The sequence below is a fragment of the Scleropages formosus genome, chromosome 6 (genome assembly GCF_900964775.1).
Source record: "Scleropages formosus chromosome 6, fSclFor1.1, whole genome shotgun sequence".
In the NCBI taxonomy this organism is placed as follows: Eukaryota; Metazoa; Chordata; class Actinopteri; order Osteoglossiformes; family Osteoglossidae; genus Scleropages; species Scleropages formosus.
Window position 1 is genome coordinate 28531418 of NC_041811.1, and position 71495 is coordinate 28602912.

A 71495-nucleotide genomic window follows, 5' to 3' on the forward strand; every position below is an offset into this window, starting at 1 on the left:
AATTTCATTGTGGATTTTTTTTTAAAACATGTGAATGGTTTCATTAGCAAACAGTAGCACAAGAATCCAAATACTATCTCGATATTACCATGAATCCACCTCCACACTCTCTTTTGCCTCATTGCTTTCATAGGGTGTAACACCATTTCAGAATAATTTCTACTTACTGCAAAAAAAAAAAAAAAAAAAAAAAAAAAAAAAAAACCTGGATCTTATCTCTTCCTCAATCTTTGTCGTTTTTGCTGTGCATCTCAGCAGCAGTGTTTTAATAATGTTGATGCATTTGTTTCCAGCTGCACAGCCTCCACATTATATGCAACTACAGACAGATATGATTGTACAGCATTTAACATTTCAAATTCTGCAGTGATAGCCAAATTTAAGAAAGATCATTTTTAGATAATTATCATTAAACATTTTTAAACCAACCAACACCAGTCATAGTCAAAATCTTTTTTAATGGCAGTTATCTATTCTTTGTAAGACATGAGCCATGAAGGCAGCACTCTTTAGTGTATGTTTGTTCACAACGTGAAAGTATATTTTCTTTTGTGCAACAAGTTGATTAAAAGGTCAACACCTGTGAGACAAGGATGCACCAAAGCAGATGTCAAGATTATTATAACTTCACAACAGTCTTCAAAAATTTATTTCTGCTAATATTAATCTTAAATATTTATTTGTAAAATAACACATTCATTTACAAACCTTTAAATTTTGTACCCGGTGGAACTGGCCTTGGATCTTCCACCTCATTATGCTTATTGTAGATGACACTAGCACACTGTGTGTAGGTGGTGTGCATCATTTGTGCCTTTGGGAAACAATTAGCTTGTATTTCCAAGTTAAACATAATAGAAAAAAAATAAGATTATGGGACATAAGAAAATGAAGACTGATATATATTGATCTGGCAAAACCATAGTAAATTCATATGTGGTAGGTTGCAGTTTAAAGTTAGGTGCAGCTATTAAAGAGTGTGCACAGATTTTGTACCATGTCGCAGTAAGAGGCAGCACATGTGTAAGAAAGTTTCCACAAACCCCTCTATCACTAGAGTTACAGGCCACTGAACATTGTACAAAAATATACAGTAGTAAAAACACGCAATTTAAGACCCCCCCAAATTTCTCCATATTAAAAATAAACCAAAAAAAAAAACAAACTTTCACTGTACAGATTCCACCAATAAGAGAATGTTATTTATTAATCTTCAAAATGAATGTTTCTGAGACAGGTGTAAACACTAGGTGGAGCTATGACTTTATATCCCATTCTCAGAAGAACTCACCTATACATACATCCCGTGACTACATCTTAGGAATCTTAAGAAAAAACAGGGCCTTCATGGAATCCAGTGACTTAAAGGTGCATTACTCCTATAAAGATTTATTTCTTCACATGAAAATTTCAGGTTCAGGGTTTTACTTCTCACCAAATACATTGTTTTCACTTAAATACACGGTGTAATTAAATGAACCACACGATAAAGAGCCATAACACTGGCCTAGCCCCTTGTTTTAAAAATTATGATTTTAATATGGCAAATAAGGATTTTGTTTTGATATACTTGATTGACAAAAGTACTCACATGTGCTCCCTTAGTAAACTTGCTCTTCTTCACCTTTCGCAGTAGAATAGCCACTAACAACCACTTGCTGCCTCTCATTCAAGTGATCAGACATTTCCAACCCTTTATTCTCTCTTTTCACATGCTCTTTACCTTCTTCACCTAAAAATTCTTTGCTTCTTCCCTTTTCACCCCTGCAATTGTTGTTCATGTTCCGTTTTTACTACATTATGACTATTACTGGGTGCATAGGGAGGGATCCATCAGTCTCCATTTGAACTGTAAATAATTATGAAATGAACTAGCACTACTTCAGTTGACACATTTATTAAATTTTGTTTTTCAGAGTGATGAAAGCCTTCACCTGTTAACGACACTGCAGCCATCATAGGAAAAATAATTGTTAATGTTGCTTCTTTGAAGGGGACCTAACGCACCGAAACCAAACTGTGCAAACGTGTCAGGAGCCATGTTTTGAGATTTTTGTTCAAACAAAATTCATAGGAATAACCCATTCCACAGAGCTCCCAGGCTTGTGAATATTCAGAGAGCTTAGCTGTGAAGCTTAGATACCTGTGTCACTTAAGTTTGGCAAGCAGGAGAGAGAAAATTCTGCTGAACTTGTTGCAGTACTCAGACCCGTGTGAGGAAGTCCAGACTGAGGGAGGCAGGAATGTGCAGGTTTTCCAAACTGAGGGCAGACGGTGTGTAGGGGAACAGGACAGGAAAGATATGTTTGGTGTCCACCAGGAGAGTTGGCGGATCATTCCGCTCCTGCAGTCGACCCTGATGGTGAGGATGCATATCAGTATTAGTTTAAAACCATGAAATTACCGACTGGGGAGGTAAACAATGAGAATCATTTGAATGTAATAAATTCCTACCTGGATATTTCTGATGAAAGACACAGTAACCCTCTCCTCAAATTCATTGAGTGGGGTATACAGGTTGAGTATTTTCACAATCTGCAGGATGAAGACAATTGCCTTTAACTTGGTGCTGCTCCCCTCACAAGGAGGACAATGGAACTGAAGGTACGTCAGCTTGTACACAAAGTATTGCCGCCGCCTCTCTGCCGTTCGACTTACCTGCTGAGCGGTAAGAGCTGTGCAGAGTGAGCAGATCTCCTCTGCATCCTGTGACGTCTTTTTCTTAACCTGCAGCAACTGGGCAGCCTGAATAAGCGGCTCCATGGTGCCCACTGTTGCAGTTTGGTGAAGATTCTTCCCACGCAGCCACTCCTCCAACTGGCTGATATTGTATCTGTAAAAACACAAAGAACTACTTACACAAAATGCAGTCTTCCTGGGAAAGTACTGAACTTGTACTCCTTCCTTCTCCTTCCTCTGAAATTTTCCCGTCAGTCAGTCAGCCTTTCTCTGCCTTAGATCCGTCTTTTCAGGAGTGTAACACTGACTTGAATGCTGAGTACAATACGCTCATAACAATGGGGACCTGCTCTCCAGTGAGCCATTCATGCTATACCCTCAGTCGGACTTCCCAGCTCATACCTGAGCTGCAAGCCGGTGCTCCAGGAACAAACATCTTTGCGCAGCAGAAGGTTGTTGAGGGTGATGGCGTTGATACAGTAGAAGAGCTGTCGGATCACCTGTTGGACAATCTCTGGGTCCAAGCCATGGTCAGCCATGGTGCTATGGAACTGACCCAGCTGCCGGATCAGTGCCACCAGTGTGTAGCCGCCAGGTCCTTCTCCGTCACAGTCCATGCTGGAAGAGCGATTGCGGTACCCCATAGGCTTGACACCAGCCAGACTGGGAATACTTTCGCTCTCCAACATGGCAGACACTATGAAAGGACAAAGTTGGACCAGTGTTATTCTTTATGATTAACCCCATGTCTTTCTGAACCCCAAAAATTACTAGTCACATCAATATTACATAGTCCCTGCTAAATGTGACCAAATTTCTACATGATTAAGGTGTCCAGTTGCTCTGTTCAGCCTGTAAAATGTAAAATTAAGTTTAAGGTTATATGAGAAGCACATGCAGCCCTCACCGATCATGGGTTGCATAATGTCCTCAGCTACTTTGATCAGTTGCTGGTAGATCTGGATAGACAAGTCACTTAGCACTTGTCGGTACTCAGCTAGGTCAAAATTCTTCAGACAATGCTCATTCTGCTTGGGGGTGTTGTGAGTCATGAAGCCCTTGGGGGAGGAGATAGAGAACACATTAGCAATGTCATTCTAAAGTGAGAATCACAGATCATAAAGCGATATCCTGCAACAACGTGTGATCTTCAAAGGCCCGACATTCACTTTTCAGCGCAATGTTAGTGTCTTATCTGTAGTGGTATTGATATGAAAATATATAATATGCTGGTACTGCTGGAAGAAGGAAAGGTCTCACCTCATCCCCACTGTACTGTTTTAGACAATGCAGCAGGCGACTGGTGTTGGCTAGCCAAAAGGACGTCATCTCAAAGTCATTGTTATGTTTCTGCATGGAGAAAGCAACACGTTCAGTTTAAGAAGACACGGTGTGTGTGTGTGTGTGTGTGTGTGTGTGTATATTGTTTGCTCCCACCCAGAAGGTGAGGAACAAGAGTTTTATTGATGGAGTTTCTTCAGTAATTATATAATTACATAATTATGGACAGCTTGTGGACAAGAGAGAAAATATACAGGGACTAAAATCAACACAAATCAGTCCTGAAATAGACATAAAACTGGATGCAGCTGCACTGGATCAAACAAAGTATGCTACGAAAAGAGACAAAAAATGAACTGCACCATACCTTGAGGACTTTCTTGATGGCATTGATGGTGGAGGTAAGCAACGAGTGCACCTTCTGATCATCATTGATGTAGTCTGCATGCCGGATGCACATAAACAAGACGTAGGCTGGCAGGCAGGGTACAGTAGCTGAAACATTGTGTGGTTTCATGTCTGGAGTGGAAGAAGGAAAAAAAAAAAAAAGATGCATTTGCATAGAATTTGAAACCACAGAAAGGAGAGGACAAAACCCTATTGTAGGGTGGGACTTGTGCTACAAAATACTTCAAGTCTCACCTGTGATAAGGGTCTTAATAAGCAAGGGTTCATCCTCCTTGTTGTACTCCAGCATGCCCTCAAAGTCCTTTTCTTTGCGTTGAACAGTGACTTGGCGAGTCAGTTCAGGTCTTGCCCGTGAGGGCTGTGCTTTGGCCTGTGACGCTATAAGAACATAAACATAGCTCATGATTTGGTGGGTCTAACAGACACGAGTAACTGCCCGTGGCTGTCGAGGGCTTTGCTTACCTTCCAGCTCCTGAACCTTCTTCATATAGATCCTTAGCTGCTTTTTCAGTTTCTTCTCATTCTTTTCCAGCTTCTCTACCAGCTCCTTCAAATCCTGTGAGAGACACACAAGTGAGATTTTTCTCAAAATGAATTCTTCTGTATGCAATTATTCTATTTATCTATTCTGTATGCAACTCGAGGGGGGTGCGGTGGTGCAGTGGGTTGGACCACAGTCCTGCTCTCTGGTGGGTCTGGGGTTCGAGTCCCGCTTGGGGTGCCTTGCGACGGACTGGCGTCCCGTCCTGGGTGTGTCCCCTCCCCCTCCGGCCTTACGCTGTGTTACCGGGTAGGCTCCGGCTCCCTGTGACCCCGTATGGGACAAGCGGTTCTGAAAATGTGTGTGTGTGTGTATGCAACTCACCAGGTTCTCATTGGTGAGGCGTGTGAGCTCCTGCTGGATGCTGAACTCCACCTGGGCATCAGGGGAAAGTGATAATGTGTGGCTAATAAGCTCTTGCTTGCGCTCCAGGTCCTCACGCAGCATTTCATTCTGCGTGCGCAGGGCCTCCAGCTCATCCTCGTGTTGCCGGGTCTGTGTTTGCAGCTGGGCTTCTAGTAGCCTGGTGGAGCAGAGGAAGGAGTCACAAGGGCCTGCACACAAGTGCTTCTGAGGTTTGTGGAGCCCCTGTTATCAAGGCTTATCTTTAGACACCTTCACTTAGAGGCACATAAAACCATCCAGCATGTGCACAAGCCAGACAACAGTGAACTGCTTAATAAATAAGAGGTTTAAACAAATCATTTTTAAAGGTTACCTTCATTACCATTATGCATTTTTCTTCAAAGGGAAGAAACAAGTGCAGTGCAATTGGAATCAGCTTTTTAAGCTACTACAGTGAAGTTACCATACGCTAATGTCCTCCTGAATGTCAAGCAGAGATCGGATTTGTGCACAGACAACTTGTAAAACGAGGGTTGGTTTCACTACATCCATGCATTCACGCTCCACATGAAGGCACCAGTTAGTTTTCTGTTTTATTTGTGTGCAATGGTCCCTGAACAACAACTGTAGTGTATACTTTAAAAAACATGCCTTACAGCAAAACATTTAGTGGAAAAAATTCCCACAAATATGTAGGATAAATGTTAAAAGTGACACAAATATCTGAAACAAACTAGCGAAAAAGAGCAAACTGATGCTCTCTGGAGGTGGTTAATATAGGATGCAAGGAGTGTTAAGTAATGTATGGCAATGCATATGTCCAATTAATCTTCCATTCAAATTTTCATATTTATCCTAGCCATTACAGTATTTGATAACTTTCCATAATTAGTTTCTACCAACAACTACTGTATTTGAGTAAATATTTTAGGATGTTGTATGTGCATTATGGTAGCACAGGAAATGAGCAGGCCTAGATGCCAACAACAAACATCTCACTGTATAGAAAACACAGCAGTGTAACAGGTCAGTTTTTTCCCTCAAAAACATCTTTTGTAATCAAAAGAATTTTCAAAGAAATCACTTTCCTGAACTTTAACGTTAAAGCACATCCTTCTGCAGCGATGCGTTATAAATCACTAGTAAGAAATGAAATATCTGCACAATAACATGGTGCTGTATAGCAAAGATCACCTTTTTATTATCTGATTCAAAACAAGATCAAGAAGCAGCAACAGGAAGAAGAGAGAAAGAACACCTGGCCACTTGCTTTAACCCCTGGTATGCCAAGCCCAGCTCTCCATCTTCATTTAAATAACCCCAGTCCTGTGTCTGGCTGGAATCCATGGGGTAGAAACACAAAGAAGCAGAGAGGAAATGGGAGAGAAGCAGGTAGTGAAGGCAAGCTGCATTAGAGTAAAGTGTTAGAACGGAAACCCTGAAAAGCAATTGGATTCTGGGTGGATCATATAAGCCACTAAGTTGCTGATCCTTCTGCTGGCACCAATTCACTCAGACAGTAGAGTTGTCAGAGACGAGTACGATAGTAGAATTTCATACAACCAAGCTACAGTCGGCCCTGTAATGTGAGGATATCTGTCACTAAGGAAGCAGACATCTTATAACGATATAATCCACACACAGCTGACCATCCACACTATGTCAATTCCCATTAAAAAAAAAAAAAAGCACTAGGAAGGCAGTACACAGATTGTACACAAGTGACAGTGCAGTGTGGGAGGTGGGGCATTGCTGTTGCTTCACCTGTCAAACATGGAATAAAATCAAAATGCATAATACAGGAGTGGTTCTTCAGATGACATGAGAACATTTATTTCCTCTAATAATCCCATCAATTTCACTCCTGTCACTGTCACCACTGACCAGAATTTTTATAGGAAGGCAACAACAACCACTATTTAGTTTGAGCTCCTGTCATGGATTTTTTTTCCAACTACTCTGTTCCACAATAAAGCACAGACAGCTGGTAGCATGGTGCTTAGAGCTGCTGCTTTTGGACCAAGAGGTTGTAGGTTCAAATCTCACCTCTGGCTGTAGTACCCCTGAGCAAGGTACTCACTAAATTGCTTCAGTAAAATTACCCAGCTGTATTAATGGATAAATAACTGTAAAGTAGCTTTGTTTTTGTGTGTTGTTTTGGAGAAAAGTGTCAGCTAAACAAATAAATGGAAATGTAAGCAAAAGGAGATAAGTTGTATTAACCTGTAACCAGCTATACAGAATACGAGCTGAAAATGAACATCTTCCTGTCTCTCTTGATCAAGGTACTTCTATGAATAGCTCCAATAAAAAAAACCTGGTTATCTAAATGGTTCAATGATTGTAAAGTTGATTATCAAACAACATAAATTACCTTGGAGATTTGCAGCTGTGAAAAAAAGACTCATACTAATTTTAAGTATGTTTTGGGAATGGTTGCAAAATTGAAATGTCTTTTCTTTGAATTAAAGTTGCTCCTAGTTATGGGTATTGAGCATTTGTGGACGTAGTCTGACTAAGTCTCAAAACTCAAAGCATGGCAGCCTCAGTGTGTCTATGTGAAGCGATCACAGCCTGATAAGTAATACCATAAAGACTCTTCAGGTGTTTGTACTTGACCATTTATGCTTACGCATTTGATAACATTTTTATCCAGAACAATGTACAACTTGAAGAAAACAAGAGTGCATCCCATAAGATAGAAAACTTAGATACATACATGATTACCGAAGCACAGCTTGTTCCTTTGATAGTGCCCATACTCCTGTAGCTACTTAAAGTGACATTTATAGGAAAACAGGTAGATTTAAATAAAATTAAATTTTTTAAAAAAAGGTGATGAAGGACAAAGGTATGAAGATGTCAGATCTTGTGAGATGATCAAAAGTGTGTATCTTAGTGTTTTAGCATCCATGGCTTTATCAACAAAAGGAAGAAACCTTTACGTAGAGCTACATGACAAAGGAATCCTTTTCTACAAGAAAATGCATTGGTCATTGAGCCAGTTGCATGAAAATATTGCATCTCTCCCTGGGCTGAGATTGTGAATGCATAATCTCAAGACCACCTTACCTCTTGGACTCACACAATCCTTGGTAGTCCTGCAGTCCTTCATCTTTGTCCATATCCTTGTTGCTGTTGGTCCATTCTGGAGCATGATTAGCTTCCTGTCAAAAGAGGAAGTGACATAAAATCAAGAGGTGAATTGGACAGAGCCAAAAAGGAATTGGTCAGATTAAAGAGTGCTTAATGAATGTTTAGTATTGAAAAAAGTAAGCAAAAACCTCTACTTAGGAACCATAGAAAGGTACATACACCCTGGCTTTAAAGTACAATATATGGCATGAGATGACAGTCCAGCTTTGAGCTTAAATTTCTTTATAATTAAATCCAGGTCAATTCCGAGGTCAATTAAGAGTTAGAATGTAATCCCTTGATGGGTTCACAATGTGAACTTTCCAAAGGAATCGTGCAGACCTCTGTACTAACTAATTTTATGTTACTAATCCAATTCTGTAAAGAAGAGTTAAGATCCAATTAAAATATCATTACTGCAAGGTAAAATGAAATGTGCAAGTTATCTCATAGGGATATTCCAAAAATTGAGTGGAGTACCCTTGTACTATGTGCTTGTTGAAAAATTTCCCAGTTTAAGTCAGTCATTAACAAGTAAACAATAATTTACTTGATCATCTGTTTGGGTGACTTACAGAATGATTGGCTGCCACATTCTGTTGTGCAGAGCTAACAATCTGAGTTCGGAGGATGAGGACCTCCTCTTTTCGGGCCTCCAGCTCCTCATTGGCTGCTTTGAGTTGACTGAGCAGGACATTGTAGCTATCCTGGACCTCACTCGATGGGGAGTTACTATTCTTGGTGGCATTTTCAGCTATAGCTTTCCTTAACTCATTGAGTTCATTCTTCAGCTTCTTATTCTCAGTCTCTAGCTCTTGCCTCTGTAGACAGAAGGTTTAAGAGAGGAGTTGTAAACCATGCAAGTTCACACACACAGTGAAAGACATTTGAATTTTGGTTTAAGTATTTTGCCCTTAAGAACTCTCCTTGAAAACAAAGCAAAAGTTACTGCAGTGAGATGTATTCCTCATGCATTATTCATACAGCAATTTTCAGATTTTCTTTCAGATTCCTTCCTTCTACTAGCAAGCCTTAAACCAGGTAACCAATTTCTACTCATATTTCCTCATGGATGAAAAACTATCACCTTAAACTCAAATTTTCAAAATCTGTTATTCTGTACTTTCCCTCCATTTCTCCCTCCCCAAATCTTACATTCAAAATAAATCTGGGAAATTTTCACGATGAAGAACTTTGCTATGATCCTATGATTCTCTCACACATTCTTCACAGCTCCTCACTTTTCATATACCTTATGTAAACCCAGCTCTTCAAACAGCACCCTCTACCTGACATGCATTGTTTCACTCTGCTCTTGTTAATACTTTGATGTTGTTGTGTTAGTGTGCTAGATGAAGCATTATATTTTATGGAAGACTAAGTCTGCATCTAGCATCTTAAGCCTTAAAGTACTGTATGTATTTGGTACAACTTATATCTGTCACTGCAGAGTTTAGAATTATGAATACAAGAATGTAAAGCAATTCTAAGCAAGGCAGTACATCTCACTACTTAGCATCACAGCAGGTAAAAATTAACCAAATATTTGTCATTAAGCAACATGTTCAGTGAGTCATGAGGAGAAAAAGTTAAATGACTGAAGACTGGTAGACATTATTCGGTAGACTGTTAGACACCTCTTCACAGAATAGCTTCTGAGATCAGAAAAATCAAAAATGCTTGCAAATGTCATGCTATATTATAGTTATCCCATGAATGAAGCCATTTTTCTTAGACACCACCCTGTGATGTTCCTTCACCAAGTGTATGGGACATCACTCCAGACATCCTAAATCCTACCTGTTCATGATTCACATCTCCCAACACTTACCAACAGCTTCAGAGGCAGTATGGCTAGCACGATGCCCACCAAAGTGCAGAAGAAATAGAAAAAGAGGAAGGCAGACATTCCATGGAGGGCTTCAACTGGTGTGACAGGATCCTGGGAACCTGCAAATTTGTGCGACTGAAGAAACTAAATAATATGTACCTTCAGGCTGTTGTATGCTAAATCTGCACTTTCCTGCTCCGATGTTGAGTTCTTCTGCTCTGTACCCTGTAAGATAACAGTAAACACTGATTAACTTTTCTTGATAATTCAATACTCTATGAGATACTATAAACACTGATTAGTTTTCTTGGATGAATGAAAGGATGGTATTACCTAACATTACTGATAATTTGTGTTGAAACCAACAAAATACTGAGGGTCAAAGTTCTGTGTGTTTTACAAAAATGTACAGAATACTTGAAAAGCTACATTAAACGCTGCTTTTAATTACCATTCAAATGATATTTCACATGAATGATGGAATTCTTATTCAAGATTTCTCTTTTTCTCCACCTAAATTTGATAACACAGCATTATTATAGCCATGTCATCTGGGAAAGGTTTATCTTTACATGGAACAATATCTATACATAAAAAAAATAAAAAACACTGGCAGACACTTATGAATGTAGACACGACTGTTAGTTTTGAATTAGAAATAGATTAATGGCATTTACATTATGCATTTTGACTTTTTGGGCTTAAATTCCTTCAGAGCGACTTTGCCAAATACTTCTGATAATTTTTGTTAAATAGGAGAGAAATAAAGCGGACAAGATGAAGACAAAACAGAGAAAGTGAAGTAAGACAGGACAGGCATAGAATATTTTGACACTACTGGATAAGAGACCAGGGACTCGATGGTGGCTCACCTTGCGTTTGGCCAGCTCCTCCATTTTCTCTAGGTTTGTCTGCAACCTCCGTCTCTCTTGTTCCAGCTCCCTCACACGCTTTTGCAGTTTCATGAACACCCCAATGTCCATGGCTGCTTTGTCCAAACCCATCTCCTGCAGGAGATGAGAAAAGGTGGGCTGGCAGAAGGCTGAATGACACACTCCCACACACTAAATACTTAGTAAGGAAGGTATAATATATGAATATCAACAGGGTGTACAATGTGCACATCCAAAACTATCCAAATGAGTTGATGGCATTATTACCTCTACTTGCTGAATGGTGTCTTCTGTGTCTCCAACCTCTGAGGTGGAGATTGAGGGGTAATTAGAATCGGACTCCAAACTGCTCTGGTTGGATGGGTTCCTTCTGTGACCAGGATGAAACTGACAAAGACCGTAAGATAGAACATTGACTTTGCCATTTCTAGATTGTTCTGATGTGTCTTCACAACTGTAACTACATTCCTAAAACTCCTGCCTGAACTCTATTTTAGGCTGTTTTCTTCTACTGGATATCAAAATCTATTTACTGCTCTCATGGTCCCTGTCTTAAACTTCCCTTACCTTAGCTAAAGATACTTCCTCCTGCAGATTGTCATATCTTTGCTCCAGTCTAGAGAACTCCTTCACAAGGTTCTGGTAGCGTTGTCTCTCTGCATCCAGTTCAGCCTGCAAGCCAGCCTCTCTTTGTGACACACTGCCTTCCTGGACTGGAGGTTGGAGAGAACAAACAGACCAGACATCAGCAAAATTTGTCGCAATACTGAAATGACAACTTGTGTGCCTTTTTTTTCATATTCATTTGGACCTTTTTATGCAAAAATGAATAAAAAGACATTAGAAAACTTAGAAGTAATTTAAAATAAGTACCAAAAGTAGCTGATGGGCCTTTGGAGTCAAATTAAGTTATTTATTTACATTAAGGAAGCATAGTAATCTGAAATCAGAAGAAATGCTGTCATAAAAAGCTTTTTTTATTTAAATAAAAACCCTCTCCTGCACATCCCTCCTGAGTCAGGAGAGTTTTAAAAGTTTCTCCAAGGCTGTAAACTCAGCACAAGTACTCAGTGGTCCCTATTCAGAAGGTCCACAGGTGGGTAGAAAAACTGACCACTGACGACTTGTAGCACTATAGATCTAATGTGAATGAAAGGAGTTGCTCCTTTTCGGGAAAATCAGAAGGAACATACTAGTCCACAACTGAACTGCTACAGTGTTGCACTCTCATATTTTCAGTTCTGTGAAATGCGACAAAGGTTTTATAAGAAAGCAGTTTATCATTCTTGCCAGGGGTGACTTTGGCTTCAGAAAAAAAATGTCCATTTTACTCATGTGAAACTTTGTAACAAAGGCTTTACTCATTCACACTAGAATACTACAGGCTCATATTTCTTCACTGTTAGTGCCTCTGAAAGCTAATAGAATTTCAGCAAGTCTTGGCCTACTTTGACAAACAATGATCCTTGTTTTAGGGAGAAATACAGTCCTTACTTAGAGGAGGAACCAGCAGTATGTTTTTGACTGAAGGCCAAATGTGAACTACAAGGCAAAGAATTAAACCACTGGAGAAATCAGTCTTCTTTGGCCAAACTGGTGAGTGCTTACCTTCCATATTTCTGGATTGGAGGATTCTCTGGTTCATCTCTTCTTTCTCCTCCTTCAGTACAGAGTTTTCCTTCTCCAGTTCCAGTACCCTCTAGACATGAAAGAAAGACGTAGCACAACCACCATCAGAACCAGATCCAGTGGGCGCGGCTCTCTGTTCCAGCGCTAAGTTACCACATAGCCGAAGTCAGCTGCTGAGTTTCAGTTAAAAGGGAATTAATGAAAACACGTACAGTTGACGTCAAGATACAAGGAGGACTCTTAATATCTACATTGTGACTGTTATAAAAATTGCATAATGTATGGTAGAAGAATGCTGTGTACAGGAGTCAGAGCACAGATAAGGGGGTAGAGGTAATGATACTATTGAGTATTTTTTTTAAGCAGCAAAGAAGACTGGCAAAGTCCAAAATTTAGGGAACAACATTTACTTTATTACTTATTAGCATAGCATTCATCCTTACATACATCCAGTATATAAGGCTCAGTCTATGGCAGGGCAAACTGGGTAAATTTTTTATGTAACAATACTTTTAGCAAGTTGATCAGGATCATCTGAAACCAGTATTTAGAATTTTGCATGTAAAAGTCTGCCTTGATAAGGGGTTACACTATATTTTATAGATGTCAACATAAGCTTACCTCTGAACCCTATGCAAAAAAACATGAAAAAAAATATATGGAACCTCATTGCAGTTATGGCCTTTTAATTCATAAACCTGCATCTGGATATTGATCCCTACTGCTTTAGCATGGCAATACTGCAGACCTTATTTTGTATGTGGAAGGGACCACTATGACTGGCAACTGCTTGGAAATGATGCAAAATTTTGAGACTTTATGACCTCAGTTAAGTCACCTGGGGTGAGGTGGGAATGTAAGCCACCTGGAACTATACATTCATTCCTGTAAACACATCTCACCTGCTCCAGCTCTTGCTTCTCGCTCCTATATTCTTCTTCAAGTCTCTTCTTTTCAGAATGGGCTTCCTGGACCTCTGCTTGTAACCTTTCCAGTTCTGTCTGCAGAGAGGTCAGCTGGTTGCTGTCTCCCTGGCGACTACGCATCAGGTCCAAATCCTTCTGCAGCTTGCTGATCTCTGCGACCAGAGAAGCATTGGTGGTCGACAGCTGCTCGTTCAGGCTCCTGTTCTCCTTATTCTGTGGCACAGGGTGAAACATTTACTCAACTTCACTTATGTGGCATGAGAACTAGATGTGTAGACTATATTTATTCCTCCAGGTACAGCAGGATAACGCTGGTCCTCACACTCACTGAATTCATCAGAAGATACTGGTGTCTGTACCAATGTAAATATCCAAATATGGCAGTCTTTGCCAATATCTTTACTGAGGGATGTTTACACAACAATGTGTATCAGCATGGTCAATAGAAACTATATTAAATCCACAATGAAGCAAAAAAAATGATAGAGGTCATTTCTTAGAGTTGACTGTAAGGTGAAAAGTATACAGACAGTTTGGATTTAGATTAAAGCACCTGATCATCCATCTTCCTTTGTAGTTGGACTATCTTGTTCTCCATGCCAACATTGAGTTTCTTCAGGTGCTCTGCAGAGCGAGCCTCAATTTTCAGCTGCTTCAGCTGCCGCTTTGCTAGCAGACGCCGGTATGCACACTGGATCACCACAGCTGCATTTCTAGCTCTCCTGAACTTCTTACGTTCCATCCAGCCCCGGACACTCTTCTGAATAATTGTGGCTTTGTGGTGCTGCAGATACTGGACAGGCAAAGTGTAACAACATGAATTAGCCAAACAGGGCAATATTCAAGGACAGCAAAGTTTGACTGCTCTCCCAGCAATTCCCAGCTTCATTCTCATATACATGGAATGTGTGTGTGTGTGTGTGTGTGGGGGGGGGGGGGGGGGGGGGGAGAGATGTTTTTAACAGTATTTAAACAGTAATTTTAAAGTACTTAAGATTGCGGGTTGTTCCCCAGTTTTACCAGAGATTGAAAATAAAAGATATGAGTATTAGTGACATTCACATGTCAAACCTGGAGTATCTTGAAATTTTTTCAGCTTGAGAGAATGTCTTTTTGTGTCAGTGGGAACTCATGATGATTTGAGATGTGGGAACAAAAAATGATTGTACCTCTTGGTACAGCCTGCGTGTGTGCATGCCCCTGGTGAAGGCCTGGATGGTGACCACGGCCCGGTGGATCCTCAGATAGGCCCGACGTTCTCGCACCATACGGAGTTGCTTCTGACAGATGAGGGCAGCACGAGTAAGGCGCAGATACTCCACATACCTGAGAGACACAAATTTAACAATTTCATTTCAGCAATGAGAAACTACAAGCATTTGTCAGAAACGGGCAATACGAGCAGTGACTCAATCATTGATTTCAAGTAAAATACACAGGTAAGTTAATGGAAACGATTCAGAATTCACTTCAAACATAGCAATGCAACAGAGACTACTACACTCCATTCCAATCAATAATTTCTTAGTTTTCTACAGTTTTGCTTATTTCTGGCCTTCCTATATTATTGACTGCTGCTGGAATACAAACTGGCCATTGTGACTGTTACAGATAGTCATCACAGGGCTCAGGCAATGCTTGCCTCACCTGCGTGCTAGGTAACCCCTTCCATATCTCTGTATTGTGACAGCAGCCTTGCGGATCCTTTGGTATCGTATCCTCTGCAGCCAGCCTCGTACGGTCTTCTGGATTTTGATGCATGCAGCTCGGAATTTGTCAGTGCGAAGCTTCTCTAAATATGCCACCTGACCAGCACGGAAGAAGATCTTTGTCTTTCCAAACTGGAATTTATCTGGGTCCTGTGGGAAGTGTACACATGTATTAGGCACAACCATGCTCTACTGAACAAGAGCAGCATGCTGAGGAGTTGATACTCTGAGAAAGACAACTGCATAAAATTTCATGATCAAAGATTAATAAAAATGTGTTTTAAAAAAAAAAAATTTCACTGCAAATTTTCCTTGTCATGGATTGATCTCTACTGACCTTAATCAGGGTCTCCAGCAGGTTTTTACAGATAACCTTCTTGTCCCCGCTGGCCATTTCCTTCTTCTTCATCAGGACCCGGTACCTGTTGAAGAAGTCCATGTAGGTCCACCTAAAAAGCAAAATATCCAGTACATGATTAAGGTACTGTACTGAACATTGAAACTGTTAAAACTCTTCTGTCCTGACTGGCTGTCCATTGTGTTTAATTGATCAGATGGCAGCTGAGTGGCTCTACGACACAGACAGATTCCTAAAAAAACTCTTGAAAGCTTAGCATAAGGTAAGGAGCTAGCTGTAGCCCTCATAGCATGGGTCCGATCCACACAGTTCCCAACTGGCTTTTAAGAATTTGCATATCCCCTAGCTGCACTCCAGAGAATTCTATCGCTAGTGGCTAACTTCTCTACTGTAGGCAGATTTGCATTACAGTGTGTAGAATAAATTAGAGTTCAAAATGGTGCAGGTGATGTTCCACACACCTGGAGGGGTACCCTGCTGCACTGATGCGGATGGTTTCCAGTACACCACATGCTCGCAGTTGCTGCACAGCCCTTCTGGAATCAAACCTGCACCAGATAGTCACTTTGGTGACATATACATATCACATATATATTTATTTACATTTATACAGAGTTAATAAAAGTGCATTTCACCCAAAGTTGAACTACAGATGCAGACACACAAAGTACAGTCAATTAGTCCAATACCAACAGTTTTGCCTGCATACATTACATAAATAGCTGCATAAAGAACTGATACCAAGCATTTTTTTTTTTTTTTTTTTAAAGACAGAAGTAGTGAAAGTTTATGAAGCAGACAGGAGATCATGAGAGAAGAGGCTTTAAAAGACTTTGAGACCCTACTTAAGCCTATTCCACCACATGGACTTCTTGTGTATGAGACCACCAAGCTGCCAAAGGTGGAGGAATGAAGCAGTCTAGTTGGGGTGTATAGTGAACAATCAGCTCCTGTAGTCTAGGTCTTGTGGAGCAGATCCATTGATATCTTGTAGTCCTTAACCAGAATCTTGAACTGGATATGGGCAGCTACAGAAAGCCAACACAGAGTGATGAGGAGGGGAGATGCATGGGACCGCCTTGACAGGTCACACCAAACTCATGCAGTGGCATTTTGGATAATCTGGAGAGGTTTGGCAGCAATAATTGTCTTGAGTTTCAGTAGTCCAAGTAGAATATCACCATGGCTTGCACCAGGAGCTGTACAGAGTGTGGTGTGAGATAAGGGCAGATCCCACAGATTTTATGACGAATATATCTGCAGGACTGGGTTATGGTATCAATAAGTCTAGAAAAGCAGGCACTTGAGCGAGTTGTTACTCTCAGGATCTTAACCGATTCAGTGAATGATATGAGTGAATTGTTCAGTTTGACAGAGTTCCGGACAGGTAGATGAAACATCTAGGAGGTGAAGGATCTTGAGCTGTAGGTGGTGATCTGTTACCTAAGCAGAGATATCAATGAGGCTAGCAGCAACAGGTGAGGATACATCTGTTGCAGCAAAGGGGAAAGAAAAGAGCTGGGTATCATCAGCATAGCAGTATTAGGGAAACCCAAGAGAGGAAATTACATAGCCAAGGGTAGCAGATGGAGAAGAATAGAGAGCCCGGTACCAAGCCCTGGGGAACACCAGTTGAGAGAGATTGAGGGAAAGACAGGGAGCACTGTGAGACCACTGATAAGATTTACATGATGATAATAGTCAAACCATTTCAATGCTGTTCCTTTGGTTCCAAGATAAAGTAAAAAGTAGGATCTGGAAACTGACAGTGACAAATGCTGCAGTGAGGATCAGTAGAATGAAGACTGAGGAAAGGGAGGCTGCTGTAGCTGACGAGCTTCTGACACTGGCAAGAGGGCAGTCTATATGAAATAGTCTATCTTGAATCCAGCCTGATAACTAATCTATCTACATTACTATAATTGCTGTTAGTCAGATACTAGCAGTCACATTTAAATGTATTCACTGTCACACTCCCCCCCCCCAAAAAAAAAAAAAAAACCCAGTGAGCATTGCAAAAACTGTTTGCATGGCATGGCAAGCACAGATAAAGAAACCCAAACTGCCTTCTCTCATATATACAAGCACAGTCAAACAGACCCACATTTATTTTCCATTATCCTGGGGATTTCCCAACAACTCCAGTGCTATAAATGACTTAAGTCCACCACTCTGAAATCTTTTTTAAAAAAAAAGGCAGGTAGCAAGGAGCTTAGCAGTCAAGGACATGAACAGCTGGTTGCTGGTTCAAGCTCCCTTCTCCATTACTGATGTAGAATCCTTGAGCAAGATACCTCCTCTGAATTAAAAAAATGTGCTGTATGAAAGACTCAAGTATTGTACTGTATAAAACAGTCAAGTACTGATGAATGCAGTAGACAAGTAACACCTATAAAAATGCATTTAGATTTTTTTTAAAAACAACTTTAAAAAGAAACTTTGGGTTACTGGACTTCAACATTCATCTCAAGGATTTTCTTAAAACATTTTAATAAAATTAGCAAAACATACAGAATCACTGAGTCTTATATACACTTCATGAAGGATTATACTAGTCACAAAAAGCACCAACTCAAATAAGATCAAAAATTTTTTGAAAAAGACACTTAAGTGCTTCACACTGAGTAATGCACAATTTTGGTAAACATTAAAACTAAAACCCAACTTTTGTAAAAACGAGTAAAATATTAAGAACCTATGTATCATATGTATCACACTAATGTAATGAAGACATTGTATTTTCTATGAGATGTACATTGCTTTGCAAAAAGGATTTGCTAAATGAATAAATGTATTAACAGAAAATTACAAAAATCACAAGTGGTTAATAATTTTATTCTCCCCATCCCTAAAATTCCTGACAGTACCGCAGAAAAAGAATATTTGATCTGATAATCCAAACTGAGGCCATGCACCCAGCCAGCTAGCCCCTCTCCTTACCTCATCTTCCTCCTCAACACTGAGCACATCTCCCTGTCGTCCCAAAGCCAGCCTGGGTGGCTGTGCTGAGCCTAGATCTTAGTCTTGTGTTTGCTTCCCTACTGCCTAACATGTGACGGGGCACATAATTAAATTTTCAGCCCATAAACAATGTCTTATGGACAGGAATGTGCAAGGGGACAAACCAAAAATTACCAAAACAACTCTTTCTCTTCTCAGTCTTGACATAACATATACATCACTGCCAGAGATGTCTAATGTGTGTCTTGTAACTATTTTACTGACTGAAGCTGGTTACTTTGCCTGCATCATCTGCATAAATAAGCAGTAAACATGCTAGAGAACATTTCAATTGCACACAGTACAGTAGCAGAGATGACCACTTCTGTGCAAGCAACAGTTGGGAAAGAGCACATTCCAGCTAAATAGCTACATGTGCAGGGCAACAGAAGGGTACACAGAGAAACAGAACAGTCATGGTAGTTTTAAACTCTTTCTGGATATCTATCTTCTGATCTTAATATTCGAAGGAACTTGCCTGCTGACTCGTGATACGTTGCATAACCATTTTTCCATTATTGGAAGCTTTTAGTAATGACAGCTTGAACATTGCTGCATCAAGAGACTTATTGTTAAACTGAAGTTTTTCCTCCTATCAGAAACATTGAGTTCTCTTTGTTACAATAAGTATCATTGCAGATCCATAGTACAGTGGTGTATGCTCCTATTTACTTTGAAGTGAGCGTATTTCAAAATGACTTAAAAGCAATTTTACAAATGAGGCACTTAATCAGTTCAAGGTGCAATTTCTCAAAAGCAGCTCACCAAGACAGCAAATTATAAACACATACATTTGAAATGCACCCACACACCATCACACAGCTTTCGAGTGAGACAGAGCATGCTCTGCACACACCGACAAGCACGCAGTACTTACGAGAAAGCTTCCTTGTCATCATTGGGCTTGATACAGCGCACATAATGTGGGGTGGTGGCATTGAGCGTTTCCATCAGTAGATGCAGTGAGTTTCGGAACTAGTGCAGAAACACAACCACGTCAGTGATGCTGCACAACACATAGATATACATGACAGAGCGGAAGGGAGAAGACAGGATTGTGCAGTTATGTCCCCGCTATATTGTACATTATCAGTTTTCCTAATTTTGGGGCAAGGGCACTCTTACCTGGTGGCCCACTGTTTTCCTGTGCTCTCGATTGGGGGGCTTGGGGGAAGGCTTTACAGGTCGCACATTAATCTTGGAACCCTTGGAGGTGGTGACAGAGGTAGTGGAACCCTCCTTGGCCTCTTGGAAGAGATCTGCCACTAGCTGGAACTGAAGGGGAAGGGGAGTAAAGTCAGGCTGAGACCACAAGTTAACCAGGGACTAAAGGCAATGTGACTAGGCTTGTTAGTGGATCGAGGTGGACTCGGATCCTAGAGCAAAATACGTGAGTGGTCCAGTTTAACAGCGATGCAAAACACCTTATAGGGGGGAAATACAAAAACCACATTTCTCCATAGCACAGAGGAACACAAAGAATGCAAGCACCACAGTCACACTAGGTGCTTCTTCACAATGAAAAACTGCAAAAATTATCTGAACCGTTTCTCATGCCTCAGTCCTTGAGTACAATAATCATACAAGTGTAAATTGGAGATTTATCTGATACATTTATTTTAGGTGTTTCATTATTAAACATTCCATGGCATATTATAGATATCTATCCAGTATACATAATCCCCTAAGGTGGTCTGCGGCCTATCCCGGAAGCACAGGGCATAAGGGAACGTATACCCTGTATAGGACAGTAGCCCTTATATGTTGCTATAGATTGTTCATCAACATTAAAAAACCAACTTGACTTTTCTCACAAACAACACTCCAGGAAATAACTCGGCAGCAGCATGGTTCAAGCTTTGATGTGCTTAAACTAAGAACTGCTTTGTAAGGTATGATGACAAGAGCTAAGCTCTGAAGTTCGCCCCCTTTTTTATATAAAATGAAATAAGCACATTTGGATATTTTTAGACTCAGAAGAATATCTTTTTCCCCCAATTTAAATAATATTTCTACCTTGTGTTAAAAAAGTCAGATGTTTATAAGATAAACTGGGAAATGTCCATATAAGTGAAATTTTCTTCATTGTTCCATCTCTAAAATTTCTCTGCATTTTCCATTTCCACCAATAGGGGCAACTAATTTGTCAGCATATTTTTAAATCTACTTTTGCAATATCTAAACCATTACAGAAATCACCCACCGAATAAAGAGGGGCATGGGTCTATTTTGACTATAAACAAATTAACTACAAGCTGAAAAATAAGTTTACTCTATGTGATGCATCGGTCACTTCCTCAGGGACAGTTTTGTGAAGTTTAGACTGAGATGTGATCTGCACTTGAGGTCAAACACTTAATACATTATCCCTATGTGATCCTCCAGTAAGCTGCAATTCACTCTCCGCTCACTACCCAACAGTTTCATTCTTGTGTGCCATCTGATGGAGGAAGACAGCACTGTCTGGCAGAACACAGCAGACTGAATAGGGCACACTTCTTTCTACCCCTTGCCGCATTTCGTTGCCATAGTCTAAAGTTGCTCCTATTCTTCTGTACTAGGTTTAAGCCTGGTAACAGTATTAAGTCATCTGTCATGTAGGGACACTGGGAGTACTGCATTAAATGATAAAAGTGATATTAAATGGTGAAAGAAAGTCAACACGCTTGATGTGCAAAAAAGGATGAAAGATATTGATGCAGGGCATGTGATATTCCTTTAAAGAGATTTCCTTGCTGGTAACTGTTATAAACTGGTGCCAAGTCTGGGCTACAGAGCCCCATCTGTTCTTGTGCTGCCTTGTGTCTCTTGTCACCAGGTTCTTATTTCTAACCAGCTAAGTGATTAGAAAGGTCAAGAATGCAAGCCTTTCATATGTAGTGAATCAACAATCATGACAGGACATAGATGGAGAGCATGTGTTTCTGCAGGCTGAGAGTCACACATAATAGCGGTATTCTCCAGTTATGTCTGTGTCCAATAACATAACTGCAAGCATGCCTGACTAACAGCTACTGTTATTACTATTTTTCTTAATATTTCTATGTTTTTGCTAACTTCCAGAACTTCAATAGGAGTACAAAAGCTTGTTTTCACACCATAGCTGGTTGCCATGCTCGTTTCTTGCAAGGTAAACAATGTTGGCTTTCTTTAGAGGCAATTCAGTTTATACATAACTTGCATGGAAATCTGAGTGTAAAATGTAAAAGTATATAGGTGAAGTTAATTCCTATTGCTCTGCATCCACTTAATGTCCCATTATGGATCTTTTTCATGGGGCAAAAAGCAACAAACAGATGTCAAAATAGAGAGTTACCCATGTTTAGTTTTAGGCAAAAGGCATATATCAAACTTCCACCTCCTCTCACTCCTCTCCACGCACCTTACTAGCCTTCAGGATGTTGATTTGCTCTTCATAGACTGTGTCCCGGTTTTTCTCCAGGAACCCATCGCACTGATACTCCACCTTGAGTACAGGAACCATTTTCACAAAGTCATACCAAAAGCATAATGTTCCACAGACTTGCAGGCACCTAAAAACACTGAAGCACAGAGCACCTTGAAAGGTGTCCCAAAAGCTTATTCCTTTGTATTAGAAGATAGGTGACAGCTCTAGTACACAGACAAGAGGTTGTGTCCCCACTCCCATTAAGTACTATATGTACAAATCATACCTTATCAGCAAAGTGGACAACAATGAAGGAGGTATTGGACATCCTGGGTTTCTGGAAGTGATTGCTGCTTGAATGATGATCATAGAGTTTCTGGGCCCAGTTCTGATCCGTTCCTTTTGGCACCTGTAATAAGTGGGCGATGAGAAGGCAACTGCTGTAAACAAAGTGTTATTTAGGTTACCTGCACAGGGACCTGTGTGTTTTTGTTTGATGCTGGATCAAGTTACTACCAAAAATAAACTTCAAGAGACTGTTAGGAGTCATCAGTAGAATTGCAATGCCCAGGAATTGAAGGAAATCAAAAAACTTTTGAATTGCCCGGGATATATAGATTGGTCAGCACCAGGAAGTCAACTCTTCAAGAACACTTTGGAATCGGTCTTTATCTCGAGCTACAACCTGCATCTTAGCCTAGGACTCCTTTTGACCATCACCAGTGCAGGACCCCCACCTTGCACTCCTCATCCAGCAGATCCAAGATGCCAAGCTTGGCTTCAATGAGGTCAATGCAGGGCTGATTGTCATAGAAGTCTATAAGTGTCCACGGAATCTGCTCCTTCATATACTCCTCCTGCTCCAGCTTAAACACATGCTGTACAAGAGACACACAATGTTAATGATAAATTGGGCTTGCTAGGTTAAGAACTACAAATCATTCAATCTCTATGATAAACCTAATATATCTTCAGATATTATAGTCACAACTCTGGTTAACCCTTTAGCCTGATTAAATGATAAATATCCATAAATACTGGTATTCCTCAGTATGCGTGTAATGCATTCATTGTATGTTTGTGTGAAATATACGTTGCTTTGAAGAAAAGTTGTAAATGAATAACTGTAAATATTATTTGACCCTTAGATTTTTATGCTGCTCTGGTTATTGATAAATTGACTACCAAACTAACCGAGTTGAACTGCTGCTGAAGCTTCTCATTGGCATAGTTAATGCAGAACTGCTCAAAACTGTTGAATTCAAACGTTTCAAACCTGCAAACAGAGAAGGTACAGGTGGATGAATAAAACCATAAAATCAGGTCAATAGTTTTGCAGCATGCCAACATTTGAGGTAGAGAAACACCGCAGAAGGCTGCTTTTCTTCCCTCCTGGTTCCATCACTGATTGACTTGACTAAAAGAAGCTCATTTGAAGGTTAAAACATCAAATGGTGACTTACTAAGTGCATGTCTCAATACATCTACACTCAGAAAGACAAAAAAATGTGGCAAACTTTCCACATAAATGCCAATTATAGAAATGCATGAATGCACAACGCACACTACGCTGTTACAGATAAGTAATCAATTTTTCCTTGTTGCACCTTGACTACACTTGACATAATATTCAGTAGGTCCATTTCGATGGACTGCAGAGAAGCATGCACATTCTTGGCCAGGGTCCTGAATCTGAATTTCTCTATTAAGCACATTCATCTTTAAAAACGCATGACAAGCTATGTACACCCATTCCTCACATAACTGGGTTAAATTTATTCAACAAAATCACCTGAGATGAATTCACTGGCTTTCTGTCCAATGAATTATAGCCTCTACAGAGTTTAGCACACTCTTGACAGTTGGACAGGTCTTTTTCGTATGATTAGTTTGTTTTCCTTTTAACTGTTGCCAGCTGGCTTACTATATTATTTAACTATAATTTTGGATTATTTTTAGTTACCTTGTTCAGCACTCCATTTTACTCTAATAGGAGCATTCTATAAAAATAAGCTGAGTTGAAACCCCATTGTGGGATGGGAGGTCAGACTATCATTGTTACTATGAAAAAAATTGTATTGTAATTATAGTGTGTGTGTAACATTTGATGATCATTTGATTATAAAATTAAGTATTCATAAGTCATTGCATTGCTTTTTTGTTGTACAGGACCATTATATAAGGGTTGGGTGTACACACTGTATGTATGAATTCCCAAAATCTATATTCCACTAACAGTGCTGGACAGAGGCCTACCCATAGATGTCTAGCACACCAATGAAGGAGTGCTGCTTGGTCGTAGTGAAGAGGGCCTTGTTAATGTGCTGTACAATCCAGTCGAACAGATGAGCATAGATGTGTTTAGCTAAGGCGTTCCGGGCATTAGTCGCCTGTGCGTGCGACATGCTCTTCACATAAGTCTCCGCTGTGGTCACCAGCTTCCTGTGGCACAGCCAGTGCTCCATCTGATCCTGCTCAACCCCCAGCAGCCGGCAAAAGTGGTGCAAGGAAGGATTGTCCTTCTACAGTTGGAGGGGGAAAACATGAGCACAAAAATAAGAGCTAGTGCAAAAACGTAAAATGAAAAGCAACTGAGTAATGCAGTAAGACGACGGGGTTACTCACAGAAATGCGACAAGATTCCCCATCCCGTTCTGAGCGAATTTCTACATTGCCCAGGTGAAGGATGGAAGCGATAATTTTGTAGATGCTCCCCTGGTGGCTGTCCTTTACTCCTGTGCAGTGCATGGAAAGGATACATTTGCGTGCGTGCGCACGCGCGCGCACACACACACACACACACACACACACAGTCAACAGAAGTTCTAGCTTCTGGTTCCTTTCTTTGCAAAAGAAAATGTTTTTTTACAGAACTCTCTGTAGAGCTTTCTGGTACTTTGACTTGTGTTTGAATAGAAAGTCAGTACTTTAGGCCCCAGTGAAACACCTGACCTCCCTTGAGTGCATGTAAAAGCCATGGACCTAACTGGGTAGGGTGCCTAGGCATGCCACACTTCACTGCATTCTGACAAAGCTCCCAAACAACTATAAGTTGGAACAAGTGAGTCTAAGTACATGTGTGACTTCTGCTCCTGCGACTTCCCATTACTAACATCTGGTAGACACAAGCAAAAGACAATGCAAAACCTGGCTTATCCAGTAAGATGGTATACAGTGAAGGCTGTTAAACATCCTGCTACTACAAGTGTCGAGACTAGATGACATGTGTAAAAAAGCACCAGTAACATTCAAAAACTGACGTGAGATTTGTACAAACAAGCTGTGTGGAGAATGCAGAAAGATGTGTAAGGGAAGATCTGTATGAAGATGATAGGCAGAAGAATAAAAACAACAGCTGATATCTAAATTGACAACACAGGAAGCATAATTCCTCAGAGTGATTCTTACCAAGCAGTGTGAAGGCATGTCTAGTCTTTTCAAAGTCCTCTGCATCATTTACACCATCAATGAAGATGTTCTCACCAAGGGAAGTATAGGTGAAGTCCTCTGCACTGGCTTGAGGAGGTGGGGTGAGAGAGGTGGAAGAAGAAAGAAGAGAGAGATGGATCAGTAGATGTATACTTGTTCCAGTTTGAAAGCTCAGTTTAACAAAAACATGTACTTGTGAACATTTCAGTTTTATGCTGGGCATGAAAATACTCATTTATTTTAATTCATCCATTAAAAAAAAAAATTTCATTGGTTCATGACTCTGGTAAGCTTATGTATGGTATATAACCATAAAATATGTATTCTACATTCAGTCAAATGATAGTGCCATTAAACATCATGATGGAAATGGGCTTACCGCCCCTACTAAACATCCTTCTGTTGTGAAATAACAATTGGATATGAATTGATAAATTAGATAAACCTGTTAAACCATTTGGGACATAGAGGGATAGCAGTGGTGGGGGTTTTGAATCCAGTTCAGGGTGTGAGCAGTTTGCATGTTCTCCCTATACTTATACCACATAAATTTCCACAGAAGGCAGCACTTCCATCGTGGTGATCATAATCATCATGCCTATCCCATTTACCTATCACTATTCCTATTTATATTTCAACCCTGCATGCTGGTAGTGCCACTATTTGAAAAAGTTTCTCCTTTCATACCTGGATACATCAGAGTGCAGGTAGCATTCATAACAAGGAGAGGAAGACTAAGGATTAGTAGCTTCTAATGAGCACCACACTCATGACCTCTGTTCACCCTCCATTCAATGGAAGGCCAAACAGCAGTTCCTAGGGTAGGGCAGCAAAGACTTACTCAGAGCCAAATCCTTGAACTCCTGAAGGCTGGCTGAGGCACACAGCTGATAGAAGATGTGATAATTCCGCTCATCCTCAGCCTTCAGTGCAAACAGGCATCAATCAGAAGTGTTGGTGTAATGACTACTTGGTTTACTTCAGAAATAAAGACAGCAGTGTATATGCTGTGCTGAAACATTGCTCATGTTAAACCCTCTTTAATAATCAGAAACATTGAATAATGGACAGACTTGTGCATCACAATCAATTTCCTGGCACAGTTACGAACTTCTACAGAAATGCAGATTGTTTGGGTGCAATCTAAGTCACTGAATGAATCAACAGTTCCATTCGCTGTTTAATAACTCACACCTCAGTACCACGCACACACACTAATAAGAATCGTAAACTACAATGACATGCAATGCCTCTCCAGCTTGTAGTAGTGTAGCTTTAAGACACAAGGCTTGACCCTCACCCACCTGGAAGACCACCCTAGACTTCTCTAGGAGGTAAGTCCGCATGTTGGCACCTATGATATGGTACTGCCGGTCAAAACCAATCTGGATGTATTTGCCAAAGCGGCTACTGTTGTCATTGCGTGTGGTCTTGGCATTCCCAATGGCCTAGGTGTTTCAACAGAAAGAAAGCAAAAGAAGAGTGAAAGGGAGTGCTTTATGAATTTAACTGAAGAACAAACCCCTCACAATTCCAGAAAGTAATATTTATGAACGCACCTGATACTTTACTACACCCACAACTTTTTTCCTCATAACAAGAATGTTAAAACAGTACAATAATTTTAAAGAAGTTCTAACATTTAAAAATGCAACCCATAAAAAGCTACAAATGAACTGAAAGAATCATGGGAAATGACAGGGCACAATCTTCCAAAAGACTGTTAATCTAGTCTGAACGTACTTATCTGTCTGTGACTGATTGTGTTCCGACTGACCAGCATGCAGCTGTAAAACTCCCTTCCACTCAAACTCTCAAGCACTTGCCTTTCTTGTGAAACTCTGTCTTTGAGCAGAAAGCAGTCCTATTCCTCACCTCCATGATGGGGTTGGATGCCAGAACCTTCTCTTCCACGCTAGTGTCGTTGGCTGACCCTCCAACCGTGGCAAAATACCGCATGGCGTACTTTGCAGACACTGTTTTTCCTGCTCCTGATTCCCCACTTACAATGATAGATTGGTTCTTTTCGTCTCTGGGGGCAGGGAAAGGGGCAGAAGGGATGCGTTAATACCACTTGGAGTCATGTAATGTATTGCGAAAATGAAAGAGATATGTAAGAGAGGTGTCACAACAGTGATGTAGATTGCATTCACCAAAAGAAGAAATGTCTCTACCAGGAACAAGGACCTCTGCGACATGTACTCATTTTGCTATTGTTTTTAACCACCACACTCACGTCTATATTTCCAGGTCACACCCACTTCCCAAATTAAATGAAGGGCGTGGGAAGTAAAGGAATTCCACTTATGACAACTTAAAATGATGACAGGAAATTTTTTCAGAAGGGTTCTGGCACTACATTCACTTTCAACCTAGTTCACATCTGCGATGCTGTTCTTGAAACGAAGTGGAACACTGATATATTTAAGGGAGACCCAGGGTGAGTCACAATTTAAATGTCTCCTAATATTTAATTATGGACAATGCAGGGTGCAATAAGATTGTTTCAGAGTGGCTTCAAGACATCCTTGATCCATAACAGCCACCATCACTTGCTGTCCAACTACACTGCTGATGTTCATGCAGCTGTAGATCAAGATGAAAGCTCACTCTCCCCTTGCTCAAAAAAGGTGACTGTTCTCTAAAGAAGATGCACCTTCTTTTACACTCTAGAGGATGACTGGCACATACACAATGTGGGATGTTCTGGGCATTGTTACAACTCCTTGTAAGAATGCATTCACCTTTGTAATTTAGAACATGACAAAAAGAAAAATTGGATCCTAGTACACACAGAAAATAGTGCAGACTCAAGTGAACACAGAAAACATCCCAATTATCCACCCACACTGTGCATTACCAAGAAGAGGACTGAAAAGCTGTCCGGCTAACACAAACATGCGCATGCATTCAATACCCAGCTGCCTGAGGGCACAGTGAAATGATATCATTATCCTGGTTGAATTTAAGGTAACCATTCACACACCAACAATGCATTCCTCTGCTACTAATGCAAGCCAACGCTCGGTATCAATAAGATTCTGTAGTTCAGTGGAAGCACATAATTCTTATTTAATCCAAAAGTCAATGATGTTCTCATTCCTGACACATGCCATTTCAGTGAGTCAGACTCACAAAAGTTGAGGAAATGCCCCCACACACGCACACAGTAAGAAAAGCGCTTCCCAATTAATAAGTGAACCTTACACATTTACAAGCAGAGTCCTCAGACTTTGTACAACACTATCAGTTAAAGCCTTCCTGCCCATACCTGCATACTTCCCAACTTCACAGAATTGTTAAACGCCATTAAAAACACATTTTACAGTTGGCGTTATACCACCAACCTTGTTTTACCTCTGTCCAGTATATATTCTCCTCCAGTTCTCTTGCAACCTCCCTGCAGATCCTTACCTGGCCATCTGCTTGTAGGCCTCCTCAGCCACTGCGAAAATATGGGGGTCCATGTCACCCATGTTTTGGCCGCTGTATGCATTGATGACTTCTTCTCCATATATAGGGAGCTGTTCATATGGGTTGATGGCCACCAGCACAATCCCTGTGTAGGAAAGGGGACAGAGGACCTTAAGCACCCAGAGGATTCACTAATGCATCTATCAGGGTGCGCACACAAGCTAATAGCTTGCTTAGATTCTGTTCACACACACACACACACACACACACACACACACACACACACACACACACACACACACACACACACACACACACACACCACCTGAAACCACTTGTCCCACGCGGGGTCGCAGGGAGCCGAAGCCTAACCCAGCAACACAGGACGTAAGGCTGGAGGGGGAGGGGACACACCCAAGACGGGACGCCAGTCCGTCGGAGGGCACCCCATGCGGGACTCGAGCCCCAGACCCACCGGAGAGCAGGACCCAGTCAAACCCACCGCGCCACCACATCCCCCGGATTCCGTTCATTCATTAATTCATTTTGCGCCAGCCTTACATATAGAGCAGCTCACACTAAGTTTTTCACTGGACACTGACTTTTAACAGTTTCATGGAAATGCCTCATTCCTGCATAACGAGGTCTCTCTGATGATGACATAAGCAGTTCCTTTTGACTTTTTCCTTGTGACCAACATTTTACTACCTTTCTTTTAAAAGTGGAAATAAAGATGGATATTAAAAACACAGTAATGATGCTGCAATTAATCTGGAAAATAAGGAAAAATTTTGCTATGTAAGATATGAAGAAAGGGCATATAAACACCAATAAACAGTTTTTTTTTGGTGGCAGTACTATACAAGTTCTTACACATATTCTTGGTGAATAAATTGTTCAAAAGTCAAAAAGAATAACATTAAAATGGAACATCTTTCATCAATGACAAGCAAAAATCCATCCATTTCTTTTTTCAGCAAAATTTAAAATGAGGCTATCCTACAATAAGCTGTCAAAGATAATTTTTCCTCTCATTATTGTCTCCATCATAAACAAAAAAAATGTATAGTTATGACAGAAGTGTACCTAATAAAAACTTTTAAACAAAAAGTTTCCAAATAAAGCCTATACAAATTATTCACAAGTGACAAACTAGTTTTTCTACCAATACAAAAACTCAACAATGTTTACTGCCATCGTTGGGCCTGCTTCTCCATTCTAGACTGGCTTCCAGGTTGGGAAAAGGCTGAAAAACCACATCCAGATGGCCAGGCAACCATATTTATTTCATTTGCAATTCTCCTGTCTATTCCCAAAATACATCAAATCAGCTGGAAATAAAATAAGTATTAAATGCACAAAATGGGAATAAGTCTTCTCTCCATTTCTTCTTTTTATAACAATCCCTCACCAAATATTTAGGAGGAATGAGGTGTACACAAGAAACGAAATTCAAGAATAAATTCATACAAAACTGTTGTATAGACATACCTCCTACCAATTACAATGTTAACATCAGGATGGTGCTACTTTCACCCAAAACGATGCTTCCATTCTTGTTAATAAGAAGTTATAAAACTGACAGGTTCCTGATCATTAGCCCCCCAGACCCATGGAGATTCACCGCAGTAGGTATAGATGTGGTTGGACTCCAGAAAGCGAACTCGTAGGTTGTGGAGCACAGCTGGCTCATGCAGGTAGCTGAGTGCCGTGAGGTCATTCTCTCCCACCAGAATGTCAGGGTTCCGCAGGAAAGGTAGTGGATTGTCTTTCTGGCCAATGGGATACTCCAATGTCTGTGGCAAAATATGAAGCAGGGATAAATGGGTATAGGTAAGCAGCAGTACTTTACATGCAGGTCACTATCAACTGTCAATTATACTTCATTTCAGAGACCCACTAACAACAAATATATACTTATCCCAGTTATTTGGTCCTAATTTGTTACTGAAAAGAGACCAAACACTGAAAAACTGGATAATCAAATACCTTGTTACATTATTTGTTTACTTATTCCTATGCCTGAACAGCTCAGACACTGTGAGGTGGCAGTGCTACTTCCTGTACAACTGTGCCACCCTCACAAAGGTTATATGTCACATTTAAATAAATTAATAATTGGAAAATGAAAGCAAAATGCTACAAAACAGAGGATGTCAACACAAACACGTGAATAGGCAAGTGAGACCTTACAGTGAAACTGCAACTGAGAGCGTGGCAATGCGTCTAAGTCTCTCCCATATGGTCACCTAGCGCAAATACTGTATATTCGATCTCAGTTTATTGCACCAATCATAAGATGTCAAGGCCCAGGCTGGATATGGCACACCAAACACATGCCTGGATAAGTGAAAATCAGCTATAGGGATGCCAAATAATGGGGATGAGAGCATATGTCTCTCACCAAGTTGTCAAACCACTCATAAGGTGGGAAAGAGAAGTGATGGATGGGTCTCTTACTGGGTAATATATTACTCTGTATTCAAAAGTAACCTGTTTGATAGGTTCCACTTCCCAAAACATGATTAATAATTCACACACACAGGTGACAAGATTACCGATTCATCTTCAAGTTTCAAGTGCAGAATGGGATCCCCCTCCTTGTAATCTTTGATGATCTCTGCAGCCCTCCACACCTCCTCTGGATCAGGAATCCACACCCTCGTGTACTGGAAGAGAGATGAGCACATCAGTTGTCTGGGTAGACCACGATCTACTTGAAGGTGAAAAATTTTTAAGCAAACAAAGCTAGTTGAAGTTTAACTATGGAGTGCTAAATTTTGACTCCTGTTGGTTTTATATTTACAGAGTTGACACCACAGCACGATAATCAAGTGGCCCGCTCTCATAACAACCACATCACAAAATTTTCTATAATTTCCACTGTACTGAGGAATACAGTTCCAAGCATGACAAAAAAGCTATTTAATAAAAAGATGACTTTCATTGAAGTATTTAAGTGCTCCTTCCATAAACAAGCCTTTAACCCCAAAAAAATAAATAAAAACACAGCTCAGCTCCATATGGGACCTTATGACAACTGACCTGGATAAATAACATGTCTCCATGTTTATAGCCAAACAAAGCCATTGACAACTGTTTTCTGTATTAATCTTTGTACCCAGAATAAATGCTATATCCAGGGCTAGTAGGTAATTTACTGGTTAGAGCTGCCACTCCACACTCACATGTTCAAATCCCATACATACTGTACCCTGAACTGCTCCAGTAAAAAATAACCAGCTGAATCAATGAGTACATAGCTGTAAGTTGCCTAACACACAAACCTAACACTGTAAGTTGCTTTGGCAAAAACTATGAGTGAAAGCAATAAATGACCACAATAAATATCCAAAATTCCTTTCCGAAAGTCAGAGAGCAGCTATACACGATGGGCAGGAGAGGGCTCCTTTTATTGTAATTTCACCTGTGCAGTAACATTTATTCATTCACTCATTATCTATAAGTACTTTGTCCAGTGCTGGGTCAGGAAGACTTGCAAGCAAAATGTGCAAAAACAGGAAGAATACACTCTGGATGAGATGCCAGTCCATTGCAGAGCAGTCTTCCTCGCTTGTACAATAGCATGGGACTAACTGGACTATAGTGATGGCCATATGAATGAATGAACAAAACTTTACTAATCCCACAGAGAAGTTTACTGTAGTTGCAACAGCACAAAATGTACAACATACACAAATACAATACACTTGTACATAAAGTAAGAGGGTAAGGTAAAGCTGCTGAACCTGGCAACCATTTGGCACAGCATCATCTTTTGAGCAACTCCAAGTGGAACAAACACCAACTAATGAGCAATACCAATATACTTGGATACTGATCATGCTGTATTTCCTGTACTTGCTGGAGAAATAAAGGCCTGTTGCCAGCATCTTCCCAGGACATAAGGGCTGCTGAGGGTGGTGAAACGAATACTTCGCTCTCCAAATGTTGCCGCATACTAAAGGACACACGAGCAAAAGTGAAATGTAATAAACTGCACTGGGATTGAGGTAAAACTTGCACACGTGACAATTTAGCAACTGCGCACAATCCAATTTCTGCATGCTAAAATAGAAACAATTACAGTTAAACAAATTTTGGAGGATATCAACTGGGTAACCAGAGATGCCTCTTCGCAAGTGAAAGGTCCACACTTCTCCAGTAATACTCCTTGAACAAGGTACTTATCCTAAGCTGTTCCAAAAAAATTAGTGAGCAGTATAAATGGGTGTCAGCTAAATAAGTCAATAACAAATTCATTAGTTTGCCTGAATGCATATTGAAAATATATGCCATAAACTCCTGCATTCAGCAGTAAATGGAATATGTGGGACAAAAATGTCCTTGCCTGGCACCGCTAAAGAAAAGAGAAAAAGACTTATTAAGGTTGAAATCATAAACGTGTCCTATTGACTGACACAGTCTGTCTGGCATTTATTTTAGGTTTCATTTTAGCATCAACTGCGCATGATTAATCAGTCTTTCTCAAATGTAAAAATAAGGGGGGGGGGGAGCCACAGCATTATCATCCTGCTGAAAGTGGTCAAAACGTGTTTAAAATACCAGTGTGCATCTAGCAAGGCTGCAGGTGTCAGACAAGAATTAATCACTCACTGGGGATGGAAGCCCTGGCTTAAGTTAGTGTAAAAAGGGACTAATTATAAACATTATAAAGCATTACCTCGGACCTTATCACAGGTGTATATAACCAACATTCGCAATGCTGACCAGGATGATGATTAAGTGACTGCATCAAGTGCACATCGGAAAAAGTGGATTCACCACTTTGGCCTCCCATGTGTACAGCAAGAATGTACTGTCACGTGACTGAGTAAGAAAAAAAATCATACAGGTCAAACTGTGCAAACAGGTTTGTTTAAAAGGTTAAAGGATTTGATCCATGACCTACACTGTGCCCTTGGAAGGCTCCATATAGACTGCATGTTTCACACGAGGAATGCGTGCAAGACAGGAGAGACAGGCTATGTGGGTGAGGCTGAACCCAAGGTGCCCTCCTGCTGCATTACATTGATGGATCCTGCACCTGATCACCACGGGAACCAACAGGAGGCGCTCAAAAAGTCCCTCACCTCCCATGACACAAGAACAGGTGCACCTTGAACAGAGTCATGAACATCAACCTCAATCGCATCGTGAGGGCCAGGCACACACTGATGACACAGTGCCTTAATAAAGGTGCACAGACCAAAGTTCACCGCTATCACAGTTGTGAGGCCAATCTTTGTTCAGCGTTTCCCCAAAGGAAGCGGACAATCAGTCCCAGTTTGGGTCAGGGGCGCTGAAGCAGCATTTTTAGTTGCCATCTAATGGAAAGAAAGCTGATACAGGTGGATATGTGGAGATATGACATTCTGACAGTGCCACCTAGGAACTCTCTCGCAGTTTCTAGTTACTAATTCCGCCAACCCCTATAGTGTTTCACATAAGTGGTGCCTAGTCTCAGACTAGCAAGAAGGTACATATTGTTTCACAATGAAATAATGAATGAATTTCCATATAGATGTACACATTTAAACACTCTTCCATGGTGGGAGTCAATAAACAGAACCATCACATGAACTGTTTGTCCAGGGGGCAATAGCCATATTACAACAGACTGGTCTGCCCTTGGAATTGGCCCAATAGGGTGAGCTTTCAGCATTCAGGGCACGAATCAATCTGATCTCATTCCTCTTTGCTTTCCTGGAAGCTCAGCAAAGCAAGAATGCTGTTTTACAGAGAAAAATTTTACTCATCCCTTGACCAGAAAATCTGAGTGGCTACACTAATCTGAATTCTCAACTATTAAACCAATTCTTACACTGCCATTTATGAACTTTGCGCAATATGACAAATACTGATGCATTAAGTGCTGTTCTGCAAAACAAAATCTGCAAACAGGCTGACATCAGAAGCCAGCATGAGGTTAATGTGCCAAAGAGACAAAAGTGTTTCAGGACAGTGACCCTTGGGACAGTTAGCAGTAGCTTTTCTCAAGTTCACAGGGATACAGAAAGAAGAAGGGAAGAGATGCACTAGTGTGTTGCCCTGCAGACAAGCCACCCATCTCTGGAAGCTATCCTTTTTTGTTTGATGCTGGAGATGCTGGACAGGCAGCATCCCAACTGGAACAAAGTGGAAAGCTCCAACAAAGCTTTGGCTTCCACATGTTCCTTGTGACCATGGTCCACCACTGACCTGAGATTTCATATTTCAGTGAGGCCTGGAAAACCTGCCAGTCCCACCCTGCAGCACATGTATCAGTTTCAAAGGACCTTTCAAAACATACTCACTGCTTGCTCTGTTTGCTAATAATTATTGGTTGCATTCCAGCCCCAGGAATAAGTCTCACTACACAGTGTTCACCACATGCTGAGTCCAAGACCATACCAGTTCAACAGCTGTGAAGAACTGCCAGCCTCTATCATCTGCATCCCTCTCACTGCCATTGAGCACTGGGCCAGCAGGCGGTGCATAGGAAAAGGAACTGCACCTGTGACAGGTTTTGCAGGTTAACACCCCTGAAGTGGAACTTGTAGCGATGACTCACACAAGAGACCAGTGTCTTTCTGCAAGTTCTCTCACTGAAGCAAGGGCTGGTGTTCACTGTAAGTAGTCACGCAAATGCAGCCCTGTGAGCTGGCCAGATCATTTGGTTTGTAAAACAGAGCTGCGCTCAAAAGTCATTGAGAGGTTGTACACACCAGCTATCAGGTGAGCACAGGGGTATTATGGGGCCACAGGAAGGGTCTTCTGAAAGCAGGTGCGGGGGGGGGGGGGGGGGGGGGGGGGGGAACTATGTTAATCTCTGGGGCAACAGAGACCTGTGTTATACCATGGGGAGTCTAAGGGGATACAATCGCTATGGTAACAACAAGTCAGCAGGACATTGGCAACAAATCCACCCAGTACAATATGCTTCAACTGCGAAAATTTGGTTGCAATATCAGGCAGACTCACATTAAGCATGACTGTTTCCACCCCGCTCACTTCTTCTTCTCCTCTGCACATCCTTTCAGCTACCTAAACCTACTCTCCATTGAAAAGAGAAGCGTTTCTGAATACAAGCCACCCAGATTCGAGATATGAGAACTGACGAAGGCTGCATTATTTATTGCCAAAACAATGCCATTGATTAAGAACTGCATGCATTTCCCTTTTCAAAGCAGTTCATCACTTCCACCAAGCTGGCCTACTCACACAGATTCTCATCCCAAGTGTTTTCTCCTCTAAAGAGCAATGCGACCCTCCCCTACACTACCTCTCAGATCCTTCAGCACTCACCAGGCAAGCAGAGCTGCAGATAGACAAAACAATGCAGTTGAAACCACTAATTTAATCAAACTTGCCCAAAGCAGTGGTGCAACCATGTTAGTGATTCAGCTGTCAACTTGGGAGACATCCTGAATCTACCAGTGCACCACTTCCTGGGTTAGTTTACTTTCAAGTGTGACGGGTTTCATTTGGGCACAGTAAAGCTGGAACTAGGATATAAGGGCACAAAATGTATTATAAGTATGAGGCAGTCTATAAAATAGCTTAAGTAAGTAAGTCGAGCTTTATTGTCATTCCACTACATGTGTGGACATACAGTGGGACGAAATGTCGTGTCTCGCAGGACCACGGTGCTGTGTAAATAAGCATAAATATAAACATACAACACTAGACATAAGGACAGCTTTTAGACCTACATAACTAATTTACTAAGTCGGTAATCTGACATTAGTGCAAATATACATATACTATAAACAGTTAACTATACAAGTACTTTCATAATAACTGTACATGATATTGTGCAATAGAGGTATTTAAGAAGGAATAGTGCAATATGATTTGTAGTGCATTGTAGTGGTTTAGAGGACACATTCAGATATAATTAACTGGAAAAGGAGGAGTTCAAGATTAAATTCAAGTGGCAAAACCTGTGCGTTCTTCTTCCTTTTTTTGAGCCTTTTCCTACAAAATACACACACTCGCTCCTCCTGTGTCGTAAACATTGAAGGTATAAATTTTGAGGATATATTTTACAACACATTTTTTGTTATTCAGACCGACACTGCCTACAGTCAACTCTTCCCCACTGTCTTTATGCCTTGTATTTGGTGTTTGTGAGCGTCAGTGACCAAGAGGATGGTGAATGCTTTATGTTTATGGGATGACTTGGTCAACAATCAAGATTAGTTTGTGAAGACTATTTCTTGTATTAATAATTTTAAAATAATTTCTAATGAAGTCTGAAGTTGAAATAAGTCAATTTTTCTTACATGTACCATAGCTTTATCTGACTGAATAACTTTTACAGAACCCAATTTGTAAATAATCAAGAGATGTCTATAGTACTAACAGTGTGTTGGCAATGAAAGTCTGAATTGGCCTTACATTTAATATAAAAATATTAAAGCATATAAAATTTATTATAGCTTTTTAATAATAAATATGGGAAAATGAGTGTTTTACCAGACATAACCAGTAGGTAGATCTCCTGATTTCTGCATTACTGAACATTCACTGTTTGTGAATTAATGATAAAACTGACTTTGGACTTAATAAATCCAGTTACAGGCTTCCTGTCACAATTATGCTTGTAAATTGAAGACTGGGTATACTCAGGAAAGAATTGTCAAACCCACAAAAAGGAACAGGAAAATTAAACTGTTCACCAGTATTTAAGAGAAAACATTACTGGAAAAATGTGGCAGACAAGAGAAACAACCAAAAAAACTGGCCTATCATTTGGTTTGGCTGCTGTCACAAGAACCAGCACGACATCTCCTGCTGCTCATAGCACCAAGGGAATGTAAACTTTGTGAGAACTGGTGACACAAAGACTGAAATGAGTGGAAGCGAAAAGAATGAAGGAGAAACATTAATAAACTTAATTTAAAAAAAAAAAAAAAAAAAAAAAAAAAAGGCAAAAACATGACCTTCAACATTTATACCTATCACTTAGATGGAAAACAATGCTTCAGTGACACCTGAACAGCAGGTTTTCATTGTTCTCCAAGATCTCATTTTGAGGAGTTACTTTATCAGCATTTTTAAAGTACAATATACCCATCATTCCAATGTTTTAAAAACATGGAAAAGTGATTGTCATATACTGTTGTTTGGATGCTGACTTTCAGCAGACTGATTACAGTTATAGGTGTATTCCACATAGGACAGGTTTACTTAGTATGCCACTGAAAGTGCTGAAAGGTACACTGCATTCATTATACACTTCTGTACAGCCTCTCAATATAGAAAATCTCATTCTTTAGATACACACAGATGCTGGCCCAGAGAACATGAACAGACACCACAATTCACAGGTATGTTTAGAGGCTGATAAATGAGCTCAAGAGAAAAGAGGCATCTCATTGTCTCTGGGGTTCACAGCGTGCAAGAAAACAGACTACAACTGCTCATGCCTTGAGCCTTATAAAGCACGGTCATGGTGGTCTAGAGCCTATCCTGGAAACCCAGGACACAAGGCATGGTACATCCTAGACAGGCACCAATCCATCAGAGGGAAATCACACACTATGAGTACTTTACAGTCATAAATATACCTAAAAAGCATGTCTTTGGACTGTGAATGGAAACCAGAGCACCCAGAGGAAGACCACTGAAATATAGGGAGAACATGAAAACTTCACAGACTGAACCAGGTTCAAATCCATGTCTGAATGCACAGCCAAGGAGCTCTGAGGCACTAACTGCTGCATCATTGTGCTGGCCTAGCCATTATAACTACAATAACAAATGTTTAAAAGGCCCCCAGATGCACAAGTGAAGTTGAAGTGGACTTTCTATTCACAGAGAACATTGATGACATACACAGTCATCTCCTACCTTACAAAAGTAATGAAGGGTGTTTCAGGAATGCATAAGGTGAATTCTCGTAAGATAAAAGCCATGGCAGACAAATTGTCACATGACCCTAATCTAAACAATAAAACAACTTATCTACCTTTCCCTTACTTAATTGAACAAAACTGCAAGTCAATTTATACTACAGTTCTCTTCAACTCTCCGAACCCAACAGGGTCAAGCCCAGTCTGAGCCCAACAAACATCAGCATCCCTGCAGAAAGAAATCATTTGGTCAGGATTTCATTCTCCTCCTGACTTAAAGTTATACCAGCACATGACTTGAAAGAACCTTCAGAACAGGCTAATAAGGTGAATGAAGTCTGATTTACCAGTGCAGGTAGTCCTGCATATGTGAATTACATCCATCTACACTTACAACAGCCATCCCATTAACCTTATTATTTTCAAATCCCGATGCTTACTCGTAAGGTCCAAACGTAATGACTACTACCTCTTTTGCACAATAAGATCGGCTGACTGCTATGTCACAAGGCACCCATATTTATTATTGCTTAGGTCTCATTCAGTGTTTGGGTGTCTTGTGCCAATTGCATTTTATTTAAAAACTCCTAGGTTTTTTTTTAAATTTAGAATGGCTTGCCAACTAAAAAGTGAGTGTTCTGGTGGTGCTGAGAAAAAAAGAAGACAGCAAAAATAACAGTGCAGCAAGAAAATATTTATAATAGTGTATCTTATTTGTATTTTTGTTTATTGATCATAAAAGCTGATTTTAGGCTTACAATGAAGTCAACCGACAATGGGGTAAGTTCTGCAGCATGTACAACATGAACAGCATGAAGAGACTAGTTTGTCATATGGACAAGTGTCTTCAAGGAGAGCCATCATAACAGCCTTGTGATACAAAGAGCAGCATACTGAATTCATACATTCCCCTCACCCAAATGGCTCTTTGGAATTGTACAATGATACCTGTTCCAAATGTGCAGACCAGGTGGACAGTCACGGTCCCTTTATCTGAGCAGATCAACTCTGAAACTTAAAATTGCATTCTGAATGGAGAAGATAAAGTCTGTTGATTGTGTTTTCTCATCCAGAGCTGAGCCAGGTGGCAAAACCACATAAGCCATGTGACACAGCCAGGTGAGCTGCACATTCAAGCTGTGAATGCAGTTTGACCATGTCGTCATGCAACAGACTTGCAGACAGGGTTGAAGGTCAATTTTAACGAAACCTCTCCCAGATTCCAAGGACGTCAATGGGAGTAGACACGAATACTAAAAGTTCTCAGCTGCACTCTCAGGGGATGGAGGTGGCTCAGAACAGTGGCAACACTTTATCAAACATTAAAAAACAACATATAAAAGATCCTACCCTCAAATCAGGGTAATCCACAGAGTCTGTTGGGAACAAAGACCTACAGGTTCCTTGCATGCCAACTGGACATTCCCAACTTTCCACTTATAAATTAATGCTTTTCATTCAGAAGCAAGTGCTATGAATAAAGTCTTACACCTGGTGCACACTGACTGACAGAACACAATTCACCAGAAGACAGAGTGTTAGAAGTGGACAAACCAGTGTCACTGGGCCTTAAACAAAATCCTGGTGCAAACAACTTGAGCGTTTCATTTTCAAGGAAAATGAAACGCTCATCAGTTCAATCCTTCAGTTTTTCCACCTTGTGTGAAGCTAACAGAGTTTTCATTTGTGACTTCCAACCAAAGATACACATGCTCAGTTGCACAAGTTTAGACATTCAACAACATGGTCACTCTCTACCAATAGTATTCTACTGGTTTCATAGAGATAGTCAAAGGGATAATCAACTTCTGGCACAAACCAGACCATAACTTTACTTATTAACACTTACAGCTCACATGTAAAATGAATCTAACATACCCACAAAGGAGAAACAGAATAAAAACAAAAAGCAGAGTTAAAGCACCAATTACATAGTTCAGAAGAAGAAAGATATTGAGGATTCTGATTCGGCAACTCTAAAGAGGTTTACTTGACTCAGTCTCTGAGACTCCAAGCTCACAACAGCCACTCTGTACAGCAACAAGGTAATTTATCTCTGCTAGATGGGAAATTCAGCTACAGGAAAAGAAGAAAAGCAACTCTAAGGAAGATTTGTTTTCAATAATAGGTTAAAAATGCACTTTGGCCATATGGTAGTTTCAAAAGGAGCTAAATCCCTTCTGCCAGAAGATTACATGCTGGGATAGGCCTATTTCAATTGGTTGTGGTGGGGAAGGATAAATGCATGAGCTGACACAGAAGGGGGGGGGGAAAAAAAAAAAAAAAAAAAAAACACAAAAGCTGCATAAAAGATCAAAATCCATTGAAGAGTGACTATATTTGAGTCATCATTAAAACTTAACAAATCAGTGTTTTTGTACATCTCACTATGTCTGGGAATGTGAGGGTTACCAGGCTAGTCTACCCTTGGCAAAAACACAAATCTGTGTGACAGCTGGTTCAGGCTATCTTCATTATGGCAGATGGAATTTAAGCAACTAACCCAGAACAAGGCTATGCACAGTTATTTTTATGGGGATTTGAGAGAGCAGGTAAGACAACAGTGGAGAAACTGAATGAAAGGAATAAAATATTAGAGTGGGTCACTTATTTCATACCCTAAGAATCCAGAGTTAGTGAAAACAGAGCAATTGGTGTTCTCTCTCACAGAACATGAGATTTTCAACACAAAACATTACATTAACTATACAAATATACTGTATATGATTGATATGATCGTGGACCTGACCAGGTTTGTATTCTAAGACTGACTCCTTTTTGTGAACATGCTTTTGGAGCATCTGTCATCTCCTGATGTTCTTCAACACTTAAACACAATGACTTTTATTAAAACTTAATGAAGCCTGTCACAGCCTTCAGGGATTCTTATGAAAACCAGTTTGCCTTTAATCTTGTATGGCCTTAATGCTGTATGAACCTAGAACAGCTGTAATACTACCGCCATAGAGCACCTGGTTCACACAGTGAGTAGCACATAACTTTACAATCTGTATTCTGCAGTTCTATTACAAAGTGATTTCAGGAACTGCAGAACACTGAATGGTTACATGTTTCTCACTATGTGAATCAGATGCCTTATGGTTCTAACAGAAAAAGTGATTGCTGGATTTTAATAATGATTGTCTATTTGTGTGATAGTCTGCTGATCACCCTTTACACTATTTGAATATATGAGGAATAGCCAAATAGACTATCGTTAGACATATAGACAATTGTTAACATATAAACACAGACACAAAGAATATTCATAAATATGCATAACATGGGAAAAAATGGCATACAAATATAGACATACAAAACCACAGCAGATTAACATGTACTTAAATTCAGCATATTACAACAAGGCAAATTCAAAGAAGTCTAAGCAAACAAATACTACATATTTTTCAAGGTGATGTACTGTTGTGCTGTTTGGTACAAATGCTGAGTGCTCTTAAGAGTCTGACAAAAAAAAATTAAATTAAAAATACAGCAGCACAGCTGCCACTCCCTGGGCTTGGTTCCTCAATATTACACATACAGGTGGAGGAAAGGCTGTATGCTATGCAGAACAAATGTAATCTGCATACCTTTTAGACTGAACTGTGTTCAAAGAAAACCAACACATGGCTTGGATAATGGAGTGCAAGAGGCGTGACCTCAGCGTTCAGTCTCTACACATCCTCCACTAAAGCCTCCAACTTCTAAGCTATTTGCTAGACACAGTAGTGGAGGGTAATACTGGGACAGCCAGCCACGTGGGGGGGAACTGACAGCATTTGTCCCTGCACAACTAAAACCATTATTTTCAACTCAATTGGACTGGATGTCACTGCAGGCAAACCTGCCACATGACCTGACCAAGGGGTCTTTGGAAATGCACTATACGGCAAGATGGCAAGAAAGCAACTCTGGAGAAGTGAGGCACCATGAAAGACCCATGAACACATGCCAGCTCCTGTCACTGTGGCTTGCTCAGCTGACCGTGAAGGAGGCAAGATCTGCCAACTAACATTGCACAAGATCTCCCTGTACAGCACGTTACATCTACAAATAGGTTAGTTACACACACATTCTTCAAAGCAACAGCTCCCCTACCCCCATTAGGTTTAATGAAGATGGTAACTGTAAATTTCAACAAAACCAAAAACACCACTGAGAACTCTAACAAAAATGCACAATGACCAGTCTGTGTTCCAAAGTGTCTGGGTATGGCATGATGAAGTATTATCAGAAAACAATCAAATACCATGATGACTTTGGGCTCAAATGGCCAAACACAATCCTATAACAGGAGATTGTGGGCACATTCTGGGATGTTAAAGAGAAATACTAAAATATAAGTGTCAGGTTTAGAGTTTTTCCACAGGGGCAGAAAGATCATAAAATTTGGTCTTGTTTTACATTATCAGAAAGGTTCCTAAACATATTACTCCTACTACTAACAACAACAGTGTATGCCCAAGGGCCTTTAGTTGGTTAAAAAAAAAAAAAAAAAAGAGGTGTATACAATGAATTTCAGCTGTTTTGGAATTTTCACATTATCTTTTCTCTGATGTACTGACATGAGCCCGACCGTTCTACCTGTTCAAGGTGTGTCATTACTGCAGCGTACAATAGTGCTTTTGCACTTTGCTCTATAGAAAACCCCTATCGATCATTCAAGGCAGTCTGACTGTATTGACAGGGGCTCTCCTCACTGGGATAGGGGGCGTCTCAAACTTCCTCAAAAAGTTTCTTACCGAAAAATACGCACAGCGGGCCCGATATACAGCCGGCGCATTAGTCTATAGTCACAATCAGTCTTCAGTCTATATACTGGAAAAACATAGCTTCTAGTATAGTATAACGTTAACTATATGAGAGGAATTCGAGAATACAAAATTGAATATTAACAGTTGCATTTAAAACAATTCCGTACGAATTTAGGTCTGTCTGAAAATTTTACAATAGCAGTTTAAAACGTCATTATATTATAAGCTAGATGCTAGTAGATGTCGGTTTTAAACATTTCACGGCACTCTGAGTAACAGTGTTGACCCCTATCCACAACTTCTCAAAACTGAAAGCGCACTGTCGTTTTGTGTAATGAGATGGGAAACGGGACGCACTTTGCAAACACTCCCTGAAGAGACCGAAACCAGAGCGAAACTAGCGCCTGTCGCACCTGTTCACAGAGCCGCACAAACAGCGCTGGTGCGGCATTTCAGCACTTGTTAGTGTAACGCCGTGGGAAAAAAATGTTACACAGCCGAATATAATTATATCCAGGCAAACAGTCGTCTGAGCAGAAACTTCGCATTAATTCTGGTGAATGGAAATATTCACATTAATTTAACAATGTATTTTTCAAAAAGTCAGCCAGCAGCAGTAAGATGATGTAGTAGAAAATGTGTTTGTCTGAGGCACAAAAGACTGAAAAACGGCAGTAAACGTCCGCATTTTGCAGACTATCAGGCTGATAACAGTACCCCCCTCCCCCCAAGTTCAGGATTCCCTCATCCCCACAGTTGACGCTCTTCACCCCAGTCCACACTCACCTTTGTGTAGAGCTCGTTCACTGACATCTTGTCCCACTACTCGGACCCAACCATATACTAGTCACGACAAGTCGTCTGTTTTCATTACACTATCCCCACAAATATTTCCATGAATAGTGTCCTGTTAAAGCAGGTACACGTCCTGTCGAATTTTTTTTTTTTTCCCCCTTTTTCCCCACAGTTGTTTCGCACTGGTGTTTCCTTCTTGTTGTTGCGGGGCTGGAAACCACTTCCGACCTCCTCCCCACGCGCCAGGTGTTTCTCTCTCTTCTTCTTCTCCTCGGTTAAACGGAAAGGGTATCCCAGCAGGTTCTTATCCACACACACCTTTTCTCACAGGTATGGACAAAAACTTCAGTTTAAAAATAAATACAAAACGCTGGAGCGGAAAAATACCGTCATATAATTTAGACTATGTACAGTCGGTTCGCGTCCGTCACTCACTTCCTCTCCGTATCCACGGCCTGGCGCGCGGTGTTTGGCGCCGCTGCGGCCCAGGCTCGCGGAGCGCAGCCTCTTTCCCGGCTTTCTGGGCTCGAGACACCTTCTGGCCCCCGAGGGCACTACACTGGCGCGAAGAGCGCGCGACGTTTTCGAGGCGCGATAACAGCGCCGCTGCTGACGGCTCTTCTTTCTTTCTGACTTACGCGCTTGAGTTTTTTATTTTTAAGGCCAAAATAGTATTTTTTCTCTCTAAAAGTTTAGGTAGGAGCATACGTCTGTAGAAATAAACAATGGAAAAAAGCCCCACAACACGCCATTTCAGATCTCCACTGCAGATTATCATGAGAGATCCATCGCTCTTTCGTATAATACGGCGTCGGTTGAGCAGCTGTGGAGCAAAAGGTGGTCTTGCTCAAGAGATAGAAAAATGCGTACAATAATAGCTAATGTAAAAACTACCTTTATTTACTCATTCGCTTGGGCGAGACATGGCCAGAGCAGTAGATGACAATTTTTTGTCCTATTATTTATTTGTAGTCGCGTCAAAAATCAGGTATTTGTATGTAAAACCCTACTTCCAGCTCATTCTTAGACAATTTATTATGGATTTATGAACATCTCAACAAATAAAAGATCTAAAATTTTGCAAAATCTATACGGTGACTGTAGGGCGAGTAGTTTCAGTATTGCTCTTCACAGTCCAATTTGGTGAAGTCTCTTCAAAGTTATATTTGGTTACTCTGCAAGACTGACAACATGCCCTCTATTTTAGATCATGTAAAGAAATTACTGTGTTTATTACCGGAGCAACAACAGCGTTGAGCTCACGCTACCTCCGGTCTGCTTCAGAACCGCTTATAGAAACACAGGTGTATTACCTTACAGTAAAGTTCGTAGTCAGTCATTTCGTAGACCGAGCTCTGTCTTGTTCCTTCTTCTGACCTGACTTGCAAATGTCCTGTGTGTTGAAAAGAAGCAAAATCCAGGGGACCAAGTGGCAGGTGTCTCTGTCTCAGGCCTGGCTCAGATTTGTGCTTGTCTGGCCATTGCTTGCTGTACCTGTCCAGGTAGCAGCGACCGCACTTGAGCAATGTCTCAGACCTGCCTGAGCAATGCTGATGGTGTGAGAAATTTATTTTTCCTGCAGTCGGGTAATTGGTCCACTCCCAAACCACTCCTAGGCATGGTATGGGGTGTTGACTGTATTATAGTACACACTAGAAGAGTCAAGGAATTGGCAGACAAATGGAAGGGAAAAAAATGCCACCAGTTGTGAAATGGCAAGGCAAGCATAACAGTGGAGATAAAATATGCACAGATTTAGTGAGTAATGTGTGCTATCCATTTATCTGTCTATATATCTATCCATCCAACCATTTCGGCGTTTGAACTGCAAATACTAAAACAGGGATAAAATGGCATGTGTGAAGTCATAAAGCACTGTGTTGGGTTTATCCTACTTTGTTTACTGAGTCACCGGAAATGCGTATAATTCATTACAGTGCGACCAGCGCATTTCAAATCACCCCTGGAACGGGAACATTATAATAACAGATGATGAATTCCAGTTTTATAAATAAGCCAAGGAAGCACAGGCCAGTACTGTGCTGAGTTATAACTGCATGCCTGCTTCTCAGGTGCTGTATCATAGTCGAATGTGTGAATAGATCATGATGGCTTTTTATACTTAATACAGTATCTTGCTTGACCATGGCGAGAGACTATTAACAGCGAGTAATTATGTGTCCCATAATATCTTGGAAAAACTAAGCTAATTTTATTGCACTGATTCATGGACAGCTAGATGTAGTACTCTACCAGTTGTGTACATATTGTTATGCAATTATTAGTTGTCTGCTTATGGATTAATGTCGCCTTAGTGATGGCTTTTCACGAACTTGTCTTTGTGGGGATTTGCAATATTCTGAGTCAGAGTATCATAAGATTGCACTGTGTTGTAGCCATCAAGGGTTTGCTCCCACAGATGTCCAGCACTCATTCTCTTACAGCTCATTAGATACACCTTACTGCCTTTCTACTTATTCTAAGTCGAGCACAGTTGTGTTAATCCGCACAAACTACTTTAGCTCATGTTTTGTTACATTTTTAAGTATTTGTCCGCAGACTCTTGCAAAAGTGAGCTTGATGCTTTTGCAAGACCTGGTAGGTGGAAGTTGCTCAACGCAGACTGTGATGGTCACAACACCTGAAAGAGAATGCTTACAGTGGGAGCTGACTGAGGTTTCTGTGATTCAGCCTCAGGTGAATGTGCACCAGCAATCACCTGCCCAGTCACCACTGCAAAGCTTCTGTCCCTATCACCTTTTACATCACTGTTCACCGTCTCAGGAAAACAGGTATGTGACACACCTTGGAACACAACAACAGAGCAGATGCTGCCTGAATCAAGTCAGTCCAGTTTGGTGTTCCAGCTAGCTGTCAGGTCTAATATGAAATTTGCCCCACCTGCTGTATTCAGGTGCATGAGGACACCAACATGCAGTGTTTTCATGGGCCACATTGTCAGCTCCCTTGCTGCAGGCAGTTTCATCTGATTGGTTGGTTTTCCTTCTAGGATCATGATACGTAGGCATCTGGGCTGGCAGCCAGAGATACCTTTAAAGGTATGTCTCTCCCATTGTTCCTCTCCTCACTCTAGGAACTGCAACATTTGAACCTCCGGCTGCTTAAACAAAGCAGGTGATTTTCTGAATTTCTAAATGTGCCATACATTCAAAACAAATAATTATGTAGTATTTGCCGGGTAGGCTCCGGTTCCCCGCGATCCTGTATGGGACAAGCGGTCCTGAAAATGCGTGTGTGTGATTAACTGATGGATTTCACTGTGTTTAAAAGTATTTGACCCACATATATGGGTGGCAAAGCAAGTAGTGCTGCTGTCTCTGGGACAGGACATGGGTTCGATCCCCGCTCAGTCTGTGTGGAGTTTGCATGTTCTCTCTGTGTCTGTTTCCTCTGGGTGCTCTGGTTTCTTCCCACAGTCTGAAGACATGCTGTTCAGGTTCACCCATAGCGTGTGAGTGACAGAGCGAGTGTGTTCCACTGATGTATGGATGAGTGACCCAGTCTAAGTAGTGTATCTAGCAGTGTAAGTCACCGTGGTGAATAAGATGTGTGGGCTGATAACACTACATAGAGTTCTTTGGAAGTCACTTTGGACAAAAGTGTCTGCTAAATAAATAAATGTAAGTATACAAAGGGGCCATTTTACTGAGGCACTTCAGCCAAGTATGCACTTTTTTATTTAACCTTTAATATTGGACTCCAGGGGGGCACAGTGGGTTTGCCCTGTTCCTGCTCTCTGGTGGGTCTGGGGTTCGAGTCCCGCTTGGGGTGCCTTGTGGCGGACTAGCGTCCCGTCCTGGGTGTGTCCCCTTCCCCCTCTGGCCTTACGCCCTGTGTTGCCGGGTAGGCTCCGGTTCCCTGTGACCCAGTAAGGGACAAGCGGTTCTGAAAATGTGTGTGTGTGTGTGTGTGTGTGTATTGGACTCCAGGGGGGCACAGTGGGTTTGCCTTGTTCCTGCTCTCTGGTGGGTCTGGGGTTCGAGTCCCGCCTGGGGTGCCTTGCAACGGACTGGCGTCCCATCCTGGGTGTGTCCCCTCCTCCAGCCTTGCACCCTGTGTTGCCAGGTTAAGCTCCGGCTTGCTGTGACCCTGCTTGGGACAAGCGGAGTCAGTCTGTGTGTGTGTGTGTGTGTGTGTGTGTGTGTGTGTGTGTGTGTGTGTGTGTCATGCTGTCGCACCGGGAGGAAGCCGTCAGACCCAAGTGCAGAGCGTCAGAGTTGCATAGGGGAATCCAAGAAAGGAAGTCACAAAACAAGCCATACGTCGCTGATGAACAAATGTAACAAAAGAGACAATCCAAAAGCCGTAATCCGTGAGACAAGCAGGAGATTGTGGAAACCGTGGAGTCGAGAGGAAGGGAGAGGCGACGGGAGAACAGGGTTGGGGATGGGTAGAACAGGGAAGGTAGGTAGATTGGTGAGCACACGAAGAGCGATGAGCAGGGCTGAACAAGGTTCCGCATCTGCGTGTGCTCCGAACCTCCTTTTTATGCTCCCGTCCCCTAATCCACCGCAGGTGATCCTCGTTGCACTGAGGGGGCTTGACAGTACCCCGCCCTCCACGAGCAGCTTCAGCTGCCCTGCGATAGCCAGGTAGACGGCCCCGGGGCCTGGGCACGGGGCGATCCGGATGGTCTCTATGAAAAAACTGATCAGGTCCAAGTCCAACACATCACGGGTAGCCACCCAACATCGTTCCTCCAGCCCATAGCCCTCCCAGTCATCCAGGTATTGGAGGACTCCACCCCATCGATGGGAATCCAGCAGTGCTTGGACCGCATAAGCAGGCACTTCTCCAACCTGCAGGGGAAGCGGATGTGGCGAGTCCAGTGGTGGTTGGTGCAAGGATGCGGCGCAGGGCTTGAGAAATGACGCGTAGAACGTCGGGTGGATCCTCAGGTTTTGTGGCAACTGGAGGCGGTAGGAGACCGGAGTGACGCGGCGTAGGACCTTGAATGAACCAATGTATCGGGGGCTGAGTTTTTTGACAGGTATGCCCCCCGAAGACCCCTGGTGGACAGCCATACCCTCTGCCCGGGCAAGAAGGAGAGCGGATGCTCCGGCGGTCCACCTGCCGCTTCACTTGTGCCTGGCTACGAAGAAGGTGTTGGACGGTCTGCCATACCCTTGCGCGGGGTCAGTACCAGGCGTCCACAGCCAGGACATCACAGGAGACGGGCTGCCAGGGAAACAAAGTGGGCTGTTAGCCTAACATGCACTGGAACGGGGTACAGCCTATGGAAACATGAGTCAAGGAGTTATGGGCATACTCGACCCATGGTAAGTATTGCACCCATTCTCATGGTTGTTCGGTACAGTAACTGCGCAGGAACTGGCTTATGTCCTGCTGCAGTCGTTCAACATGTCCATTTGCCTGCGGATGGTACCCTGAGGTTAAACTCACGGAGAATCACAACTTTCACCAAAAGGCCTTCCATAGTGAGGATGTGAATTGTGGTCTCCGGTCAGATTTGATGTCCTCCGGTAGTCCAGAGAGGCGAAACACATGGAGAAACAGGAGTTCTGCTGTCTCCAACACTGTAGGGACTTTGGGGACGGGTACCAACTGGCAAGCCTTGGAGAACCTGTCAACCACAGTCATGATAGTGGTCTTACCTTCTGAGTTGGGACGGTCTACCAAGAAGTCCAGTGTGATGTATGACCATGGGCGATTGGGCACTGGTAGGGGTTCCAGGAGTCCAGCAGGTCGTTGGTTCGAAGGCTTGGCCTGGGCACAGATCCGACATGCCTGAACGTAGTCCTGAGTGTCCTCGGCTAGTGATGGCCACCAGAAATGTTTCTGTAGGAGCGTCTGGGTCTTGCTGAACCCGGGGTAGCCTGCGGCAGGATGGTCGTGGGCCCACTGCAGGATAGTGGCCCGCATCTGTGGGGGCACATACTGCTTCCCTGTGGGCTTACCTGGGGGTTCGGGCTTGGTTTTCTGGGCTCGGGCGAGATCTTGAAAAAAGTCCCATTGAATGGGAGCTACGAAGCAGATCCAGGGCAGGATAAAGCCTGGGTCTTGTTCAGCTGGTTCCCGCTCGTATATGCGGGAAAGAGCATTGGCCTTGCTGTTTTCACTGCCAGGCTGGTAGGTCATCATGAAATTGAAATGCGTAAAGAAGAGGGCCCACCTGGCTTGTTGGGGTTGAGTCGTCTTGCTGTCTACAGGTATTCCATATTTTTATGATCTGTGAGGACGACGAATGGGTGTCAGGCTCCCTCGAGTCAGTGTCTCCACTCCTCTAATGCCAGCTTCACGGCCAAGAGCTCCCGGTTCCCAATATCATAATTCCTTTCTGCCTGAGACATCTTCTTAGAAAAGAAGGCACATGGATACAGTTTGGGCGGATCACCCTGGTGAAAGCACGGCCCCTACTCCAGTTTCTGAGGCATCCACTTCCACCACAAACAGCTTGTCCGGATCTGGGTGACGGAGGATAGGGGCCGAGGTGAACCAACGTTTCAGGGCCTCGAAGGCTCATTGTGCCTCTTCCATCCAGGGAAGTCGCGCTACCTTGGTGGAGGTTAGAGCTGTCAGAGGGGCGGCCAGGGTGCTGAAAGCCCTAATGAAATGCCGATAGAAATTGGCAAACCTGAGAAATCGTTGGAGGGCCTTCACGGTGGTAGGTCTTGGCTACTGGAGGACAGCCCTGACCTTGTCCGGATCCATGGCTATGCCATCCTTACTGAGTACAAACCCTAGAAAAGAGAACTGCGTTTGGTGGAAAAGGCACTTCTCTGCCTTAACAAAGAGGCGATGCTGCAGTAACCGGCGCAGCACCTGACGGCCCAACATCCAACTTGTTGTTTCCGGGATGGGAAATAGATGAGGATGTCATCTAAATAGACCAGAACTTTGTTATTGATGAAATCTCCAAGGATGTGGTTAACAAAAACCTGAAAAACACCGGGGGCGTTAGCAAGGCCGAACAGCATTACTAAATATTCATAATGTCCCAGGGCGGTGCTAAAAGCAGTTTTCCACTCGTCCCCCTCCCAGATTTGGATAAGGTTATAAGCGCTACGTAAATCTAGCTTAGTGAACCACTGTGCATGATGAACGTGTTCAAGGGCAGGTGTGATAAGAGGCAAGGGGTGATGGTATTTCACAGTGACTCTGTTCAGGCCCCGATAATCTATACAGGGGTGGAGGCCCCCGTCTTTCTTTTCCACAAAAAAGAAACCAGCTGAAGCAGGGGAGGTGGAAGGATGTATGATACCTGCTGAAAGGGCTTCAGTAATGTAGCGCTGCGTGGCCTGCTGCTTGGGTATGGATAGGAAGTAGACCCGGCCTCGGGGAGGTGTTGCTCCTGGGAGGAGATTGATGGTGCAGTCCCAGGGCCAATGTGGAGGAAGTACTGCCGCTTGCTCCTTACTGAACACCTCAGCCAGGTCCTGATATTCTGAGGGAACGTCAACCTGCGGGGGAGAGTCTGCACACTCTACAGAAGTGGCTTGGCAGGGGAGCCACAAGCACGTTCCCTGACATCGCGGCCCCCCACTACACCAGTTCTCCCGTGCTCCACTTAAAGACCAGATCGTGCAGGGAGAGCCACCGGAAACCAAGAATGACCAGGGCCTTAGGCAAAGAAAACAGGTAGAATTGTAACTGTTCTTTGTGGCAGGCCCCCACCCCCAAGTGTATAGGACTGGTCTGGGTATCCACAAACCCCTTTCCCAGTGGCTGTCCGTCCAAGGCGCTCAACTTCATCCGGACCTTAGACAGGTGTCTGGGAACCTGGTGTGTCTTTGCAAACAAGGTGTCCATGAAGCAACCTGCAGCCCCTGAGTCCATCAATGCTTGGGCTTCAACTGTGGTGGTGCCCGAGGACAGAACAGTGGGGACCATGAAATGGTTGCATCTAAAGATTCCACTCACCTGGGGCTCTGGACGGACCGGGCAGTCAACGCAGAGATGCCCCAGGTTTCGGCAGTAGAGACACAGGTTGCTTCGGAGTCTCCGCTGCCGTTACTCTGTGGTGAGGTGGCCATGCCCTAGCTGCATGGGTTCAGACGTTTTCTGTGACGGGGAACAGGTCACCGGAGCGGGTCTCGGGCAGGGCTCGCGGTCCCGGGCAAAGTTATCAAGCGTGACGGTGGTCTTGATAAACCGATCAAGCATCCACTTTTCACCCCGGAACGCCAGCTCCTTTCACAGCCTGGGATTCAGTCCACGCCGAAAACAGGCAAGCAGGGTGGTCTGGTCCCAACCACTGAGCTCTGCAAGGGTCCTGAACTCCACCGCGTAATCTGCTGCCGAGCGGTCGCCTTGCGCCATGTCCAGGAGGCATTCGCTGGCAGCTTGGTCGGTGCAGGTAAGCCCAAACACTGCCTGGAAGCGGGCTTTGGAGTCCTCATATGAGTACTGGGAACAGCACCCCCATGCAGCAGTAGCCCAGTCCAGCGCTCGACCAGTCAGGAGAGAAACCAGGTAAGTAATCCAGCTCTGATCTGAGCGATACATTTGTGGCAAACTGGAAAAGATGAGCTCGCACTGCAGCAGAAAACCAGCGCAGTGTGCAGGGATGCCATCATACCTTGCAGGGGTGGCCAGCCGCGGGTCTTGTTTGGGCGCCGGCACGGAGAGGGCAGAAGGGGGTGCATACTGGGCACACTCAGTACACGGCGTTATCCCCTTGCACCGGAACGTGCTGATCAGATTATGCAGAGCGTTACGAAGGCAAGTGAGTGCCTGCTCATGCGCTCCCAGCAACGCTCCATGGGAAGCGAGTGCGTGCTAGAAGCGCTCTGACTCCACTGGGTCCAACTTTGGGGCGGAACCTTCTGTCATGCTGTCGCACTGGAAGGAAGCCATCAGACCCAAGTGCAGAGCGTCAGAGTTTAATAGGGAATCCAAGAAACATAGTCACAAAACAAGCCAAGGGTCGCCGATGAACAAATGTAACCAAAGGGACAATCCGAAAGCCGTAATCCGTGAGACAAGCAGGAGATCATGAAAACCGTGGAGTCGAGAGGAGGAAAGGAGCAGCGACGGGAGAACAGGGTTGAGGACGGGTAGAACAGGGGAGGTGGGTAGATCGGTGAGCACATGAAGAGCGGTGAGCAAGGCTGAACAAGGTTCCGCATCTGCATGTGCTCCGAACCTCCCTTTTATGCTCCCGTCCCCTGATCAGCCGCAGGTGATCCTCGTTGCACTGAGGGGGCGTGACAATTGGACTCCACATCTGTATTTTGCTGTATATTTCTAATACATCTTTATTATATTTCTGTTATTCCACATTTTTAGACCGCTATATTTTTATTTTACCACTATATTTTAATCTTACTTTATTATATTATTTATTTTATCCTAATTTCTACTTTATTTGCATTGCTTTATTTATATTGTCTCTGCTGTATTACAGACAGTCGGAAAAGCATTTCACTACACGTCGTACTAATTTGGTAGTGTATGTGACAAATAAAACCTGTACTTGAAATGAACTAAACTGAAGTATACTAGATGCTCGTGTTGCAGACATTTGAGTTAGGAATATTTGAAACTACAAACATTTTAAAGGTTACTCATTTTTAATTGTATTTTCTCCACCTTTCTATTATCTAAAATTAATCTGCTGTATAAAAACAACCTGCATTTCTGTACCCAAACAAAAGGGAGTATGTGACCACCTAAACTGAATACACTTCCAGTGTTTAGACCTTTTGTGTTTTCGTCAGTTTTGTGTTATTGTCAGTGATCAATAACAAGATAAGGAACATTTTACATGTTAATGGGATGAATTGGGCAACAATTCGCACTGAATATGTTTTGTGGGGGGGGTGCGGTGGCGCAGTGGGTTGGACCGCAGTCCTGCTCTCCGGTGGGTCTGGGGTTCAAGTCCCGCTTGGGGTGCCTTGCGGCGGACTGGCGTCCTGTCCTGGGTGTGTCCCCTCCCTCTCCGGCCTTACGCCCTGTGTTACCGGGTAGGCTCCGGTTCCCCGTGACCCCGTAAGGGACAAGCGGTTCTGAAAATGTGTGTGTGTGTGTGTGTGTGTGTGTGTGTATGTTTTGTGGAAAGGTACTTTTATTTCAGTCATTTATCATACTCACTTTCCTTAACCGGTTGTTCAAGTCAGGGTCACGGTGGAATATCCTAGAAGCACAGGGTGCAAGGCATACCAACAAAAGATACCAACTCCACACAGACTGAGCTGGTTTTGAACCTCTACCCCAAGAACCCAGGTGGTGTTAGGCAGTAGCACTACCTGCTGTCTCCTGTTATTTCAATTTTGCTTGAAGCTAATATAATGTTAAAAATGAAGCCTTAAAAATTATTTTTATTTGTTATAGCTATATCCAAGACTTTTACAGAATCAACCAATTTTAAGAATTGCTTGTCCCGAGTGGGGTTGCGGTGAGCTGGAGCCTATCCTGGAGACATTGGGCACAAGGCTGAAAGGGTAGGGGATACACCCTGGATGGGACGGCAGTCCATCGCAGGGCCGCAACTAGTCACCCAGGCACATGGCCAGGCAAGGGTACTGGGGCAATTGGAGGGCACACACCTTGCTCAGGGGGACCACAGCCAGAGGGGGGGATCAAACCAGCAACCCTTGGAGCCAAAGGCAGCCACTCCAACCACAACGCCACCAGCCGCTCCTTTTTACAGAACCTGTCCTGTAAATAATTTGAAGCACGTTTGGATTATTATGCCTCTGGACTAATGGATAGTTACAGAGGAGTATTGTATGTACTGTAACTGTATCTGAGGGTTTTTTAGAACCTAACCCATGAATAAATTGAAGAATGTCTGAATTATGTAGCATTTATTGTGACTTAGTGGCAGTGGTGAGTTTGGAGTTCTGAACAAATCGAGTTATAAAAAGACTTCTGCTCTCAGCTGTGTTCTCAACAGGTGTTTCCAGGGACTGATTTCAGTTTTTCTCACTGCTTCTCCAGCAAACAGCAATGTTCAAAAAAGTTACAGGCCTTCCTACTTCAGCTAACTTGGACAGCTACCAGGGCAAAAGTAACCCCGAAGGACTGTGGGACACATTGTTTTACTGCTTTAGCTCTGTTTTGCTTAATAATGTAAGAAGTGGTTAGTATAATATTCCCACCTGGTGTTTCTAGGGCAAATTATGTGCTGTTTTTTTCTCTAAAATCTAGTGCCACCTGCGAGCTCATGTCATTTTGTAAGGTGAGTAATGTGTGCCCTCTCGTGGACAGAAAACATATTTGTGTATGAATTCTCCCCATTTCACATTACTGTGACCAATTACCATCCATCTACCGATACAGTTTCCTCAAGGTTGGGGTGGCACACAGCCGTATTCTACTGTATATAATTAATGCTTGAAGAAATGTTTTTCTAAAAGAGGGATTAACCCTATTTTGAAAAAAGGTGTGATTAACATTTGATATATGAATATCATTGACTCAGCTGGCTTACCTTTTTCTAAAGTAACTTACAAGATGAGGTTTATACACAAAGCCACCTAGCAATTATTTACCCTTTTATACAGCAGGGTAGTACCTTGATCAAGGATACTGTAGCAGGTGAAATTCAGACTGAGGTCCTTGTAATGCAAGACAGATGGTTTTTCTCACAAAGGCGAATGTCCAGCCAAGTAAAAGCTGCAGTTATGGAACTTCCTGTTCCTGTCTTGACTTCAGAACTAAATCCCTTTATAATCTAATCTTAACAAAAGAGAAGGATCGGATTTTGTAGGAGCTACAAAAAATGTTCAGAAATACTTTCAGAGAAAAAATTGCACTCAGTTTGTTGTACTGAAACTTTTATTACCATCACACAATTTTGTCATGGATAACAGAAAGGTAATAGTTTAAACTTTTATTTAGTCAAGTTTTCAGAGCAGGCCTGCACTTCGCAGACACCCTTGAAGTCATGGACCCCATGGCTTAAAATCCTCGACCACAGAAGCCACCAATTCTGAATTTGTCTTTGGTTATTTGAAGCAGGTCATTTTTAGGCCATGACACTGACTCTGTGTGTAAATGTGTATGCTGGTGCATGCTTTGTAAGTGAGCACCCTTAAATTCTTAGTCTAGACTGAGACACTTTGCAGAGCTGGTGGAGCGGCCCATCATCCTCCTGAAGGGATGGAACACTGCAGGGTGGGAGCTGGGTCGGGTCAGAGCCTCCTGCAGCCTGCTGTTGTACTTCTCCTGGAAAACTAAGGCCTGCTGGAACTCGTGCGCCAGCTCAGATTGCTCCATATCCCGTATCCGCTGCTGGTACTGCATCTGGAAGAGCAGGTCCGCTCGGTACTGCTCACGGGCCCGTTTAAGGCTAAGAGCGACAATTAGTCAAGTATTACAGAGTGTTCCTATCACGCTTATACAGTCTTGTGATATTTGTTTGTGTGTACAGCAGTAGATGCATACCTGTTTTTCTCCTCCTCCTCCTGCTCTTTGTGCTGCTGGATAATTTTGTTCAGTTCCTCTTCCTCCTGTGCCAGCTCAGCTTGTTTCTGGATGTTCTGATCCACTAAGAAAAAGGGAGAAATGCCAGATTCTTCAGAAGGGCCCATATAACAGATGAGGGAAATAGAGACCCCCCCCGCTACTCAGACTTACACTTATCCTGGATCTGTAGACGTCGGATGTCCAACACTTCTTTCATGAGTCGGTCCCGGGCCTCCCGCTCCAGGCGGCTCTGCTCCGCTCTTTTAGCCCAGGTGCGTTCTAGCTCTTCCTCTATCAGCAGTTCTATCTCCGCTTCCTGACGCTTCTGCTCCTCCAGCCGTTCAGCCAGATACTGTCGGTATTTTCGCTGCTCCTGCTGCAGCTCCAGCTGTTCATGTGTTGGGTTTGGAGCACAGAGACACACCATTAGGTTCACTGTTTCCTTGCCCTCCCTCAGCATCCACCTCCATCCCTCCCACAAGCTTGCCCACATTACGTGTCTCTCCTTCTCATCCTTCCTCTACCCTCACCTTCCTCTGCTCCTGGTCGTGACTCTCATCCCTGTGCTTCTGCTGCAGTTCCTCCAGGATGCTCAGATCCAAGGCCAGTTCCTCCTGGTGCTCCTTGGCCAGGCGTTTCATCTTTAGCCGCAACCCATGGTTCAGCTGTCTGCGCGTGCGTTCCTGGCCCAGCAGTTTGCCGCGGTGCTCTCGTTCCTCTTCTAGACGGAGCATCTCCTGCTGCTGCCGCTGCCCCGGCCAGATCATGTGTTTCATTTACTTAGAATTTACTAGAGTATCTCTATCAGTGTAGTTACAAATTTTGAACATTTGTACAAGTTGATACTTTATTAATACAAATTTTACAGCCCAGTTTGCAGTTCGTACCAGCAGTTGCGCTTCTTCCTCTTTCAGCTGCTTGGCCTGGAGCCTCTTCTGTTCAGCTTCCTCCATCTGGGCACGCAGGAAGTTCTGTTGCTCCTGGTTGACATTCTGTTGTTGCTGTGCCTTCTGTTCCTCCCATTCCTTCTTGGCCTGCCAGTCAGCCTCCCAGAATTGAGCAAAGAGGTGCTCCTCCTGCAGCTGCTGCTGCCTTGCTTCCTCGCGGCTTCGCAACTGAGCTGCCCGCTCCGTGCAGACCAAATCCTGTCGCTCCTGCATCTGAGCAGTCCGCAACTCCTCACTCTGCTCCCTGAAGTGTACAAAATGAGCGGAAGGAGGCAGATTAAGCCCACCATGCAGAATCTGGGCAACCCAGAATCCCGCGATTGCCACCAACTGCACCTGAAGAGTTGATCTAGCTTGTCAGCCACCAATCTTGCCCTCTCGCCTTCTCGCCTCTCCCGTAGAAATCTGGATCGCTCGCGCATCTTAGCCTGCCTCTCCAGCACTGTCTCCTTTTCTGTCTCCATCTCCATCAGCAGTGTCTTTTCCTCCACCTCCAGCATCTCCCTCAGCCTGCTCTTCGGAGAAAGGGATACATAAGAAGAATAGGACAGGATTATGAAGCAGTTCAGTCTAGAAGCAACACTTACATTCATTTGTGAAAGGTGCTAAAAACAAGCCCTAAAGGTTCTCATAAACTGGATATCCTGTCTCATTGTACAGTTCATATTTGCAACCCTTAATTTCTTAAGAATGCTGGTGAGATGAAATTGTGCCATGTGTTGTTTATTGTACACACTTAGCAAGTCTATGAAATAGCTGAGGAACACAGTTCACAGCACATGTCATAACTAATTTCTGCTGGATATTTTAAAGTGATCCTTCACTACCGTCCTTCATCTCCCAGCTGGCCCGTCTTCTTGTTGTGAACGCTGTATCAAACTGGACAACTCACTGATTTTGCCTATCTCCTCCGCTGAGAGTCTAGGAGTGATGATTGACTCGGGTCTGTCTTTCTCTCGGCACACTGCAGCCACAACTTGGACCTGCAGATACATCCTGCATAGCATCCGCAGGATCCGTCCTTACCTCACAACAGACTCTGCCCAACTACTTGTCCAGGCCATGGTGACATCCTGTCTGGACACTGCACTGTGTGGCCTTCCTGCTACTGCCATCGAACCTCTACAGCTGATACAGGACGCTGCTGCTGCCTGAGTTGTGTTTGACTTGCCGAAGGGTTCCCATGTATCTCCCCTCCTCGTCTCTCTCCACTGGCTTCCTATAGCTGCTCAGATCAAATTGATGACTGGTTATGGTCTACAAAAGCATAAATGGAACTTCTCCCAGATATCTACAAGACCTGATTATCTGCTACACCCCAAACAGATTGCTACGCTCCTCCATCTCTGCCCGCTTGGTTGTCCCATGCACAAAAGGTCCAAAAGCAAAAGTATGAAGGCTCTCAGTTCTGGTTCCGATGTGGTGGAATGACCTCCCCCTCTCACTCAGAACTGCTGAATCTTTCTACATTCAAGAAGAGTCTTGAAAACTCACCTCTTCTGGACTCACTTCTCCTGTGATCTCTTAAGTTCATGCAATGTGTAAATGTTCATGTTCTGTAACTTTGAGATCATAACTGTTGAACAACGGATAAACTTTCACACAGCTACTCCTGTAATGTAAATGTTTAATTAAAAAAATAGGAAGGTGATTAGGAATTGCAAATTTGGATAAACCTTCATGCAGCTACTCGTGTGATGTATATTGGTTCATATGGTGGAAAGTAACAAAATAACTGCTTTAGAATCACCCGTTTGCATCTAAGGCTCTCTTTCTGCTGATATAATGCACATTTATTTTCTCTGAGATGTACGTTGCTTTGGAGAAAGTATCTGCTAAATGAATACATGTAAATGTAAGTGAAGAGATTCTATTTAATAGTTGAATTTAGTGAAAACATCATTGACTAATCAAGTCAAAGGTAAAATCTGACCTCTCCCTTCGCTCCTTGATGCTCGTCTGGTACTGGTTCAAGGCCTCCTGGACACGCCTCTCGATGGTTCCCAGTATGATGCGACGATTGGTGTTCTTTTCCCATTGAACCCTTAGGCTGCATTCCCTCCGGGACCTCGTAAAGTCCAGCACCTTTTCACGTTCAGCATCTTGCTGCCTTCTCAACAGGATGAGCTGGTCATGTGGTTTTGAAGCCTGGGGTCTTGCCCTCTGAGGAAGTGAATTTTTTTACTTCATCTGTTAATTAATTTGATAGTGTTGCTTGATAGTATTAATGATTGGTGGGTTAAAAACACATTAATACAGCTGTAGAAGTTTTTTTAATTTGCTTAATTGTGTGATTTTACTTACTTTTTTGGTAAGCTCAGTTCAAGACATCCTATTTAATGACATTGCAATCTGACAAACATTTTCTGCTTGTTATTAACCTGTTCTGCAATGGTCTGGCATCCTTTCTAAGTGTACCCTGTCTCACACCCTATTCTTCCTGGATAGTCTCCCAACCACTGCAACCCTGAATTGGACAAGGGGTTATTGATAATGAATGAATGGATGGCTCAATGGATACTATTTATTAACCTTTATTTCAATTAAATTAATAAATATTGCTCAAGGAAACTAACAATATTAGAGAATCAAAATTACTTGTACTGCAGAGTATTCTTCCTAAAGCGGAACTGTGGTGTAGAGGGTAGTGCTGGTGCATCACAGCCTTTGAGCTCCAGGTTTGAATCTAGGAACAAATCTAGCTGTCTGTATGGAGGTTTCAATATTAGTTTCCCTCTCCCATTCCAAAGACATGACGTGAATTGTTGAATCTAAATACTGTATGTCTTACTGTGTGTGCCTGTGTGTGTTATGCAATGGACTGGTGGTCTCCATACCAGTTAGGGGTGTCTCTTTGCAAACAAAGTCCCAGAATTGAATTCCCAGGCTGCTGCAGTAACTTATCAAAAAGGTGTCTACCCTGAATTGATATAGTAAAAACACCATTCATTGTCAGTAACTGTTTATACATATTAGGGTCAAGGTGGTCTGGGTCAAATCCCAGGAAGCATAGGGTGTAATGCAGAGCGGACTCTGCAACATCTGGTACCCTTCTATATTATTATTATTATTGTTATGTATGTCCTTTTATTGAGCTATTCTAAAGAATTCTCAATGGTCTCGATTTTTTAAGTGTAATCTGATTCTGAAAGTTTCAGTAGCGACACTTTTAAAACCTGATGCGATCTTACCAGGGCGACAGCATGCGGCGTTGGTCCAGTAATCTCCCGACATCTGTTCCTCTGACTCACGAGCATGTTAAAATGTTGCACAATGCAGTATATTATACAGTATATTATGTATTAGTGTCTTGTCGCGTCCCCGTCTTCCCTAAAAACGTTGCTTTTGTTTACGGAAGTATTGTCATAGCAGCCAGCGCTGCCATGGGAACTAGAGACAAAATTTGAATATTCATAAAAAGAGGACCCAATAGCATTAGGAATGAGTGAATATAATGAGATGGGTGGAGTCTGCAAGTTTTCGATGCGCGAGAGCGCGGAAATGCGGGCGAATAAAAGACGACGAGAAAAACAAGACTGTTTTTGAATTCTGAACGAACAACAAAGCATGTTGCTGAAGAAAATGGAGGCGACAGCTGAGGAACGTGCGTCCCCGTTATTCAGTTTACCGGCAGCATGGCGGAAATTTCAGTAATGTTAAGACAGAGAATGAGGTGCTGTTATTCACAAAGGATGAGATAGAAGCCGAACAGGGCAGCTGGTAGATTGAAGATGTTGGCAATACACGGACGGAGGAGTGGACATTCGCCCACGGCGAAAATCTATGAGACTCTCATCTCAATTCGTTTTTTTTTTTTTTAACTAAGTTGTGCCTGAAGAGAACCCAATCTCGCCGATATAAATTTAATTAAAAACACGAGGAAGTTCGTGAGAATCCTGACCGGAGTAATTTTTGTTTACCGAGCTGAAACTGTGTGTAAACGAGGCGGCGGTGTGGGACCGAAGTGTCGCTGCAGTGAGCCTGACTTGCTTAGCTACGTCTCTGCTTTCTTTCGTTACGCTGAGTCCTTCTTAGACTCTCCAGCAATGTATCCGTGTCTGTAAACCTGAACAAGAACGCAGTGCGCTGAGCACCCGGAAAAGCCCCGGTTTCGAGCCGAACCGAGCCGAGCGGATGCACACGTCCCGGGAGCGAACGGAGAACTAGCTGAACTCCCGTGTGGCGGAGGGATACTAACCGAGCGGATCCGCTCTCGTCGATCACATTTATGTTAAGCTACTTAGTTATTTTCCCATTTGTTTATAAGGACAAAATCTAAAAAACATTCTTCTGGATTTGAAACACAGCTCCTCCCACGAATTCCACTCCTAAATGTATCGTTCGCTTGTGTCATTTTAAAAACGATACTTAATGCAAAGCCCACCCTTCTTACGTTCATCTCCTGAGGCCTACCAGTTTTTTCACTAATATCCAGTTCAGTTATTAATACTTGTTATAGGAATTTATGTACCCGGTGTGCCATATCTGACCAGTACGGTAACCTGACTCTTGATAAACTTGAAAATTTGCCTCTATGGGAGAAACTGAGACGCACTGCATTGTGGGAACCAAGTACCCACACTATCAGATGTGGTGTGGCACTTCAAGGTTGTACTCTTACTCGTGCGGTCGTGTCCCCTTTTTTGCGCCATTGTGCTTTAATTGTCACATATCCTTGCTGCTGGCAGCACTGGACACTTGACAGTACGTTTATTTAGCAGACACTTTTCTCGAAATTGACTTCCAGAGAACTCTGCAGTGTTATGAGCCCACACACCTTATTCACCGCGGTGACTTACGCTGCTAGATACACTACCTACACTGGGTCACTCATCCGTACATCAGTGGAACACACACTCTGTCACTCACACACTATGGGTGAACCTGAACAGCATCTTTGGACTGTGGGAGGAAACCAGAGCACCCGGAGGAAACCCACACGCACACAAAGAGAACATGGAAACTCCACACAGACCGAGTGGGGATGGAACCCACGTTCTCGCACACCACCTAGGCGCTGTCCCACTGTACTGTCCCAAGTGATAGCACCTGGGCTTGAATCCCGGTCAGTGTGTGTGTGTGGAGTTTGAATGTTCTCCAGTCACTGCATGGGTTTCTCCTGTTTTCCTCCCTCGCTCCAAAGATGTGTTGCAATGGATTCACATTCCGTCCAGGGTTTATTGCATTTACCTGATGCGTTTTTACCAAAGTAACTTAAAATGTTATGCTAGCTACAGCAATTTATTAATTTATACAGCTGGATAATCGAGGGTAAGTATCTTGCTCAAGGGTACCACAGCTGGAGGTAGGGTTTGAATCTGTGACCTTTGTGCCCAAAGGCAGGAGCAGCTCTAACCACTACGCTAGAGGGAGCCCTTGGAAAACAGAGGATTTTTAGGTGTTGTCCTAGTTCTTTTGCAAAGCCGTTGAACTTACTGTCTGGTCCAGTTCGTCTTCCTCAAGACAGTCCACACATACTCTCACAGTAAGTATATTATATGAAATCTTTTTGAATTTGTATTTTATACACAAAAAACGGGACTGGAGGACTTAATTGGATCCTTGAATGACACAAGGGAACACAGAGGTACTCAGAATAAGAACACAAGCAGTAAACACTGGGAGCACCTCAGGAAGGTACCGGCGCATGTGCTGGTTGAGAATTCAAAGCCGCAGCCAGATTTCACATCTGGAAGACTTGGTTACTCGGCGACTGAATACTTGAGAGGTTGAGAACAGGTATGCTGGGTTCGGCAAGGTGGCTCTGAGCAGGAGCCGCTGATTGTCACTGGTGGTATTGATCCCAAGGGTCGTAAAAAAAAAATATGTCAACAATAAACAAAGTAATGTGAAAAGGAAATAATACACACACGCTGTCTGAAGCCGCTTGTCCTGAGCGGAGGCGCGGCGAACCAGAGCCTAACCCAGCAACACAGGGTGCAAGCCTGGACAGGGAGGGTACACACCCAGGACGGGATGCCAGTCCATCGCAAGGCACCCCAAGCAAGACTCGAACCCCAGACCCACCAAAGAGCAGGACCCAGCCAAGCCTGCTGCGCCACCGCACCCCCAGGAAATAATAATACTTATTAAATTAATTAAACTATTTTGAATTTTACAATATAATGTGTTTCTTTTGTGGATAATGACACCGTATTACGAAATTATATGTGGCTCTGTCTATGGTTGGTTTCCCTCTTACAATCACAACAGATGCCTATCCCTTTGTTCCCGTCTCGATTCTAGAAGCTCCAGTCTTTCAGTTCATGGCTGGTAACTTGGAAGTAGATGTTTTTTTAGTTGTTGATCAATCTGTACACTATATATCTGTGTGTACATGTATCCATGCCTGTTCAAGTGAACCTATGTGGTTTGGTGAGGGTGCAACGTGAACTTCTCAGTCCTGACTAGATCGTTGCCCAGAGCTTGTGAAGCGGCCCATCGTCGTCCTGAAGGGATGGTCCCTCCCTGGGTGGGAGCTTGGTTGAGTGAGAGCCTCCTGCAGCCTGCTGTTGTACTTCTCCTGGAAAACTAAGCCCTGCTGGAACTCGTGCTCCAGCTCAGATTGCTCCATATCCCGTATCCGCTGCTGGTACTGCATCTGGGAGAGCAGGTCCGCTCGGTACTGCTCACGGGCCCGTTTAAGGCTAAGAGCGACAATTAGTCAAGTATTACAGAGTGTTCCCATCACGCTTATACAGTCTTGTGATATTTGTTTGTGTGTACAGCAGTAGATGCATACCTGTTTTTCTCCTCCTCCTCCAGCTCTTTGTGCTGCTGGATAATTTTGTTCAGTTCCTCTTCCTCCTGTGCCAGCTCAGCTTGTTTCTGGATGTTCTGATCCACTAAGAAAAAGGGAGAAATGCCAGATTCTTCAGAAGGGCCCATATAACAGATGAGGGAAATAGAGACCCCCCCCGCTACTCAGACTTACACTTATCCTGGATCTGTAGACGTCGGATGTCCAACACTTCTTTCATGAGTCGGTCCCGGGCCTCCCGCTCCAGGCGGCTCTGCTCCGCTCTTTTAGCCCAGGTGCGTTCTAGCTCTTCCTCTATCAGCAGTTCTATCTCCGCTTCCTGACGCTTCTGCTCCTCCAGCCGTTCAGCCAGATACTGTCGGTATTTTCGCTGCTCCTGCTGCAGCTCCAGCTGTTCATGTGTTGGGTTTGGAGCACAGAGACACACCATTAGGTTCACTCTTCCCTTGCCCTCCCTCAGCATCCACCTCCATCCCTCCCACAAGCTTGCCCACATTACGTGTCTCTCCTTCTCATCCTTCCTCTACCCTCACCTTCCTCTGCTCCTGGTCGTGACTCTCATCCCTGTGCTTCTGCTGAAGTTCCTCCAGGATGCTCAGATCCAAGGCCAGTTCCTCCTGGTGCTCCTTGGCCAGGCGTTTCATCTTTAGCCGCAACCCATGGTTCAGCTGTCTGCGCGTGCGTTCCTGGCCCAGCAGTTTGCCGCGGTGCTCTCGTTCCTCTTCTAGACGGAGCATCTCCCGCTGCTGCCGCTGCTCCGGCCAGATCACGTTTACTTAGAAATTTCTAAATGACCTCTCAGTGTACAGTTACACACTTTGACCATTTATTCAAGTGGATACTTTTCCCCAGAGCTATTCAAATAGGTTGAGTAACTTCCTCAATGGGACAAATGTTTGTTTTGGGGCTTTAACCTAGAATGCATTGATCGTCAGTTGAGTTTCTCAGCTTTACCTGCAGCTGTGCTTCTTCCTCTTTCAGCTGCCAGGTCTGAACCCGCTTTTCTTCTGCTTCCTCCATCTGGACACGCAGGAAATCCTGCTGCTTTCTGTTGGCTCTCTGCTGTTGCTGCACCTCCCGTTCTTCCCGCTTCTCCTTGGCCTTTCGGTCTGCCTCCCAAAGTTGAGCAAAGAGGCGCTCATCCTCCAGTTGCTGCTGCTTTGCCTCCTCACGATTTCGCAACTGAACCGCTCGCTCTGCGCAGACCATATCCCGTCGCTCCTGCATCTTCGCAATTCTCAGCTCCTCGCTCTGCTCCCTGGTGTGTGCAGAGCGAAGGAAGGGAGGGATGAGCCTAAATGCGAAACACACGCTGGGAACCCTGAGTCCCCTTGACGGCCAGCACAGAACCCCACCTGAAGAGTTGATCTAGCTTGTCGGCCACCACTCTCGCCCTCTCGCCTTCTCGCCTCTTCCGCACAATTTTGGCTTGCTCCCGCATCTTGGCCTCCTTATCCATCACTGTCTCCTTTTTCGCCTCCATCTCCATCAGCAGTTCCTTTTCCTCCACCTCCAGCATCTCCCTCAGCCTGGCTATTGAAGAAGGGAATCGCAACATGTGCCGCAGGTTGGAAGGGACTGTGAAGTAAATCGGTCAGTCTAGGCACAGCACGCATTTCATTCGTTCATTGAAAGTGTTGAAAAACAAACCAGTTCTTGCTTTTAAATTGACTGTGGACAGTCTGTGTGTTCAGTATTTATTATACACACAGTGTATCCGTGAAACGACTGACTGTTCACGTGACATATTTGTACACGTTTTAGTGCTGGATATTATAAAGTGAAGAGATAGCCTTTAACCTTTTTATTTAGCAAAAACTGCACTGACTGATTAAGCGAAAGGTAACATTTGACCTCTCCTTCCGTTCCTCGATGCTCATGTTGTACCGGTTCATGGTCTCCTGGATGCGCCTCTTGACGGTTCTGAGCACAAAACGATGATTGGTGCTCTTCTCCCATTGAGTCATCACGCTGCATCTTTTCTGGGACTGGGTGTAGTCTAGCACTTTGTCCCGGGCAGCCTCCTGCTGCCGCCTTGTCCGGATGAAGAGATCTCGTGGCCGAGAAACCTGGGCTCTTGCCCTCTGAGGACACGTGGTTTGAGCTTGTTTCAGTCTAACGACAAATCGGCTGAAAATTTCACGTTAGCTGTGGGCCTTTATTTATCGTCACATTACGTCCAGCGTCGCTGTGCGATCGAGTACAGAATGTGGAACGTCGCACTCAAGGAGACCCTCTGACTGCCCCCCATGACATTTAAGTTCTCAACCTCCATTACCCCTTGTTTACCAGTTTCACCTGTTATCATCTCAGTGCTCATGGCCATATTTCCAGCATCCATGTGCAGTGTTTTGATTGATTTCTTGTCTTTAAAGGCCAAGTTAATATAAAAACATTGAATGTCTGATGTGTGTGTGTGTATATATATATATATATATATATATATATATACACACACACCATATAATGTGTGTGTGCATGTGTTGTGACACGATATCTACAAAAACTCATAAAGTAACAAATAAAAATACATACATTGGAACCTGTCCTGACGCTGCCTGCTGCTGCCCCCCCTCAAAGCTATTGTGTCCATTTTAATGGGATTTGGTGACATTTCAGCATAAATAGGTGTCAGTTGTGGGGCTCAGAAATGCATTAAAAATTTTACCATTTAATGGTAAAATTTTTAGCTTTTTCGAATAAACCTTAAAAAGGGTTTTCCAGAGACACATCACCTTCACAAGGGGGGAAGAACATTGAAAAGTTTTATCCAAGGTTTTTCAGAACCAAGCAGTGAATAAATTCAGAGAAGATTTCACTCATAGCGATTTTAACGGTGGTAAAAGTTTGGATTCTGGAACAAATTGCGTTACAGACAGAATTGTGGTCACAGTGGTGCTCTTAAGGGTGGGGAGTGTACAATTAATTTTACAAATAAAAATACAGTTAGAATGAAGACTGCATGTGGAAGATTATTTAATTTGAATAATTTCTCAACCATAATTGTTCAGTTTTTGGGAATCTGAATTCGTGAATAACATGCTAGTAAATGATGATGCAATATGGCAAAAAGTCTCAGTGAGTATCTATTTATATAGTACATAATATATAAAGTGTGTTTTTTTTGTTGTTGTTTTGAAGGAGTTGGAATTTCCCTGCTTCTTCGATATGTGTAGCCTGAAAGTTTAGGTGGTGGCAGTTTCAGCAGTATTGACCAGTGTATGTTGCGTAAGCTTACCGGGGTAACACCAAGCAGTGTTGGTTCGGTGAACTCCCGACACTTGTTCCTCTGACTTGCTAACATTCTTGTCTTTTTAACCTGTTTGTCTCAAGATACAAAAATAACTGTATTTCACCTCTTGGCTGAAATCCTTTCGAAGAAGTTTAGCTTTGTTTACAAAAGTACTGTTATACCAACCAGTGTTGTCATAGCAACCAGACCAATAATAGCTAACATTGATAGGAGAAGGACCAATAGTATCAACTTGCATCATGGGATGTAGTGGAATTATGGCCCACTTCCACCCAGGACAATTTGTACTGCATGATGTTTGAAGGCTTCTTTTATACAAGCTCCTTTCATGTCCCCAAATCATTTTGACTGTATTTCAATCCGGAATTGACTCGGCGACTCTAAAAACCTCCTTTTTTTTCTTGTATGTCGCCGAGTTGTGGATTTACATGATTTTTTTGGAGCACTGTCCTGTAACCAATATTTCATCTTAGTTTTGCTTATTTAGCTTTTGTTTTGTGGCGGATGACCTTAAGTTGTGTTTTAGTGTTCTCTGGTATAACATTTGTGAGGGGTGTGGTGGTCCTGCTCTCCAGTGGGTCTGGGGTTTGAGTCCCGCTTGGGGTGCCTTGCGATGGACTGGTGTCCCATCCTGCGTGTGTCCCCTCCCCCTCCAGCCAAACACCAACAATAAAACTTCCTGACATCTCAGCTCTGAGGGACGCCTAGAGAACCCTTGTTGGCGGCCCATGCCCCAGGAGCGGTGGAAGGCATAAGAAGAAGAAGACAAGGCAACGCTACATGTCCACCGCATGGTTAGGGCTCATAAAGCAATCAGATTTAAAACTAAAGAAAAAACACTTCAATTCAGTGTGAGTAGTAGAAACTTGGTCTATGGTAAATTTGTAACTCTCATGGAAGACTCTGAAAGAGTAAAACCTCCAAGAACTAGAAGATAACGTAAGAAACCAAAGAAAAATACACAGAGGAGTAATTTAGGGCTGGCTATGGAGTTGATCCTGGCTGCATCTTGTCGCCATTGCTCATAAAGACAGGCAAGAGGAAAGGCTAATAAGACACAACAAGGAAGGATTTTTCTCAGGGAAACGTTTGGTTGAGCTGATCACATAATATACAGGTGGTCCCCGACTTACGATGGGGTTCCGTTCCGCGAAACCCATTGCATTGTATGCATTTAATACACCTAATACACACCTCTGCGTGACACACTAGGAGATGCGGATCGCTGCCACTGCCCAGCAACGCGAGAGACTATCGCTCCACATATCGCTTGCCCGGGAAAAAATAAAAATTCAAAAGTATGGTTTTCACTTAATTTCTATCGCCAGCTCACCATCGTAAAGTCGAAAAAATCATAAGTCGAACCACCAGAAGGTCAGGAACCACCTGTACATTGGAATTACAGGATGCTGTCATGACTGCTGGGTGTGGATTTACTGGAAAACGAGACGGGTAAAATGCACGAGGTGACGGAAAAGGAAGTAGCTCATCAAGCCGTCTACTTGCAAGTTCGCACATGTGTAGCCTTCGGTTGTCCGACACTCGGTGCAATAGCTGCACTCACAAGGTTACACTGCTGCATCCACAGGGGTGTCCTTTTTTTTTTTTCTTTTTGGCTTCCCCTCCCCCTAACTTGCATTTGGAGTGGCACTTTTCTGCAAAGCAACTTACAGTGTTAAGCTGCTTACCCATTTGTACAGCTGGGTAGTTTTGTTACAGCAATTGAGAGTAAGTACTTAGGAGTACTATAGTAAGAGGGTGGATCTGAACCTGCATGCTTTGTGACCAAAGGCTACCAGCTGGACAAGCGCACCTGTCCATCAACGTCAATCCAGGAGTGATGGACGTGATTCGCTGAACCGGAAAGGTGGGATCTCCCTCACGTTTGACAGCAACGTCCTGGAGGCGCTTGAGAGCTTGTTCATGGGATAATAAAAAACTTGCGTTTTGACGCCTTTTTATTTCCGGGTTGGATTTAGAAAGTAGCTCGTCTACAAGGGTTGGGGTTAGTCGGGCTTTTTTTCTTGTTGGCTGCTTAATTGTTTGTTCTTTCACAAGAACGTCAAACACACGCTCCTGTTTGCGCACACTGGTCATTTCCCTATCAATTCGTAACGTATGACTTGCTACAAAAACTTTGTTACGCCCCTCTACACCCTTAGACAGCAAACCCACGTCACGTTGCCGTGGATACGGATAAAGCCAGTGTTTGGCTGCAGCGCCAGTCCCACCTTTACAGTTTGTGCAACCTGCCAAAAATGTTGAAAACCTGATGTGACAGGTAAGCTGGAAAGCACAGGGAAGGTGGCAGCGGTACAGGCCATGACAAGTGGAGCTCGTACACATGCACTCGAAAGTATTGAGGAGCGTTCAGTAAACGTACGGGGCTGCAGTAACAGTAAGGCACTCGCTCACCGTGCAAAGGTTCGCCTCTCGACAGACAGCCAGGAAGCCGCGATGGAGGGAAAAGGAAAAGGGTGCGACCACTAGGAGTCAAGGAGCCCAAAGAAGGCGTCCATGTACAGTATCAACGCTGTAATGTACTAGTTACCGTATTAACGTGTCTGCGAAGCTTTTTGGACTCGTGTGTGCAGTGGCCAGTATAGACCTATATAGTACTTTCTGCTATAACATGGTAGATGTGTTCCTGTAAAACCTCACTTTATGGAAAATGCCGCACTTAAAATAATAAGACTTGTAGGAAAAACAGGGTTTGGACAGACCGAATGAATTTGTAACCGAAACATTACCAATTTTAATAACAATTCTAATCAAAATGTTAGCACAGTTTAAAAACGTGGTACATTTCTAATAAATGAATAGCGCAGAAAGTATAGGAGACTTTACCTAACAGTGAAGACAGCGGATGATGTCGCGTGTTCTTTCAATTCGATCAAAATGCTTTATGACATCAAGCTTTTATTTGTGTGGTCAAGCTACTCTTTCCCACTCACCACTGAGCTCCACATGCGAAAAAATGTCTGGCGTCTGGGCAGTAATTGCAGTTTATTTCCATTTTCAAAATGGACTCGGTCTAGAAACTGATGGCACTCTTGGGGTCGGTTCACAGATCAATTGCTTTCTTGATATCAGACATACTGTCTGTTTCTGATCCGCTAAGGAAACAAGGAGAAAGACCAGATGGTGCAAGTGAGGGCAAGTAGTAGATGGAGAAATTGTGGCCCCTGCCCTCTCTTCACCCTCATGGTGCTCCTGGATCTGCAGACGTGAAATTTCAGCCACGTTCCTCATGCGTCGGTGCAGGTCACAGCCGTGCGTTTATGTGCTTCTGGCCCTGGATCTTCTGCTGTTGCGCCACCAAGAACTCAGCGATTACTCAATATCGCTTTCGCTATCTCAGGTCGTAGTTGTACGTACTATACCTGGATACTTTAACAGGGACATATGGGTTGAGCAACTTCCATGAGGGTGCAAAAGCTCTCTGCTGCTGCTTTGCCTCCTCACCATTTCGCAGCTGAACCGCTCGCTCTGCACAGCCCATATCCTGTCGCTCCTGTATCTTCGCAATTCTCAGCTCCTCACTCTGCTCCCTGCTGCGTTCAGAATGAAGGAAAGGAGGGATGAGACTAAACCCAGAATACACACCGGGAACCTGCGACGATTGGTGTTCTTCTCCCATTGAGCCCTTGGGCTGCATCCCCTCTGGGACTCGGTGAAGCCCAGTAATGTGTCCCGTGCAGCATCCTGCTGCCTCTTCAACAGGGTCAGGTAATCAAGCCTGGATCAACGCTTTGGAAGCCTAGGGTGTCTTGCCTTGGGACATAAAG

The 71495-nt window shown here is 43.0% G+C and overlaps 3 protein-coding genes across 5 annotated transcripts; all 3 read right to left on the reverse strand.

The window, feature by feature from the left end:
* Positions 1-441: 441 nt before the first annotated feature.
* Positions 442-45899, reverse strand: myo5b (myosin VB). 3 transcript variants are annotated; one of them, XM_018753896.2, is made up of 40 exons: positions 44346-44858; positions 31525-31635; positions 30591-30762; positions 28967-29111; positions 27428-27584; positions 26857-27000; positions 26394-26475; positions 25532-25639; positions 24749-24858; positions 24380-24645; positions 23318-23399; positions 22861-23001; positions 22410-22532; positions 22118-22201; positions 19861-20010; positions 19613-19710; positions 16197-16283; positions 15715-15826; positions 15316-15527; positions 14838-14994; positions 14222-14461; positions 13645-13881; positions 12722-12812; positions 11681-11826; positions 11381-11500; positions 11093-11227; positions 10380-10445; positions 8965-9210; positions 8327-8421; positions 6513-6590; positions 5234-5432; positions 4831-4924; positions 4603-4746; positions 4328-4479; positions 3940-4029; positions 3587-3737; positions 3082-3376; positions 2659-2833; positions 2455-2535; positions 442-2356 (listed from the first exon to the last, which is right to left on the reverse strand). In XM_018753896.2, the coding sequence occupies exons 1-40, from the start codon at positions 44370-44372 to the stop codon at positions 2204-2206; spliced, it is 5556 nt and encodes a 1851-aa protein (XP_018609412.1). In that variant the 5' UTR covers positions 44373-44858; the 3' UTR covers positions 442-2203. The 3 variants fall into 3 exon arrangements, with proteins under 3 accessions (XP_018609412.1, XP_018609394.1, XP_018609385.1); XM_018753878.2 differs by lacking the exons at positions 6513-6590; positions 44346-44858 and adding an exon at positions 45668-45899; XM_018753869.2 differs by lacking the exon at positions 6513-6590 and having other exon boundaries at positions 2204-2356; positions 44346-44857.
* A 10215-nt stretch (positions 45900-56114) lies between these two features.
* Positions 56115-61051, reverse strand: cfap53 (cilia and flagella associated protein 53). The gene is made up of 8 exons (XM_018751651.2): positions 60886-61051; positions 59628-59857; positions 58031-58204; positions 57635-57938; positions 57278-57496; positions 56919-57135; positions 56727-56829; positions 56115-56631 (listed from the first exon to the last, which is right to left on the reverse strand). Exons 1-8 carry the CDS (start codon positions 60949-60951, stop codon positions 56382-56384), a joined length of 1563 nt encoding a protein of 520 aa, XP_018607167.2. The 5' UTR covers positions 60952-61051; the 3' UTR covers positions 56115-56381.
* Positions 61052-64075: 3024 nt separating this feature from the next.
* LOC108934197 (cilia- and flagella-associated protein 53-like) lies at positions 64076-67758 on the reverse strand. Its single transcript, XM_029253147.1, has 8 exons — positions 67693-67758; positions 66309-66538; positions 65810-65983; positions 65409-65712; positions 64988-65206; positions 64629-64845; positions 64437-64539; positions 64076-64341 (listed from the first exon to the last, which is right to left on the reverse strand). The coding sequence occupies exons 1-8, from the start codon at positions 67756-67758 to the stop codon at positions 64092-64094; spliced, it is 1563 nt and encodes a 520-aa protein (XP_029108980.1). The 3' UTR covers positions 64076-64091.
* Between the last annotated feature and the right edge of the window lie 3737 nt (positions 67759-71495).

Bases quoted from the DNA above. Each gene is read 5' to 3' on its own strand.
- myo5b (XM_018753896.2), bottom strand. From the start codon at position 44,372: ATGTCAGTGAACGAGCTCTACACAAAG. The intron at 22,533-22,860 runs GTGGGGGTCCTG...CACTTATTACAG, and splicing joins TGCTGGATGAGGAGTGCAAG to GTGCCAAAAGGAACGGATCA. The intron at 11,827-12,721 runs GTAAGCACTCAC...TCCAACCTCCAG, and splicing joins CCAATCCAGAAATATGGAAG to TCCAGGAAGGCAGTGTGTCA.
- cfap53 (XM_018751651.2), bottom strand. From the start codon at position 60,951: ATGCTCGTGAGTCAGAGGAACAGATGTCGGGAGATTACTGGACCAACG. The intron at 58,205-59,627 runs GTCAGATTTTAC...TCCGAAGAGCAG, and splicing joins ATCAAGGAGCGAAGGGAGAG to GCTGAGGGAGATGCTGGAGG. The intron at 56,830-56,918 runs GTAAGTCTGAGT...CCTTTTTCTTAG, and splicing joins TCTACAGATCCAGGATAAGT to TGGATCAGAACATCCAGAAA.
- LOC108934197 (XM_029253147.1), bottom strand. From the start codon at position 67,758: ATGTTAGCAAGTCAGAGGAACAAGTGTCGGGAGTTCACCGAACCAACA. The intron at 66,539-67,692 runs GTAAGCTTACGC...ACGTGTCCTCAG, and splicing joins CACTGCTTGGTGTTACCCCG to AGGGCAAGAGCCCAGGTTTC. The intron at 64,342-64,436 runs GTATGCATCTAC...TGTCGCTCTTAG, and splicing joins GAGGAGGAGGAGAAAAACAG to CCTTAAACGGGCCCGTGAGC.